Genomic DNA, 72,089 nt, shown 5'->3' with positions numbered 1-72,089 from the left:
ATCATGACAAATATCATCCAGTGAGTTAAATGCCAAATCACTTCTGATGTACACACATATACCACCTCCGTGTCTGTTTCTATCTTTTCTTTTGAGAATATAATTATCAATATGTATTTCTGAGTCAAAAATAGTTTCATCAAGCCATGATTCTGTTACACATATGCAGGCTGCTCGACAGTTTCTGGCTAAAATACGTAATTCTTCGATTTTTGGGAGGAGGCTTCTGATGTTTAGATGAATAAAATGAAGTCCCCGCTTTTCAAAACAACGGAAATTATTTGTAAATTCTCCTGGGTCAATAGCCATGGGATCAAGGCACGGATGTATATCACCACATAACAACAAATAAACAGCAACACTATTGCTACTTTTTGAATTATAAACATATGCATTTTTCTGTTTCTTCTGAACATGTTGATAGCTTGTAACAAAATTATCATAGACTGTAAGTTGACTGTATGTAATCACATTCCTGGTCTCTTCATCACAGTAAGACAAACTTGTCAAGTTACAATGGTTTATACAATTTGCAATTCTGTTAGCAGTTAAGAATAATATCAATAGAAGTCCAAAAACATCCATTTTAGCTTCACAGATTGTTCCAGAGAACACTTGATAAATTAAGTGGTATAATACCTTCCAATGTCTGGTCCTGGTTATTGTTGAAAACACTATAAATAATATATTGAGTTTGCACAAAATGCAGCGTAAACACCATATAAGTTGAAACTATTTATTGACTGGATAAACCTCTTCTTAATGGACGATAATCTGATATTGTCTAAAAGCGTCTCTACTGGTAATGGGTCCCTAGCATGCATTTTACATGATTTTAATGCCAACTTCAGCTTGTGTAACAACGTAAAGTTACACTAGCATGCTGCAATTTAGATTCAACATTAATATAAGGTACAAATAAAGATTGTTGTTTCATTCACTTGGAGTGCCGATGCATTAAGATTGAGCCTTTTTATCCCCATAAATACAAATGTACTGCGTTTTAATATCAATGTTATGTGTTTAGTTCAATTGAAGGTGTCAAATTTAACTTGTTAAGTGCATGTACACTGAAGGACGTTAAAACGCTTCTTCCATATATAGCAATTATTTTATTATTGCAACATGTATCCAACTATTTTATATTCACTCATTATTAAAAATTGATTCTGTTTCTATATTGCGATACTTGAGGCCTGGCCTTTGAAAAACTGGCCAATTTACTTTTTTGCGATGTAACGACTTAAACGGATATTTGAGACGACAACCAAATCTCTATTTACTTTATTTTAATAAAACTTAACCGAATACGAGCTTCATTAGCGGTAATCACGCTTCGTTTAGCGCAGAGAAATTTCCACTTTGATACCTTTATTTAGTTTATACTAATTTGTTTTAGCTCGAGTTACCACTCCCGAGTCCGCTTCCTGGAAAAAACAGTGTTGATATCATATGAGAAGTCATGACCGTGACCCCAGCGAGGCTCGAACCCACGACCCCTGGATTGAGCGGTCGACACCTTATCCACTAGACCACCGTTCTCCTTTTTTACAATTACATGTATATACATTACGAAAATCATCTTCGATCATTTTTCCAAATGCATAGATGGGGCGTTTTTAACGTTATTGAGTGTTAATTGTGAACAACAGAATTGTGACTGATTTTATGTTTCAATCAAACACGTAACAAACAAAATACTAACAAAACAAAAGACATTTTCGCTTTTATAAGACTAAAATACATGCATTACATGAACTTATAAATGCATGTATTAGATAATAAACGTCACTTCGCATTTTCACAAACCAAAGCCAACGTTTAATTACTCCACATTACTAAATCAGGATGTATCAGCCAATCTGTCTCGACAAGAGAATCTTCATATTTTGTGCAATAAAACAGCCATGTTCATTGAACATTATTGAATAAAAATTTCATTTAACAGGTTTTGAATGTTTCTTGTAGAGTAAAAAGAGCAGGCGCAATATGGGCAAAAAAAGTTGTCTTCATCTTTTAAACAAAATGACCAAAACGTTTACCACTAGCTGTTGCCGGACACGACATGTAATCTATTACCGCTTATGGCATTTTGGGCATAATCAGCATTGGCTTCTTTATCGTCAGAATGAACGAGTAGGCAATTGTCACAGGACTCGGTAGAAAAAAACAACAAATCGACATGGTGTAGGAACGAAAATAAAATTTGTAAGAAGATCCTTTTGGGGCGTAGAAAGCAACCAAGCAATATAATAAAACATGTTCGCTTGAACCGAGTCTGTTCATTTGAGGTAATGAAATCTGAAACACTCCTCACACTCCCCCAAACCCCTGGCACTGACTTAAGCGAAACTTTAGCAAACACATACTCATTTATTCGAAGGACAAGAAAATATAACAAAACTGAGCCAAAGTATCTCTCCTTGACCTTTGTCAATTGCCTGTTTCTCAAGAAGTGAAAGAACTCATTTTTATTGTCATCAACTCGTAACGAATACCAGTCAGCTGAAATTTAGACTCTGGCAAAACTGCGTTGGACGCTTGTTCTTTTTGGAGATCTTATTGCAGATTTAAGGCTCTTGGGGGTCATACACATCGAATACAATATGGAGGCATTCTAAATGGGAGAGACTTGAAAGTAATGCATTTATAATCCTCGTGCTTGACTTGTTAATATATACCTCAAGACAGCAAACATTATCCGATTTTGTTCCAAAACATAAGCTACCTAACTGTGGTAAGGTTCTTAGAATGATAGGAATAGGATGTTGGTGGGCAAAGACTTCATCAAGGTTGCCATTGCAAATTTGACAGTAAACATAAAACCTGGTAAAGTGAGAACTGTTTGACTTTTATAATAGTACTTAGCTTTGGGAATTGTCTGCCTAAATGCGGAGGGTTTTTATTTCGCTTTGACCTTTCTGAAAAAAAAATGTGTTATATTGCTCTCTCCCTACTCGTTCAAATTATCACACGTTTATCTACAATACCAAGGATTAAATCAATAAATACGAGTTTCTGATGTATTGGATTTTGTCACTAACGGTTTGTACATCTTTCTGAATTTATTCTGAAAAATGGCTGTGCTGATCATGATGCTGAATATCAGTGTTTTTGCAAGTGATCATTCAGTGTGTGATAATGACATGAATGATGAATGTATGAAATACTGTAAAGACAATAAGCTTAAATTCTATAAAACTTAAACTGTAGTAGAAACATACAAATGCAAATTTGATTAGGCTCATTAAACGGCACTGACGTGTTTTAAAAGAAACATTGTCTGACTGACGGATGCTCACAAATACGAAGCTGCAATCACATTTGATGCTATGTCTATTGTCAGTAAGGGGAAGAACGTTTTTATTTTGTTTTAGTTTGTGGTTTTGGTTGTTCAACAAGTTTGCGAAAAATAGGAGTAGACCTCCCATTGACCTCCCCAATTTAAGCTTGCTCCTACACCAGTCGGACTTCTGGTGTATATTCTATATGCATCAATGCCAGCACTTCAGCTACTGTAATCATATAAAAATATATCAAAATACAGCATAATTACAGTGTTAAATTTAGCTTAGATGGCACAATGATACGACTGAAAAGCACGTTTAGATAGAATACTCTTGTTAGTAATATTGCACAAACAACTTCAGCATGTGCTAGAACTAATGGCTGCTCTAACGTATTATTATCCCAGTAATATTTTGAAGTATGTTACACAACTTGGAAATTAGTTAATACCTTCAAACATGAATTACTGATAAAATGATACAATACAAAGGTATCAATTATCTGTTAGTTAGCATGTACTGAATTATAAAAAAACAACAACATTAAGGTAGTTCTGCACGTTAGGATCAAAAATTTTTCTACAATGTAGAATTTGATTAAACTCTGATTTTTCAAAACTGCGGAATGTACTAAGAAAATTCAGCAAATAAAAAAGGTAGGGTCGTGTGCATGATTTTTTGCTAGAATGATTTGAAAAAATTCGACCTCACGCAATTTTTCATAATGGGAGTCTATGGGAAAAACGCAACTTTCATAACTTTTTCGCGAATAGAATTTTTTCTACAATGTAGATTTTAATGAAACTTCTCACAGTCGTAAATAAACGTATGGCCTATAATATCGTTAAATAAAATGTATAGGTCCATGAGTTAATTTTTGAGATATTTGTCTATCATTAAAGTGAACCGTCTATTTTAAGACATTATTTTGAATTATTTAACGTGTAAGATGTTTTAATATCTTATTTTAACTTTAGAAAGATAGAAACAGTGCCATTTTAATACATTTATTCACTGGTTGTCCTTAATTCATAAACTGATTTTCGTTTCCGTACGCCGAATCCAGGCATTATTCTACGTTTTCGGGATAAATGACGTTACGCCATCACTTCCGGTATATCAAACGTGCAGAACTACCTTAAACCCAGAGTAAGGTGACTGGTTTTAATTGCTTTAGATAAAGCGAATACATAAGATTACTTTGCAAGGTTAATTCAAATAGTTTATAGTACCATGTTTGTTGAACATCTAACGATATCTGTTTTACTGTTCGTTTAGAAATTACAGTAATGGAATAAGATTTAGCTTATTGTACACAAGAAATATGTGTTTTTATAAAGAAAGGCAAAGTTTCTTACTTAACGTGAATATTTGTTTTGTTTTTGGTTTAACGCCGTTTTTCAACATTATTTCAGTCCTGTAACGGCGGACAGTTAACCTAACCAGTGTTCCTGGATTCTGTACCAATACAAACCTGTTCTCCGCAAGTAACTGCCAACTTCCCCACATGAATCAGTGGTGGAGGACAAATTATTTCAGACATAATGTCATTTATCAAGTAGTCACGGAGAACATACGCTCTGCCCGAGGATCGAACTCACGACCCCGCGATCCGTAGACCAGTGCTCTACCTACTGAGCTAAGCGGGCGGGCTATTTAACGTGGATAATCGACGAAAGTTATTTATAGTCGAGCCCACGGCAGGCGTAATGTTTACCTCCCCAGTAGCCGGTCTGGGCCGATACTGCTGGAAATAGTACCAATTTTAATAAATCACCCAGCGACCGGGAATCAAACTGTAGTATTGTTACATTGTTCTGTTTGCATAAATTAACTGTTTGTATACAAATGAATCTCTACGACATAGTTTGTCTTTTTCATTCGATAAGGCGTCTTAAAAGCTCGATTAATATATATAATATAGTAATAATTAGCGAGATGAGATATGCACTCTAATGCTCTTAGAGGTCATTGTCTTTCCGATATGTAGGCCTATGATTAACTAAGTACTCCATTGTTGGTCAAAAGCTATACATGGCTTATATTTATAATGTTATTTTATCTACCGACAATAAATAAATATTGACTTGACTTGACTTCATTGTTGAAATCTATTTCGCATAGCTGGAAAAGCCTTCCTAATTCCAATCAATTACGATTTAAGTCCATCCTAACAAGTCATTGTGTCAAACTATCGAAATACAATTAATATAATTGAACACTGCCTCCAAGGAATAAAACATTGACATTTCCGTAAAATCTATCATTGCTAATATACATCATATCATAATAAATATATGTACATGAAATCATTTGTTTTGTAAGGCTGGGTAAATTTTCCAAAAATGTGCAATGCAGATTAAATTTTAATGCGCCAAAATAGAGGCATATCCAACATCAAAAGTGTTGGATTTTCGGAAGGAACGTCTATAAACTGTTCTCTTATATGCAAGTATGTCCCGAGGTGTCTGTATATCTCTTTATTCTGTATTGATGGGCACCTAATGATGTACTGTTTTAATTATCTAATTGCTTTTTATTTTACTGATTCAATTATTAATACAATTCAAAGGTCTATATCTAATACACTTTAACTCACTTAAATTACTATTGCCTATTGGGAGATGCAGCAATGTTTCAGTGGCGCTAGGGATCGTGACGTGTGAGTCATTGCCTCTTAAAAATCCGCTATTATTTTGCCTCTTTGCTGTCGGTGCTTCCACAGGATCTTCTTAAAGACTTTATCAAGGATCTCAACAATACTCTTCAGATGCCGTGTGTTGGTCATGATACTCTCCACGTACTTGGATTCAGTGTTCTTCTTTTTTTCTGGGCATTTGAATCAAATAGTCCATTCAATGCATGTGTATAATAAAATTGCTAAAGCACATGCAGGTGCGAGCGCGTGAAGGGGAGGCGGGGAGGTGGGGGGGGGGGGGGGGTGACACATTTCTTTACCCCTCAAGACCTGACACGGTCAATCAGTCCGCCGAGTCTCATATTATCATATTATTCTTAGTTTAAGTTAGTGCTTCCAGAGGATCTTCTTATATATTCTATCAACAACGACGGCCGTGAAATTGTATCCCCGTACTTTGGCTCGGTGTTGATATATGCATGAGTATAATAAAACTGCGCTTAATTAAGCCTGTGCTAGACTTTCCATATACAGACTCGGTCAAACCGACTTTATAATTATTTGGCTTTAATGTTCTATGCTTCCAGAGGTACGTCTTATAGATGTTATTCAAATAAATTACAGATTGGTTGCCCAATGCTAATAGGATAAAACACTACATTTATTATCCTCCTTTCACAAGAAATATTCTGTCGTCATGGGAACATTGTTCTTATGAAAAGAACAAAAACTACAACTAAAAATTCGAAATCAAAATTAATCCTGTACAGAGGTACGTTTTAGGTAAGAAAGGTAATTTAATATAATATTTCTGGACATATAAATTACATTTCAGTACTTCAAAGCGGATGATTTTGTACGTCTCTAATGTTTCATGGCACAAAGGTAACACATGTTTTTGTCATACAGAATGCGAGTTTGGTGATTAAGACGAACGATAGACAAAACGGCGACATACGTAAAGTGTAAGTGTGATATGCGAACCTTACAAAAACAAACAGAAGAAACATAAATAGTCTAAGCTGAGACTAGAAAGGGATCGTTTACCGACAGTATACTTGATAATTTAATGAACATGGTAAACTTAAAAACATTCTAAAGTACATTATATGAAAGGTCTACCATCACACAATAACACAAAACACTACGTAGGACGTTTGTTTATTACTATTATGCAATGTTGTATATTTGAGAAAACAAAAGTTCTAATTTAACTGCAATTTTTCGGCAAATCATTGCCTTTGGCAATGCATGCAGAACATATATATATTTATCTACAACGTGAAATTTGACACTTAGTTATTCATAGTAGAGTCCAGAAATACTTTGAACTCGGATCAATCTTGCAATGTGAGTATATATGGAAATGTGGGTGTAGGAAAAGGGAATGGTTAATGCTTCAGACAACTTGAGTAATATTTCTACTGCACTGACTTGTTTTAGCAACAGTTTCATTCCTGAACTCTATCACATCGTGTACAACAAGGATCAGAAAGACTTATTTCTTTTTCTGATCGAAGAGAAAGACAACGCAAAAGAAATTGGTTCAATTTAATCGCAGTTCATTTCAATACATATCATGTTGCAAAACTTTTATACATATTAACACTCTTTATATCCCTTCCTTCAACTATGCCCGTTTGTATGAACAGATATTAATCAAGAAAACGTTTATGATCCTCGGACAATATACGACTGACAAAGGCAAAATAGTATTAATTGATATAATTACATATCACTTGTTCAAATACTGATAAATGCACATATTAATTATATTAATTAAATTACAACATACATACTCAAGACAAAAAATAACTAATTGCCTTCATAACATGCGAATACATAAACACGTATGTATCCGCAGACGAATTTTCCCACGTTTCGTTTCGAAACGGAATAACAATTAAAGCTAAGATTCGATTTAACCTTTTATGCTGGGTTTGTGAGAGAAATGATAAACAAGCATGATGGAGATCAAAATTTGCTTGAGCTGTTTTATACTCGAGATCTATTAAATTAATCCATACCCTGCTAAATTTCTATAACGGAATTGTCCACCTTTCAATTTGGACAGTACCATTTTCTGTTAAAAGGGGTGTTTATCAAAAAGATACTGACTGCAAGGCGAACAGTGCAGATCATGATCAGACTGCACGGATGTACAGGCTGATCATGATCTACACTGGTCGCAAAGGCAGAATCAATCGTGTCCAGCATGATAAGGGTTAAGAGGGCTAACAAATCACTGATAAATAGTACATGTATTTGTACAATATTCTGTCAAAAAAAAAATTTAAAAAAAAGGTTGACTCTCGAAGTTTTTCTTTTCCTTTTATATTTTTATATAACTGCAGAATTGTCATGTAAGCAACTTATCAATAATAGGCCCCAAAAAAAGGCATTTTATCGGAATAGAAGAAAATGTATGCCATTTGAACAAAATTTTATTGAGCACAAGAACTCGACTCCTGAGAATGTAAGTACTGACGAGTTCCTTCATTGAAATCTTTTACAACTTGTCCGTTCCCTTCCAGGATCCATTTTGTTGTGAGCAGTCCCTCAACTCCTACTGGTCCCCTGGCATGTATTCTGCATGTACTTATGCCAACTTCAGCCCCTGTAATTACGTCAAGATGTTTGCATCATCATAGGAGGGATATACATGTACAAATGCCTACATAATATTTGAGACACATGTATGTATAAGTCTGAGGGACATTTCATGCCAACTACTGTTTCTGAATCGCAATTCAGTTTTAAGCTAACAATGAATTATTTGCTGAGACTTGCAGACAATGAAAATAGCCAAAACACATGAAATAAAGCATTATACTAAAGCATCCATGTTTACAAACTGTCGTGAAACAAGTGCTTAAAACTGAGAATTCTGTAGATCTATAACAGAAAACACGTTTATTACCTAGTCCAAACCTGTAACCGTCAGCAAATCGCGTGCTGGCATTGTGGAATACACAAGCACTGTCAACTCCTCCTATGAATCGTTCAGCATTTTTCTCTGTTGAAAATTAAAATAACAATAGTAATGGCTGGTTCAAATCTATTTACGCACTGAACATGTTTAGAGAATGTGTGTGTAAAAAGGTTATGGTTATTGTATTCAAAAACGTTTTGTTGTTATGAAAGGTGGTATTTAATATTTGATAAATACAATTTTATCACAGGTGATGTGTTTGCCGAGTGTCAGCGATCTTAACTACAAATAATGTTATCAAGAATTGCGGTAAATAATGAGAAGTTCTATTTACCGTCCTCTGTAACAATAACGTCAGTATGTGAGCTTCCGTACTGGTTGATATGATTTATAGCTTCATTCACGTCATCTACTACTTCAATTGTAAGCTCAAGGTCACTGTATTCCTTACTCAATGTAGGCGCCGGCGGTGGGCTAAACTTGAGCATCGACTGTAGTCGGGGTCCGGAATACACCCGTACCTGAAAACAATACCATTAGTACAGATCTAACACGTTTAAAATTAATATTTCCATTATAGTCTACCCGAAGATGTTCGATTACATTTGATAACTGTTTTGTTTCCTTTGGATTTTATATCACTCATACATAATCAGGTTACATAGTGATTTTACAGACAAATTTCAGGCCCGGAAAGAACCATCGACCTTGCCTACACCAGCTGGATAGCATCCCCACATGAAATAATTCTACTTTACGAGCGGGGTTGTATGCCACAAGTCATTGAATTATGTTTAATTAAATAGTCATTATTTCTGCGATTTCATAGTGATTACCTACCTGTCTACCTTTCAGTGTATCACATATATCTTCGAATAATCCATTTGTCATATGGCATTTATTAATTAAAAGTGTCTCCATGGCATTGCATGCCGACGGGTAATCACATTTTGAATCTTCAACTGGAATGAAAACAATATTCTGAATTGGTCTTACAGCTGAGCTTTTATGATAACTTTATATGGAAAAATGGGTTGTACCGTTAAGTGACTACCTCTGCAATGTTCTATATAAATCAAGCAGATCTAAATAAAAATCAAGCAGCTTAAAAGATCACAGGAATCAGGTAGGTTTTAAAGGTTTGTCGATGACTCCTGCAAATAAAGCATCCATTTGCATGACCGGTTACAGATTTGTGCGTTCTGTTTTTAGAAATAAGACGGCCTTCGTCAAAAACAATACATTGTTTGTGGAATAAAGGTACACTATTTGCAAAAAGCGAAAATGACTTTAACCGGTTCTCTAAGGCTACGATTTCTCTAAATCTGTAAAATAAACAAATGTATAAAAACATGGAATTATCAATTTACCTATTCTGACTGCCATTTCATGGTTCACATCACTATCGATATAGACATGACAGATTCCCTCACTGTGACCAAGTACCGGGATGCCTTGGCTTTGTCGCTCTATGGTGCGTACCAGTGAGTTCGAGCCTCGTGGTATAACGAGATCAATAAAATCGGTCAAAGTCAACAGGTCCTCGATGTCTTCTCTTTTACTGACCTGATTTAGAAAAATGTTTATTACTTTTATCCATTACAAATGCATTTATGGGTCAGTTTCTTTCGACAAATGTCTAATATCCTACTTTCGAATCAGAACAAGGAAAATGTCGATGCATGCCATCAAAAACGCCTTTTTAATGATATGCTATATGCACATTAATGATTCTTTTCGGGGTAAGTTTTTTTTTTTATAACTGGTTAAAAGATATCGTGTCACTAAAATACTTATTTCAGCTAATAAATACATAAAACAGTGCTACCGAAATTTAGTATTTAAGAAGACAATAATTATAGGTTATTAGCTTTGTATCGGGAAATATGCATGAATTCTTCAGCGAAAATATTGCGCGAATTTAGGAGCATATTTCTCGGTGCAAGGATAATAACCTTTTTATTACATACGTATCTACACTTATAAATATAATGTAAATATCATAAATATGTTCAATAGCCTGAATAGGATTGACAATACTGAACTAAATAGAAAAAACAGTGCAACAACACACACTGAATTACGTCACGCACCCGATATGAAATTCAGGTGTCAGTGTATGGAAAAATATTGACATTTCCGGTACCAGTGTAACTTAACAGGGAATAGAAACGAGTATGTAATAATAATGCTTTAGCACAGCAACCTAATGCACAATAAACAAAAAATAATTGAGGCTGAACAGTATAAAGTCTAATTTGTATTAGTATAACAGAGCAACCAAAGCAATTGCACATTGTATGGAGCAAATGTCCTGCTCGTAATTTCCTAAAACATTAGCTTTTCTAGCATAGAAGTTCGTTTAGGCTATAACATTTACTAATTTAGATAACAGGCCCAATGCAATGTAACGAAACCCTGTAGAATATGGCTTAGACTAGTCGCATCACTTAACATACTAACAGGTAATTAAACTGCATCAAAAGGTGTATAAAAAGTGGTTTCCTTTACACTATTTGTTCCCGCAGCTCCTTATATTTTGGGGAGAACGTATTTTACGTTGACACCAACATGTTTGAATGATATTTTTTTCTCCTTTTTAATCACATTTTTCCATAAAAAACATTATGGCATCATATATATGTTTCTGATATTTCCCAAGGACAGAGCTTTTCCAAAATCTACTTCCTCACACCATATGAGAAATATCTACACGATATGAGAACTATTTACACAAAATGAGACATATTTACACATAAGAAATATTTACACCATGTAAGAATTATTTACCATATTCCAATTGCCGCCGCTGTCCACAGGCGACGTACGTCTAATAAACTATTTTTGTTATTGTTACAGAAACTTATCGTCACTTTCATCATGAAAGTAAGACAGAGATGTTATTTTGATGGGTATTGAAATGGTTAATTTCTAATAAAGAATTTAGTAATGAAAATTGTTATTCCGCGGTTTTTCATTCAATTCACTTTAATAGCATTTTTATAAAATTTTGCAATTAAAATCACATTTAAGTCTACATTGTCCAATGGAACTAACATATGTAAGGAACTCACCAGAGCGACAGCGTTGTTCACATTATGCAGTGCCAGTGCTTCTTGTACGAGGTTATATAAAACAAGATTACTGTGATAAGCCTCCCGACCTCCCTTCAATAACAAACCATTGCCACTACTTATTGCCAGTGCCGCAACCTGAAAAAAAATGGTTTGATATTGTAACGAATGATATAAATAATACTTCTTACTTTCAAAAGTAAAAGAAGTTTATGTCAAAAATACTGTTGATCACGTGAAGTGTTAGCTTAACAGAAATATCTGACCAAAATGTGAAGTTTGCTGACTGCAATCAACTTGTTATTAATCTTCTTGGAAGCATTTGTGCGGAAAGAAAATAAATCAGTGGTAATGTTACTAATACATAGAGGACAATCTGAAACACATACAATTAGTAAAGTCCTTTGAAGAGATTGTGAAAAAAAACTGAGGGTATACAATCAGATTGCGGATGCTGGCGTGACCCAAACGGAATTAGAGCCGAGTTTATCCGCTATGATGACAAAATACACAGATCTATAGATTATATCGATCTCGGTATTATAAATAATTAATATGTATAAAACTTTGATGTTGATGCACGCTTACCTGTGGCAGACAATCGGGACGGGATTCAAATATGACAAGAAGGACGCCGATTGGCACCGTGACCTTTTTCAAGGTCATTTTCTCGCTTATCTCTGTTGACTGCAAAACTCTGCCAATCGTCTGTATGGAGGATGCCGCTATCTGCCGTAAACCAGTGGACAATGTTCGTAACTTGGACGGTGATAATTCCAGCCGAGAAATTAGAGCATCTGAAATGCCTGAAATTACAGATGTACAATTCAATCTCGATAACTCAAATCAACATTCAAATACTCGAAGATAACATAACAAAATTGCTGTTGCTTCATGGTTACTTTGAAGTTCGCAGACAGAAATACTTTACTGATTTTATCATATAAAAAGATTTAAATGTTGAACATCTCGAGAAGTGTGTACACTCGTACTCGGCTTCAAAAACGGGGAAAAAACATTGAACTTTTCGTTATCGAATACTAACTTCATGGTTTTGCATAAGATTCTAATTGTATTCTTAGAAATGTAATAATTATTTTGAAATGCACCTGTATAGTTAACTAATATAGTTTTATATTTCAGCGATTCATATTGCCCAAAACAGTTGAAAAGGTGTAACCTTGTTATATGTTGATTTATTAGTTACTTAATTTATACTACATAATTCATGATTTTTAAGTTCATAAAGAAAACATTTGTAATGACAAACTCGAACAGTAAGTCCTACTTTTCATTTATTAATATTATTGATGTATTTTAAGCCATGCGAATTTCTTCCTTAACATATTTTGGGTCTTCCCCGTGTAACAAGATAGTTACTATTTGTCGGGAAATCATATTTGTAGCCGTAAAGCCAGTTGTCCGGAAAGCAAATGACCTCCTATCTCGAGGTTGTTAATTTCTTTTACATAAAAGCTCGCGAAAACAATCACTTTATAAAGAATGTTATAGAAATTTACAATATAGATATGAGTTTACCTTCACATCTAGCCTGGAGCAAATCTCGCCTGTTTGCCGCGAGAATCTCGTCCTGTCTTTCAATCAGTAGCTCGGACAGGCGCTCAATTATTTCCTGTCTTTGGTTCGGGTTCAGTGATTGTAATTTCAGACTGGCTTCTTTTGCTGTTAAATATGGTAAGAATACGTAAACCGTAAAAAGCTGATTTGAACCGCGCCATGAGAAAACCAACATAGTGGCTTTGCGACCAGCATGGATCCAGACCAGCATGCGCATCCGCGCAGTCTGGTCAGGATCCATGTCGCTTTCAAAGCCTATTGCAATTAGAGAAACTTTTAGCGAACAGCATGGATCCTGACCAGACTGGATCCATGCTGGTCGCAAAGCCACTATGTTGTTTTTCCCATGGCACGGCTCATTTGTCTACGACAAAAATGAAATTTATACATTTTCAAGCATCATAGTAAATTGTATTGTTACTTTACACATGCTTGAAATCAAATAGCAACGTGTTGAACCTTATCTAAGTTAACCTATGTAAATTTTACAACAAAAGTTTGATAGTAAGCTTTTAGCTCCTTTTGGTCACCTATTAAAGTTTCTCCCATATACCTTGTATAGCTTCTAGTTCCACTGGGCTGTTGGAAGATTTGGCGTTAGTAAAGAAAGTGCCCACACTTTTCCCATTAACGATATTGCTGAGGGCTCTGTAGCCACGACCACTACATATGACCACGGACACACCCCTATCTAGTGCCCATGTTGCTGCCATTACCTGTATACAGTATAGACATGAATAAAATGGTGTCATCATTGCATAAATACCCTGTATGGTGAATACGTTTTTATCGTTTACCAGTGTATCAAGTGTGCTCAAGTAACGTTTTGGGATCTAGGCTTTTTTCTGATTGTCAGATGATAATAAGGTTATTATAACATTAGCTCGATCTGGGATGCTGTATTCGGCTCTCGTGGATTTTGCCAGATCGGATCTCACAATGCGCGCATGCGCCGAGTGAGATTCGTTCTTGCAAAATCCACGAGAGCCGAATACAAAATCCCAGATCAAGTTACTGTTGTAATGACCCTTTTATTATATACCTCCATCTTTTTGTTTGTTTATTTGTAATCGAACGAAATCGTAAATGTTTGCTGATGTTAAAATGAAATGAGTGATGTTTTTGTGTGCGCTATTTATATACTGTGTCAGCTTATGCATATTAATGAAAGTAGTCCGGCAATATACAATACGGAAGGTACAATACGGGATTTTGGAAGGTACGGGATTTTTTCAGCCTGTTCGTATTTCCTTGTGAAATGCAAGCTGTATTTTTGACAGAATTTATATAGGTATATAAAAAGATTTTATTATCAGTTTTAATGTACATATTGTTTCTTAGATTCCTTTCCAAGCAGGAATAACATATTCCCTTCAACTGACAGCTTCCCTGGCAGACTCTCGAATGTGCGAGTATCAGCGACAGAAGCAGAAGTACCGTTTTGTCAGACTATGATCGTAGACAACATTTACCTTGCCCAGAGATCAAAGTCGGCACCTCTACTAAAGATAATGTCCTGTCCTTCCAACAGGTTAAGACCCCACGAGGCGTGCGATACCTCGCAGCTGATGTTAAGCAATTTTAAAAGCAATGGTTAAAATTATACCCGCACCTTTGATTCCATCCCGCCAAGTCCAACACTAGATTTGCCTTTAAACATCACGTTTTCGAGATCTACTTTTGGAGAGAATGTTTTTAGCAGTCTGGAGCCTTCTACTTCCGGTGGATTGATGTAGACACCATCAACATTAGACATAATTACCAACAGATCTGTGTTCATTTTGACAGCCAGTCTTGCTGCGAGGTTGTCGTTGTCTTTGACAGTACTTATCTGTAATAAAAAAATGTTGGAAATTACTAGACGTAATTAGAAAATGAACAGTATGTTAATATTCCATGAATGCTTTGAAGAATGATTTCTACCAAAGTTTTTGAACGATTTTCGTCCATTCAATGTTTTTGTTTGTTTTGGGTTTAACGCCGTTTTTGAACAGTATTTCAGTTATGTAACGGCGGGCAGTTAACGTAACCAGTGTTCCTGGATTCTGGACCAGTACAACCTGTTGTCCGCAAGTACCTGCCAACTTTCCCACATGAATCAGAGGTGGAGGACGAACGATTTTAGACACAAGATATCTTTTACCAAACCCGTCCATTCAATGATTAATCATTCATTTTCAGAACCATTTTCACGCCTATGTTTGAGCCTTGTCGTTTCGTTACCCGATTAAGAATGTAAACAGACATGAGCCCTTTTAATTACAGAAAATTATGAAATAGTTTCAATTGGTCCATTACACCAATACTTAGTGGAGTTCGCTAATCACGGCAGTAGATTCAATACTAGGTAAGTTTCAAGTTTTTGTTAAAATGCATAAGTGCAAACTACATATGTCTAGATGGAAATATACATAAACAAACAACAAATCAATATCTGTATTCAGTTGCCTTTCAAAAAATGCATAATGTATTTTTCTTACACCGTCGGCGTTCAGTTCCGGTGGTGAAACAATGGCGTCATTAGCGTTGATGATCGGTATGATGTTGTAGTACAGTAGCTCGTGCAGCGTCTCTTGTAGAACGTTACTCGTGAACTCATTCTGGAAGTCTCGGTGACTGACTAGGACCTGTTTCAAATATAACATAACTTATAAATGCGTGAAAATTATTACAAATCGGAACACTTGTTATTTCACCATTAGCACAAGTCAGTTACGTACAGTCTGTCTTGCATTCTTGCGTAAACCTATATACCGCAAGACTTGGGAAGTTACAAAACTAGGAAATTTCAAAAGCTTTTCTTATTTAAAACATACTTGCAGGTCCAAGAAAATAGAAAAACAATAACATCTCCAGTTAGTATGCGATGCTTACCTGAGCAGTCTTGAACCCGTATTGTGCAAACATTGCTTCGTAAAGTGACATTAGACCACTCTGTCCGGCGGCCGCGCAAGCTCTCGGCTCGAGGAATGGAACGCTCTGCAAGAACATGCACAAAAGGCATTGATGTTACAAACATGTCACACCATTATGTAAAGGTATACCCTCGTGGCGATGGATTCCATCGGGAATAAGGGGTCGAGTGATTAATAGAAGTTGTAGAACTTACTTCACATATACTAAGATAAATTAGTATAAACTAACGTTATTGTATTCATAGTTTCTTATACGTGCGTGATAGTCAATGGTTCTAGTATAGTTATATAGACTAATATAATCTGTCGAAAAGAATGAACAAATATTCCACTGCTGATTTGATGCGTCAGTATGTTACTAGGTAAATGTTCAGTTCTGTCGCATGCAGAAGATTTCCTTTATGTCGGTAGCACGAAAGGCGACATTCAGTATGAACGCTTGGCACATATTGTTACCATTGTTCCAAATCCTAACCTAACAAAGTGTCATTAACATATTTATCAAAACTAAAGTGACATGACAAAGATGACATGGCAAAGATATGACCGTTCGAGGTCAGTCGTCATGCTCACCGATTTCCCGCCTGCTGAAAGAGTTTGCCGGACGCTCTGTGACATGAGGATCTCGCGGCGGAGTTTCTGCTTACCGAACGCCACGGCACCACTAGTAACCATACTCATCTGCTTTCCTTCTTTCTGCAACTCACATATCTGTAACAACATAGGCAGATCAGGACAAAAAATATATGGAATAAATTCTTAGTAACAGACAACGTGGTAATTGCATAATCATAAAAGACATAAATATTTACAATAAACAGGAAATGATGAATAATGATTTTTAGCTAAACAATAAAAAATAAACAAGATATACACTGTAAAAGTATCACCATGAACCTAGGCTGATCTTTCTGGGGTCAGTCGTTCGAAACTTTAACCAGCTGTTAAACTATATAACCGCTGGTTAAATTTTGATTCAAAACACTAGTCTTGGTGGGAAACACTAGTATGATCTTCTGATTTTATTGTAAAGAATCTTCGAATTTCATAACTCTTAACTCATACATTTGTTTTTCCAAGTCTTCTTAAATGTCGAAAACTAGCCCTGAAAGTTAATCAACCGATAGCTTAATCCCCTGTTAAAGTTTCGAACAACTGGACCCTCGTCACCAATAGATGGGGGGAAATGTCGTGGGACAGACAGAACTCCCGCGAAATAGTAGAATGATACTATGTAGTGAAAAACATTGATCACTTCATGTATGCTCTATTTCTTCGTATAAATACGAGTTTATTCCTACACAGGGATTTTGGAAAAAAATGAATTGGAACTTTAAGTTTGCGTATTTGTTATATTTTCCATATCGTATCATGAAAACTTGATCTCTTTCGAAATGTTGCGAAATAATCAATGGTGTATATGTTGAATTTTATTACAATGCTTTATCTCTGATCAGCTGACTTATTTCGCTTTGTAATTCCCTTATACATTCCCGACAAGGGAACTGCGCAAGTGTGTAAGATACGTAGACCTGTTCTCATTTCGATTAATATTCAAGACACGGATAGGCGATATAATTTTTTTTTTTTATTATATATAAGTATTTTCGTAATATTATTCTTCTTGTGTACATTTATTTAACTCCTGGAAAGGATATTCCCATGGGAATTACTGTCTAAATGGGAGTTTAGAATGAATTGTGAATTAGCAACTGTGAAAGACCCTTACCTGTTCCACAATTGACGCAAGTCGACCTAGAGCGAGACCACTTTCATCTTCTCGTGTTATAACTGCACTTCCTAATTTCACCAAGATCCTATTTGCTTGTTTCAAATCACCTCGATATAAAAACTTGCTGTCTTTAGTAACACCAGTACTAGCGTATCTAATATGCTTTCCTGTTGAATTCCAAAGTGATTTATGGTGTTCATTCCAACTTTGTGACTTGGTGTTTATTGTAAAAGAATGAAATTTTGTCACTAAATTGCACGTGTTTCTTGTTCCGAGATTATTAAGCACTTGTATGTTTGAAGAATGTTTTCTCGCGAGGCATTTTGCGCAGATCTCTATCCGAGACGCTTGAGTTTGAAAAATACGCTGCATCCTTGTCAGATAAAGGTTTTCTGAAAACAAAATTATTTTTTAAAAAAAGTATCTAATTAGTAATTATAATTTTAGTCATTGCTGTTTTGGTGGTATATATTATATCCGTAATATTAAAAGAAAAGTTAACTATATATTGTAATCTCGATTCTAATACTATATTTATTTCAAAGGGTTTCTACGGTTTCAGTCGTTAAGTACCGCAGGAAATTAAGATCCAAATTATTCCATTAAAATATAATTCTAACCTTAAGAAGTGAACATACTTCTAAAGGAAAAAGACTCCTTATTTGGTAATGTTTTTTTCATAATCCTTCACAAACTTTACAACTCATCGTATTGTTTGTATGCACGTGTGACATGGTCACCCGGAGACCGAAAATGAACGACTGAGCCTCGAGTGGAATCATTTTAGAAACAGGCAATCCGCTTACTTACATCGATAAGAGTGACACAAAATGAGGTAACCCCTTAATAGGACCAGACAAAACTCCACTGACATAAGGACTAGTGTTAATGGCATTACTGTCGGTGACACAGGTGTCTGTAGTCAGGTTTTAGGTCAGTAATGATAATCATAAACTAATGTGATCACGATATAGGTGAATGCAACAATTATCCGCAGACTGTTTCAAATAGTGACTGCCGTGTGAATTCAAAAGTAAACTAAGCTATTGAGCATCTAGCGAAAGTTTACAATGATGCGACAAAAAGTTTACATAATTAAGAAATATACAAAAAGATGAAAAGAATTTCATTGACAGTACCTGTGATAGTAAAATAACTTACCGGACTACAGTTGAATGAATTCCAACATTTAATTATTTTTCTAAAAATATCTTAATATAATATTAGTCAGCAACAGATGCTTTTTGTGGTTTACATCATTTTAAGATTTTGGGCGCTTTTATGTACCAGGGTAAACTGCTGACGAAGTATTTCATCATCAATTCTGTATACCGTGTACATGTATATAAACATGTGTATAATTACTGTTTCGCTTTAATTTTTGTCAGATGTTGAACTCTCATTATGAGTTTAAGAAGAAAAGATAATAAATACATTGTATGTACACAACTAGCATTTATTCTGCTATAGCATTTCAAAAGTGAACGAAGCACATAAATTTAACTACACAGTTTCAGTTTCAGTTTATTTTTAATACAAGGCCCATAAGGGCATCTGCATGGCATAATACCATAACAATTTCCACAAAACAGTTCCAAGACAGTTCAATCATATTCAAAATGATAATTCTATCTAAGCGTGACTAGACACAGTTACACATTTAAAGATTAATTATGATGGTTGTATTTTCATGAGGTGACGGAATGTGCATGCATGGAGGCAGCGGCTACTGGTTCAAATCTTATAAAGTAGCTGATGATGTATGCCATACATCATCAGTTTGGCAGCGAAGAAATCATTATTTAAAAAACGATTAAATTACATGACTACGAGTATTACTTTGACACGACGTATTAATGACTTTTTCTTTTACATAATATATTATAAGAAACAAAAAAAACATCAAATAATTATTTATTTAACAGCTGATATAACTTGTGTAAATGAGGCCCTTGCTTATGTAAAATATCAGGTGGTGGCAGGAATGCACTTTTAAATATTTTACGCATGCAAAGCCGAAACGTTTTGTATCTTATCAAATTTTAATGTACTGAAAACGGTCTTAAAGCCCAATTATTCACTGATCATGCTATATTCACGAGATGCCGTAATGACTGTCACATTTGTATGAATAATGGACGGAAAAGGTAACAAGGATAGAATAGGTTATAGGCGTACAGCAATGTTATATAAGATAAGACAAGAGATAACCGCATATAACACTACTACCATGGCTTGAAAACCCACGAGTATTATACGTGATTTCTTTTAACATTACATCATCATATATATAGGTAAACATTGCATCAACATAACCGTCTGTAAAAGAAAGCGAGGTGTTTTAGATTATGTTTTTAATGTATTTATCTATAGCCGAAGTTAGTGGTTTAAGACTGATAATAACAGTCTCAGTTTCTCAAAACATTCCTCGTTAGAGATAAATGGTTTTATTTATTAAAAAGACCATGAGAATGTATTCATGTAAGTTGCAATTTTACGTCAATGTCGGATTCAGCATGATAATTAGAACTGATTCTTTCGATGTATTAAGTATTTGAGTGAATACTTTTCTACCAAACTTGTTATTCCGGGTTTTATCACACATTAAGTTTGAAGTTGAACAGACTAACAAAAATAAAATTAATGACAATCGGAAATAAGTCAATGAGCCACGCCAACCATAAAATGAAAAGTATAAAATGAGTGCAACTTGGTATCGACCGCTATATGACCAACAGAGCCGTCTCCATGATTAAACAATTTTGTAGCCAATCTAACAATCCTCAAAAACTTGAGGACGCTCTTAGGTGATAGTAGATCGCAAAATATGCAAATATGCACGAGTTCTCCATGGAGGTCATGTGAGAAATCCCCGAAAGATTTAGTGAATATTTTTGGATGTAAAGCTATTATTCTTTTCGTTGCATATTCAATTTAAAACTAGAAATGTGTCCATGGTACACAGATGCCCCCACTACATGACATTAAAATGACAATTTTTCCCAGGTCAGGGGCCAGAACTCCTACAATACTGAATGAATCCGGATGCGAAAACCCAGGTGCACAACTGCACATGCTGACCAACATTCCTGTAAACTTTGGTGACTCTATGTCAAATACTTTTGACGCTACGCACGACACAACATTAAAATGACCAATTTTTTGCTAAGTCAGGGGCCATAACTCCTACATGACTGGATGAATCCGGACGCAAAACCCCAGGTGCACAACTGCACATGCTGACCAACATTCCTGTAAACTTTGGTGACTGTAGGTCAAATACTTTTGGAGCTATGCGCGACACAACATTAAAATGACCATTTTTTTACTAAGTCAGGGGCCATAACTCCTACATGTCTGGATGAATCCGGACGCGAAACCCCAGGTGCACAACTAAACATGCTGACCAATATGCCTGTAAAGTTTTGTGACTCTAGGTCATATACTTTTGGAGCTAGGCGCGACACAACATTAAAATGACCAATTTTTATAAAGTCAGGGGCCATAACTTCTACATGACTGAATGAATCCGGACGCGAAACCCCAGGTGCACAACTACACATGCTGACCAACATGCCTGTAAAGTTTTGTGACTCTAGGTCATATACTTTCAGAGCTACACGCGACACAACATTAAAATGACCAATTTTTACAAAGTCAGGGGCCATAACTTCTACATGACTGAATGAATCCGGACGTGAAACCCCAGGTGCACAACTACACATGCTGACCAACATTCCTGTAAAGTTTTGTGACTCTACGTCAAATACTTTCAGAGCTACGCGCGACACAACATTTTCGGACGGACGGACGGACGGACAAGAGCAAATCTATATGCCCCCCCCCCCCAAAAGTGGTGGGGGCATAAAAACAATACGATGAACATTGTTTTTCATTTGGCTGAGAAAAGGTAACTATTGTTGCAGACTTTAATGTACTGTTTAACTCTACAGTATCCATTTATTTTATATCAACAGTGACATCACACACCTTAGAAAATACTGAGAAGCTCCATTTCCATTTAACGAAGTTGAAACATAGTTATAACACTGAATATATATTAATTGAATGAAAATACATTAATTTTCGCACATACTTTTATTTTATTTTATTTGGGTTTTACAGCGCACCAACACAGTATAGGTTATACTGTATGGCGCCAAACAGGACTACAAATTTTGGTTTCATATCTCATTTACACTGGTGCATTGTGAATCAGACTTCATTTAAGGACTATCTCATGTAACAAGTACTACTTCTGTATGGTTCAATGAACACACATCCAATCTTTAATATTTTATTAAAATAAATACAATTATAACTTAAAAATTTGAACATGTTTTTTATATTAAAATCTGCCAGTATTTGGCAGATATACAGCTAAAAATGAAGTGTGTAGTTAGAAAAGTTGTGTATTTTAAAGTCCCTTCTACCGCCCAAGATAACATGTAGGCTATCAAAGACAAAACCAAAATAAAAACATTAACTATAATTTCTAAACATGAAATGGTCACAATTCATGGAATATTTTTCCAAGAGTTATGGTCTTGTGTCATATGATGTGGATGGTGATGTGGAATAACTATTTGAGCCGTGCCATGAGAAAACCAACATAGTGGGTATGCGACCAGCATGGATCCAGACCAGCCTGCGCATCCGCGCAGTCTGGTCAGGCTCCATGCTGTTCGCTTTTAAGCGAACAGCATGGATCCTGACCAGACTGCGCGGATGCGCAGGCTGGTCTAGATCCATGCTAGTCGCATACCCATTATGTTGGTTTTCCCATGGCACGGCTCATTTAATTAAAGTCTCAATCAAATCCATTTCCGAAATTCTATGTAAAAAGGGGGCGTGATTCTTATAATATTGGTGCCAGAGTAATGACCCTTGTGTCATATGATGTAGATGGTGATGTGGAAGTTTGAATCAAATCTCTTTAGACATAACAGAAATAAAATGAAAGTGCCTGAAATTCTAGGAAAAAAGTGGGCATAATTCAAGAATTGTTGGTTCCAGAGTTGTGGCCCTTGTTTTACATGATGTGGTGACAATTTGAAACTACTGTATTATTACTGAATCAACTCCTTGCAGTAATAACAGAGGCAGAGTAAAAGTGCATCAAAACAACAACCAAGCTATGGACTTGGACGTTGTGGGCAAGTAGGATATTTCTCCATATACTTTGTACAGTGGAGCTAAAATCAGGGCCAATATGAAAAATCAGGGCCAATATGAAAAATCAGGGTCAGTACCAGAAAACAGGGTCAGTATGGGATTCAAGCATTTTGACTGTTTAAACTGAAGAGGCTAATTTAGAATCTGCATAATAGAATTATCAATAAACAATTAATTCAATACTGGCCTCATCTGTCTGAGAGCAATCCTATTAACCCGAGGCTAAGGCTTTGTGCCAATACCACCACCTTCAGGCATTTAAATAGGCCATTTTGAAATCATTTGATTGACAATAATGTTACAGCATAACTTCTTGCAAAATCTGAAAGAAATCACCAAACAAGAGGGCCAACATGGCCCTATAAAGCTCACCTGATCTAGTTGTTACGCCAGTGAACTTAGAATCTAACAATATGCCCTATATTTCATTAAAACAAACATTTGGACCCTGCTTTATTCAAATCAGGTAGAAAACTAGAGATGCTTTTGAGAAAAGCACATGTCTTCCACAACTACCTTGTTTCTCTGGATAGGGTAGACGAGTGGATCCAATCATGGCCTGATTGGATCCAATCAGTCATTCAAAGGGCATAATTCAAAAGTGCCTAGGCGGATTTGGCTAGTTATTGAACTTGGCCGAGGTCTTATGGTCAAACACATTTTGTTCAAGTTTGGTGAAGATCGGATGAGAAATGTTCGACTTACAGTGCAGACAAGGTTTGTGACAGACACACAGACACACACACAGGAGTAAATCAATATGTCTCCCACACCACTGTGTTGTGGGAGACATAATGAATCAAGTTTTTGAATTACCGTATAGCGGGTTATATTCGCGAAGGTTTAATTTTTGCTATATTCGCGGTCAACATTGACAGCGCAAAATCTAAACACCGCGATTTTTTGTTACCGTGAATATACACATTTCACCAAGGCTGACCACTCAATTACAAACTTTACTCCTCAGCGTTATTTAATTTTGTTTTTTGTTACATTGTGTGCATCAAATTGCAATGTACTGTGTGAGTGCATGCAGGTGGTACATTCACCACCTTCAGTGATAGCTCTAGTTTTATATAAATTTAATACTATTATGAACAAGAGGGTCATGATGACCCTGGATCGCTCACCTGAGTAATATGAGCTCATGAGTAATATGTTTCAAATGTCAAACTGATGATAAAATATTAAGAAAGTCAGTAGGTCACATTCATGGTCATTAAAATTCAGTTTTACGATTTGTGTGCAAAACTGTGTACGTCATCAAAATTTCAAGGCTGTATCTTAAAAAACAAGAAAGTAGGTCAGTAGGTCAAGGTCACAGTCAAGTGACATCATATCACTTGGGGTCATCAGGTAATTATAATTAAACAGTCTTGGAAATAGGATCAGATGATTTTTTAAGTATTTTTCCTATATAACTCACATAATAACTAAGTGACCCCAGGACGGGGCCTCTTTTAACCCCAGGGGCATAATTTGTATAATTTTGGTAGAGGACTATTAGACAATGCATCATACCAAATATCATAAGCCTAGGTCGTATGGTTTCAGACAAGAAGATTTTTAAAGCTTTTTCCTATATAACTCTATATAAAACTTGGGACCCCCAGGGCAGGGCCTCTTTTCACCCAAGGGGTACAATTTGAACAATTTTGGTTGAGGACCATAAGACAATGCTACAAACCAAATATCAAAGGTCTAAGTGTTGTGGTTTCAGACAAGAAGATTTTTAAACTGTTTTTCCTATATAAGTCTATGTAAAACTTGGGACCACCGGGGCGGGGCCATATTTGACACTAGGGGGATAATTTGAACAATCTTGATAGAGGACCACTAGATGATGCTACATACTAAATATCAAAGCCCTAGGCCATGTGGTTTTGTACAAGAAGATTCTCAAAGTTTTCCCTATACAAGTCTATATAAACCATGTGACCCCCGGGGCAGAGCCATATTTGACCTTAGGGGGATAATTTGAACAATTTTGGTAGAGGACCACTAGATGATGATACAAACCAGATATCAAAGCCCTAGGCCCTGTGGTTTTGGACAAGAAGATTTTTAAAGTTTTTCCTTTCGGTTGTCATGGCAACCAGAGTTCTGCATGGAATTCAATTCTTTGAACAATTTTGAAAGGGGACCACCCAATGATCATTCCTGTAAAGTTTGGTGTAATTCTGCCCAGTGGTTTTCAAGAAGATTTTTTTAGAGATTGTTGACGGACGACGCACTACGCACGACAGACATCAAGCGGTAATGATAGCTCACCTTGTCACTTCGTGACAGGTAAGCTAAAAATGGTACCAATAAAAGATCGACCATATTCTTTAACGTGTGATAAAACTGTGAACAAGAAAACTGACAGGAGGCGTCATACTAATTGCCGATAATTACTGGCCATTTCATCTAAGAAGTTTAACAAAGGACAATCACACAGGCACGTAGGAAGCATTTTCAGATTGGGGAGGGGGCACACATTTTGAAAATCAGCCAACCTATAACAGACCCAGATCAACCTTGAAGAACGTTTTTTAGCTCACCTGTCACGAAGTGACAAGGTGAGCTTTTGTGATCGCGCGGTGTCCGTCGTCCGTCGTCCGTCCGTCCGTCCGTCCGTGCGTGCGTGCGTGCGTGCATCAGTCCGTAAACTTTTGCTTGTGACCACTCTAGGGGTCACATTTTTCATGGGATCTTTATGAAAGTTGGTCAGAATGTTCACCTTGATGATATCTAGGTCAAGTTCGAAACTGGGTCACGTGCCGTCAAAAACTAGGTCAGTAGGTCTAAAAATAGAAAAACCTTGTGACCTCTCTAGAGGCCATATATTTCACAAGATCTTCATGAAAATTGGTCAGAACGTTCACCTTGATGATATCTAGGTCAAGTTCGAAACTGGGTCACGTGCCATCAAAAACTAGGTCAGTAGGTCAAATAATAGAAAAACCTTGTGACCTCTCTAAAGGCAATATTTTTCATGGGATCTGTATGAAAGTTGGTCTGAAAGTTCATCTTGATGATATCTAGGTCAAGTTCGAAACTGGGTCACGTGCGGTCAAAAACTAGGTCAGTAGGTCTAAAAATAGAAAAACCTTGTGACCTCTCTAGAGGCCATATATTTCATGAGATCTTCATGAAAATTGGTCAGAATGTTCACCTTGATGATATCTAGGTCAAGTTCGAAAGTGGGTCACGTGCCGTCAAAAACTAGGTCAGTAGGTCAAATAATAGAAAAACCTTGTGACCTCTCTAGAGGCCATATTTTTCATGGGATCTGTATGAAAGTTGGTCTGAATGTTCATTTTGATGATATCTAGGTCAAGTTCGAAAGTGGGTCACGTGCCATCAAAAACTAGGTCAGTAGGTCAAATAATAGAAAAACCTTGTGACCTCTCTAAAGGCCATATTTTTCATGGGATCTGTATGAAAGTTGGTCTGAATGTTCATCTTGATGATATCTAGGTCAAGTTCGAAACTGGGTCACGTGCGGTCAAAAACTAGGTCAGTAGGTCTAAAAATAGAAAAACCTTGTGACCTCTCTAGAGGCCATATATTTCATGAGATCTTCATGAAAATTGGTCAGAATGTTCCCCTTGATGATATCTAGGTGAAGTTTGAAAGTGGGTCATGTGCCATCAAAAACTAGGTCAGTAGGTCAAATAATAGAAAAACCTTGTGACCTCTCTAAAGGCCATATTTTTCATGGGATCTGTATGAAAGTTGGTCTGAATGTTCATCTTGATGATATCTAGGTCAAGTTCGAAAGTGGGTCACGTGCCGTCAAAAACTAGGTCAGTAGGTCAAATAATAGAAAAACCTTGTGACCTCTCTAAAGGCCATATTTTTCATGGGATCTATATGAAAGTTGGTCTGAATGTTCATCTTGATGATATCTAGGTCAAGTTCGAAACAGGGTCATGTGCGGTCAAAAACTAGGTCAGTAGGTCTAAAAATAGAAAAACCTTGTGACCTCTCTAGAGGCCATACTTATGAATGGATCTCCATAAAAAGTTGGTCAGAATGTTCATCTTGATGATATCTAAGTCAAGTTCGAAAGTGGGTCACGTGCCATCAAAAAGTAGGTCAGTAGGTCAAATAATGAAAAAACGTTGTGACTTCTCTAGAGGCCATATTTTTCATGGGATCTGTATGAAAGTTGGTCTGAATGTTTATCTTGATGATATATAGGTCAAGTTTGAAACTGGGTCAACTGCGATCAAAAACTAGGTCAGTAGGTCTTGAAATAGAAAAACCTTGTGACCTCTCTAGAGGCCATACCCTTGAATGGATCTTCATGAAAATTGGTCAGAATTTTCACCTTGATGATATCTAGGTCAAGTTTGAAACTGGGTCACGTGCCGTCAAAAACTAGGTCAGTAGGTCAAATAATAAAAAAACCTTGTGACCTCTCTAGAGGCCATACTTTTCATGGGATCTGTATGAAAGTTGGTCTGAATTTTCATCTTGATGATATCTAGGTCAGGTTTGAAACTGGGTCAACTGCGATCAAAAACTATGTCAGTAGGTCTAAAATTAGAAAAATCTTTTGACCTCTCTAGAGGCCATATTTTTCATGAGATCTTCATGAAAATTGATCTGAATGTTCACCTTGATGATATCTAGGTCAGTTTCGAAACTGGGTCACGTACGGTCAAAAACTAGGCCAGTAGGTATAAAAATAGAAAAACCTTGTGACCTCTCTAGAGGCCATATTTTTCATGAGATCTTCATGAAAATTAGTGAGAATGTTCACCTTGATATCTAGGTAAAGTTCAAAACAGGGTCACGTACCTTTGAAAACTAGGTCAATAGGTCAAATAATAGAAAAACCTTGTGACCTCTCTAGAGACCATATTTTTCAATGGATCTTCATGAAAATTGGTCAGAATTTTTATCTTGATAATATCTAGGTCAGGTTCAAAACTGGGTCACATGAGCTCAAAAACTAGGTCACTATGTCAAATAATAGAAAAAACGATGTCATACTCAAAACTGGGTCATGTGGGAAGAGGTGAGCGATTCAGGACCATCATGGTCCTCTTGTTGTTTTTTTTTAGTTGTGTGTGCTTAGCCCATCTAAAACAATTACAAAATTGCAGGACACAGCTAAAATTGACTTTTTGTCAAAATATTTCTAAGCTAATTACCTTAATCGGTCAAATTATCTGACTTAATGACCTTGTCTCTGACTATAGGTGACTGCGTTTTGAACTTCGCCTAGATTTTACAGGGCAGACATACTAAATCAAATACATGTAGATCAGGTACAAATGTTGCCTCTAGCATATGAACAAGACTTTTCAATGAGTTGACCTAGTGATCTAGGTCTCTACTTCAAATAATCAAGTTTCAAACTTGTAATAAATTTCATTGAAACAAATATTTCAACAAATGTTTAAGAAGCTCAGATAGAAAATGCGGCCTCCTGACTGATAAAAAAGTTTTTTCTATGATCTGACCTAGCTTTAACCTCAGTTAACCCATTTTTGAACTTGATCTATGTTTCATAGATAGGAACAATCTGACAAACCTTTATACAGATTGAGAAGAAAATGTATCCTCCTGAGCATTAATAAGGTGTTTCTAGTGACCTAGCTCTTTATTTTAGATAACCCCCAACTGTAAAACTGACCTAGATTTCCTTGAAACAAGTATTCTAAAATATATTTATGAAAATCTGATAGAAATGTGGCCAAGCTTTTTCGATGATTTGACCTACTGACCCAGTTTTTGACCTCAAGTAACTTGAACTTGACCTAGATTTCATAGAGACAAACATTGCGGCAAAGTTTTATGAGGACCAAGTAGAAAAATATAGCCTCTAGAGTATTAACAATGTTTTCTTATTATTAACAAACCTCATCTTTTATCCCAGATGTCAGACCCTGTTTCAAACTTGCTTGAGGTATTATCAAAGGTAACATTCTGAACAAGTTTCATGAAGAATAGGCCAATATTGCATTAACAGTGAAGTTGCCAACGAAGACACATGATGGACACCGAACAATCGCGATAGTTCACCGTGAGCACTTTGTGCTCAGATGAACTTAAAATTCTGTTTGAGAATCTGTGAATCATTTAAATTGTTACTTCCAAATATTCAGAACTGTTGTATTATGTATTTTTAAAAAATACTAATGTTTTTTTCTTAGCACCAAAAGATTTTATCATATTTATTTGTGTATATCATGAAACACCAAATTATATGGTAGCTCTTAGAACTGTATACAGATTCATCACATTTATATATATATAATAAGTAAAAATCATATTCTGATTGTATTTCTGCATTACATAAATGTCTTGAAATGTGCTGCATTTCCCTACATACATGTAAGTAAAATAAAATTATCTGAAATTTAATCTTGCTTGCATCATTTCAATGATACTGCACACAAAAAATTTTCTCAGTCTGGTTGGTCTTAAGGAGTACTGATAGTCAGTTTACATGGTTAACCTAATTTCACATGTTCTTAAAAGTCTGCCATGAACTGAAAATGTGGGTACTTTGCTAGGTAGTATGACTGACAAGAAAGAATAAGAGAAGCTCCTTTCATTGCTTTTCTTAGCATTTCTAAATTAAAATTTACATTAAATACAACTTCTGCACCAATTTCAAAGAATTAAATATATCAATAATAAATTAAGTAGATGAAGCAAAACAAGAGCTATTTGTAAATCATATATACCCCCCCCCCCCCACTGCGCCTCTCCAACATGATACATTGTCAGAAGCAATTTGATAAGTGAGCCGTGCCATGAGAAAACCAACATAGTGGGTTTGCGACCAGCATGGATGTCAAATGTCATTATGAAGCTCCACAGCAGTAGGCCAAAGTGTTCCTCGGTAATCGATCAAATATTATTTCGAGTGAAAATCACCCTATATACTTCAACAGTAACAGACCAGAGCCATTTCAAAATCCATCTGGAGCAGCCGTGCTCATGACCCTTTATTTACTGCCCTCAAATCAAAAGGGATTGATACAGAGTACTAGTAATTATTTTATGCAGTTTGACTGCCATATCGAAAACTGTTCTCCACTTATTCATTGTGAAGTATCTTTATTCCCAATGTCACTGTGGTCTAACCTTAGACCTTATGAACTCTAAAGCAATAGGTGGTCATCTACAGACCTCTACTGCAAGAGGCTGTCATTTACAGACCTCTAAGCCAGAGCATTTTCTGGTTTTTACAGTGTAACTGTGACCTTGACCTTTGAACTACTGTCAGACCAGCAGATTGTCATGTAATGACCTATGAAGTTTTCGAGCCACAGCTACAAACATTCTCCAGTGATTACTCAAAAACAGACTTCAGTCTTTATGTCAATGTTATTTTTGTTCTTCAGTTACAACAGGGGTCACCAGCTGACCACTAACAATCATCCTATTAAGATCTGCATCCACAGACAATGAATGCCTAGATCAGAATCAACTTGGTCTACCAATGGTACAACATGAGCGAAGCATTATACCGGTCTTCTTTGAAGGTGGTCATAAATAAAAGTATATAAAAGTAGAAAATATAAATTTGCTACCACTCAATAACATAATTACAATAAATCCATTGTTTGATACTGAATTTACAACACTATCAACATCACACCCAAAAGTATTGACTAAGATTTTCAACAAAAATACTAATATATCACAACAGGTATCACTTCAGAGGATCAAATCAGTATCACATACATTTCTATTTTAATAACAGATGTAGTGGTCTGACCATCACTATTTTCTTGCAAAAAAATCCATTACATTATAACAAAATAGTTATAAAAATTTACCCCATATCATTCAGTATTTCCACCAGCATTATGTGAAAAGCATTTATAATTAGTAGATGTACAATTTAAATAGACTGAATAAACATCTTAAGTATCATTACACTGGTAACATGATAAAAATTTAGCACAAGTCTAGCAAATAACAACTTTTGGTGCAATGATCCTGAACCAACCGTGTATCTTGAACTATATGTATCCCTGAGGTCAAGACTTCTTGGAATCTTTTATGCTACTATCTCTATTTTCACTGTCTAAATTTTTATCAGTTCCATTTTCTACATTGCTATCAGCTTCATTCCCTTCATCTGAATCATGTTCATCACTGTCGTCTTCATCATCCTCATCCTCCTCATCATCATCATCTTCATCATCATTGTCATCAGTAACTAATCCCCTTAAATGTCCTCGCACATCCAGACCATTACATTCTTCTGACAGTCCTTCTATTCCTGTCTTACCAACCAGAATGTAATCCAAACCCTGAAATAAAATGGCAATTTGAAAATATGAAAATAATTTGATATTGAATGATAATATAAACATGCCTTCAAATTCTGCCTTACTAAGTAGAATGTAATACAGGGAAAAAACACCATTCAAATATTTCAGTCAGTATGATATCAAAATATAAAAAATATTATGACCTCTACACACAGAAAAAAATATGTAATGAACAAAGTATTTCTATTTTCAAACAGTATCAATATGATATTAAAATACAAAAATTAAAAATTTAAACTTATAAATGGTAGAATCAGTAATTTTCATTTGCACTGAAATTCATTTTTTCAACAAAAATTGCTATTTTGTTGGGACATTGTCATCATTGTAGATAGATGAACTTTAAAAAGTATAACAAGTTGTAGTTTTACTTGTATTAATGTTTTTTCCACTGATTTGGGAATGGGGCTTGAGTCTTCTTAATTGGGAAAAATATACTGTAAAACATTCAAATTGGAAATAACTAGAAAAAGTGCTGTTTTTTTTTATAAAAACTTTTAAGAAAAATCTGACAATAATTAATTTATCGGATTACTTGTTTCAAAATTTCAGGGGTACATTCTTGGCTGAAAGGCAGAAAACAATTTTTTTATTTTTGAAATTTTAATTTTGAAATTGGGAAAAAACATCTATTTGCCACTCGGATTAGGGCCAAACTTCAGCCCCAGATCCTACCAACAAATTTTTTTTTTCACTTGTACTTTAAATTTCATGGACTGACCCAGTAAGTAACAATATTGAATTATGATACAAATAAGCATAAAAGATGTGTAACAAAGCAGACATATCTTTATCATCAGCGACTAGCCAAAAGAAAGTGGTTTTACTTTATCTGTTTTAAAATTTCATTAACTACCAAAACAGCAATCTTTAAAAGCTGTGTGGAGGTCGTCCAAAATTTCCCTTACTTCAGGACTCAGTGAATCGGCTGTGTTTTCTCATCGTATGAAATTATAATTAATGGACTCCTTTAAGGTTAATATAATAAAGTTCCAGATATATGCCAGTACTAGGAGGTCTAAAGGGTTGTTGCAAATTATTATTTTGCTTGGTTACATTCTGTACTTCCATTCTGAAAGGATGTCCCTAAATGTGTTATTTACCTTCCAGTGTTCTGGTTTATCCTGTATTGCATTATCCCGCAGATCAAACTTTGTAAGCTTTGCTAAAGCCAAGAGTGTATCATCACTGACTGACGACACTTCATTCCCGGTCATGTGCAGTGAAACCAGCTCTACCAAGTCTGTCAAGCACTCCGGTATTGAGGAGAACCGGTTTCTACTTAAATCTAAATAAATCAATGACTTAAGTTTTGAAAATTGTTTTGGAAGTGTGTCTAACATATTCTCAGCCAGACAACACCACCTTAACACCCTGAGATCACCAAATGTTGGCGGTAATGATGTTAGCCGATTTCCTCTCAAACTCAGCGTTTGTAGACTAGATAGATTACCAATTTCTTCTGGAATATTTATAAATTCACATTCAACTAGCCACAACTGGGTTAATGATGTCAAGTGACCGATTTCTGGTGTCAAAATGTTCAAACGGTTGTGACAAATACTTAAAAACCTTAGATTCTTTAAGTTAGATATTCCCGAGGGTAACATTGTAAAGTTATTGTTATCTAATGTAAGCTCCTCTAACTGTGATAAGGTAGTCACTTCCGATGGTGGCATGACTAACTTGTTATCGTTCAACAACAACTTCTTCACTTTGCACAACTGGTGTATATTGCTTGGTAAAATTGTCATATTTCTGTTACTTAGATTAAGTAATTCTCTCTCATTGGCTATAGCTTTCTTCAGCAAGTTCTCTATCTCCAATAAATCCATCCTCTGTCATGTTATCATCACTGGAGACTACCTCATCTATTCCCTGAAACAGAAATATTTGAAAATATTTCTTTAAAGATACAATATATTTTAATGTCAATTACTAAAATTCACATTCTTGACATAATGTTTACATTCTCCCTTTTTTCTCCATTGAAAATTATGACGTTTATTGTGTATGAACTACCAAAGGAAAGGTTCCAAAAGTTACTGTACGATAACACTCCGCTGTTTGTCTATGCCCATGTGACATCAGGGAGATCATTCCTTAAGACTGCGTTGCAGTTGTTCTGACTGTTGAACAGAATGACTGGAAAGCAGATTCTAATTCTAAATACATAAAAATATACATAATTCATGGATTTGCCAATCAAATTTTACTTCTTAAAAGTCAGACAGACCTCACAGAGCATAACTACTCTAGAAATAAAACCACAAGAAAGTACAATCTGGATGGGTTTTTTGACTGCCAGAAAGAGCTACTGGTACTTATGTTCTTCAGAGTTAAGTAGTATAAGAATTGGGTCTCATGAAACATGAAAATCTTAATTCATTTCCTTCAAACTTATAAGTCGAAGATGGTGACCATTTAACAAGAGGGCCCTAAGTCACTCATATGACCTAGACTGTTTGACCTTGAATATATGCAGGACACTATATATCATGAATCATAACAAGTGTGTTTAGTATAAACTAGCAGCCGCTAAAAGAGACCAAGTGCCATCATTTGAACATATCCTTTAGAGGACCTTACTATTATCTTACAGACCAAGTTTTATGAATATCCATGAAGCAGTTGATGAAAGAGACTTTTAAATGTTTTTCTATTTACAGCTCTACAGGTCCCTTGTCCCCTTTTGAATAAATTTGGGAGAGGACCATAAAATGATGCTACAGACCATGTTTGATGAAGATCCACCAAGTGGTTCATGCGAAGAAGAGTTTTAAAGATATTTCTACTTTTAGACAAAGTGGCCCTTTATAAGGGGCAGAGTGCCTGCATTTGAACAAAGTTGGGAGAGGGCCTTATAATAATGCTAAAGTCTCAGTTTGATAAAGATCCATCAAGTGGCTCATGAGAAGAAGTCGTTTAAAGGTATTCCTATTTTTATCTCTTGCAGCCCCTTAAAGGTGACTGGTTTCACCCACATCAATAAATTTTGAGGCGGTCCTCATAATAATCCTACAGACCAAGTTTCATGAAAATCCATCCAGCGATTCATGAGAAGAAGTCAATTAAATGTATTTCTAATTCTAGCGACAGCAAATTGCCTCCTTTTGAACAAAATTGGGAGACTAGCATCTACTAACACTAAAAACCAAGTCTGATGAAGATCCATCAAGCGATTCATGAGAAGACGTCTTTTAAACGTTTCTAGTTTTAGATAAAGAGCCCCCTAAAGAGCCCAAGTAGCCCGATTTGACTAAATTGCAAAAAGGATGTTATAGTTATGCTACAGACCATGGTTAATAAAGAACCATCACACTGCTCATGAGAAGCAGTCATTTAAATGTACTTTTAATTCTAGCTCTAGCGGCCCCTTGAAGTTAAAAAACACAGAGGGCCCTGTACTGCTCACCTGAACTAATTCTTACTCCAGTAACCTGGTATCTTATTTGGCCTAGATTTCACAGCGAAAAATATTTTGACCAAGTTTTATGTATAGGTTTTTTACCACAGGAACCCATTATGACCTTGACCTAGATTTTATACAGACAAACATTCAGACAAAGATTTATGATCACCAAGTTGAAAAAATGCACAGCCTCTAAATTTTTAAGTGTTAACAAGTTTTTCTCTGAATTGACCCATTGACCTACTTTTTTCCAAAGCAACCAAGTTACAGATTTTAAACAGACAAACATTCCAACCAAGTCTAAAGAAAATCAGGTAGAAAATGTGACCTTTTGGGTGTTAACAATGTCTTTCTATAGTTTAATATAGCAATCTAGTGTTTGACCTAGACAATCCAATTCTAAACTTGACCCATATGTCATAGAGATAAACATTCTGACATTTTTATGAAGATCAATTGAAAAATGTGGTGGCTATAGTGTGTTTACAAGGTTTTTCTATAATTTAACCAATTGGCCTAATTTTTGAACTCTGGTAAACCAGTTTTGAACTAAAACAGATTTCAAAGCACTAGACAAACATTCTGACAATGTTTTACTAAGATCTACATCTACGGGGATACTCCCAACAATCAATTTCTGATCATAACTGGGAGGTCAAGTCAACAATGTTGTCTCTAGAGTGTTAGCAAGGTTTGACCTAGTTTAAGAAGTCAGATAACCCAGTTTTGAACTTACCCTTAATTTCATAGAGAAAAACATTCGACAAAGTCTTATGAAAAGATCAAGCAGAAAATGTGGTCTCTTAAGAGTGTTAACAAAGTTTTCCTATGACTTGACCTAGTGACCTAGCTTAAGATCTAAGACAACCCAATTTTGAACTTGGCCTATATTTCATGAAGACAAATATTCTGACAATTTTTAATAAGGCCATAAAAAATAGGTCCGTTTCCAGTCTCCTGTCAAAAAAAAAGAGGGTAAGTAGGTTGTTTTTTTTTTAGGCCTTGAAATTCTTTGATGATGTAGAGCTGCCAGGTAAATCATGATACTGGTGAAATATGTCATAAACTATTTTGTGATCTGGAACAATTTTATAATGCAAAAAATCGAAGCCCCAAAACTGATGAAGCCGGCAACACAGGAGCTGCCATCTTTGATATAACTGTCAACCAATCAGAATCGCGTATTTCAGCGAAATGACGTGAAAGGTTTAAAATGAAATGGAAATGTTTTTTAAAAATCAAAAGGCGGAAAATTATCCCCAATAAAAAGTTTAAGGTAGGGGTAAAAAAAGAGGGTAGGTAGGCCTAAGGATTAAATGGAAAATATGGAAAATGTGACCTCTAGAATGCTAACAAAGTTTTTCTAAGATTTGGCCTAGTGAACTAGTTTTTTACCTCAGATAATCAGTTTCAATTAATAGAATTTACAGAGACAATTCTGACAAAGTTTTATGAAGATCAAATGGAAAATGTGGCTTCTACAGTGTTAACAAGGTTTCTCTATGATTTGACCGTAGTGACCTAGTTTAGGAACTCAGGCAACCCAGTTTCAAACTTGAACTAGAGTTCAGAGGCAAACATTCTGACACTTTTATGAAGATGAGGTAGAAAATATGGCCTTAATAGGGTGTTAACAAGGTTTTCCTATTAGTTGACCTAATGACCTAGCTTTTGACCCAGTAACAAACTGGGTCATGGTTTTATTGAGGGTAACATTCTGACCAAGTTTCATTAAGATTTAGTCAAAATTGTGACCTCTAGGGTGTTAACAGTCATATTATTGATGACGGATGACAGTCATCATTATTATTATTATATTAGATTTATAAAGCACCCTTTTCATGATAAAAACGTTCAAAGGCACTTTACAGCAACTGCAGAAAAAGCCCCAAGAACAGACAGAGAGAACTTTTCAGATACAGACGTGTCCGGCTAACTTAGCCTAGCTCTTTTCGAATAGACAGTCTGGTTCTTTAACGTGCCCGGAGTACAGCACCAATACACGCGAAACCATATTTCCTGGGAAGAACCAGTACAGGCCTCTAGTTAGGTGGGAGACACTCAAAATCATCTCAGAAATTTCCAGTGCCTGGACCGGGATTCGAACCCCGGACCTCTGGATTGAAAGTCAAGCGTGTTACCACCAGACCACCTTATGAACGTTGAACGACAATGGCTGCAGGACACAGGGTGATCAAAATAACTCATCTTGAGCACTATGTGCTCAGGTTAGCTAAAAACTGGAAGAGGACTTAAAATAATGCTACAGTTCAAGTTTGATGAAAATCCATCAAGCTGTCCTTGATGAAACAAAAATATCTGGATCTAAACAAATAGTGCAAGTAATTTATCTTCTGATTTACATCCTTCACCCTAGAGAAAACCTGATGTTTTTTATCTGTAATCCTTAAGACTGGACATGCTTTTTCTGGAAATGAAGTGTCAAGCCCTCCTGTAACCTGATGCCTAGCCTGCATTTTAGCCATCCAGTAACTCAGGAACACTGGCAAGGTGTCCAATTACAGGACCTCTTGAACCAACGTTACCATTACTCATTCTCGTATCAGAGGTTTACCATGGTTCCCTAGTTGAACCTCTGGCACATTTGACACAATTTTACAGGAAAAATGATCCAGCCAATCAATGATGTTTTAATTGTGACACATCTTTGCGAACCAATCAAAATCTGCCGTGAGTCATGAAGTGTGGTCTTAGTTCACTGCAACCAAGTATTTTGCTATAAGATAAAGGTTTAAATTTTCAAATTGGTGTACCAAATACTGGCAAACATTGATTGACTGAATCCATTCCCAGTGGTAATTATGAGTCCACATGCTCACAAGATAAATAAAAGAAATAAATCTGAGGTTTGTCTCCAGATTTTGACGGAGAATGTAAGGAGTAGACGGCTGGACTATTGGATACAGGAAATCGTCATTTATCATTGAAGCAAAATCTGACAGACCTATCTGGCTTATTTACCTTGATAACATATTCCAAAGGTATCAAAAATATAGTTTTATTCAACTGTCACCAGTAAATTTTGTGTTAATCACCAATAAAATCTTCTTTGGTCGGCATTTGTCCATCCAAAAGCGTCTGAGGGACACAGATGATTAAAACGAATCTACAGACACGCATTAAGAGTAATGAGACTGAAACGACGTATTTGGTAACAATGTGTAACAAAATAGTTTAAGGCCTTTACCGAAGATTGTAAAAGAACTTCTTTAAAACGAAAACTGATATCAAATATCAACAAAAACGATCATGCTGAATTTGGTTGCTGGGGACGCTTGAATTTTTTGTCATGACTAAATTTTGTAAGGCCGGTATCGTTCCGTACAACGCATTTTTCTTCTGCAGTCTATAAACATAACTTTGTTGTTTGTTTGAAAATGTAACAGTCTATTATGGTTACGGTTCAAGGTCACTTATTCAAGACTTTTTTTTGCATCATATAACAAACGACCAATTCAAACCTTATTTATTTTTATTTATAGAACACCATTTTTTACTGCACCTACTATTCACAAATAGACGAAAAAATTTAACAAATATATAATTATTGTGTTGGAAAAGTTCCTTATAAGATGTCAGTCAGTCAGGTGGTCTGTTACCTTAAAAGAAACATATATAAATTTTGTAATATAAAGAATTGTTTTTAAAGAAAACTTATTATATAGATTCTCTGTGGGAAAGGCCGTGGCTGCATTGTGATCGTTCTGAGTCTTCCAAGCTTTAAATAGTGCTGGTATGTTTTTACATTTTTGCTAATACAATACAATTTTTAAGCTCTGTACTGTAGATATTTATTGTTTCAGTGTTTGACTTACTGCAGAAGTGGCGGAGGATGTGGCAGTAACTGATACATTTGTCTTGTAATGTGTTCATTACAGTCTCCGGGGTTTTATTTGCGAAAGGCAATGATATCATCTTCTGCATAGTTTTATAGGATAGATCTGTGTACAAAGTAGAAGGTGTCATTTCATAGAGCGTTATGGGCTAGTACTAAACCTTGTGGAACACCTACAAAAGCACATGAGCAAGTGTTTATTGCATTGTTTAAGTGTATACTTTGTTTCCTTGTGATAGTTAACTATGCATCGGATTTAAATTATGCACCACGGAGAGACCGTTTGATTTTAGCTTTAAGATAAATATGCCATGTCGATCTTTTTAAAGGCCCATTAGTGTGGCTTTGAGATATTTGTGTTCATCAAGTAAAGTTATCATGTCTTCAGTCAGCTGAAGTAGCGTAGAGTGGCGTCCATAGGAATTTAACTGGTCATCAGATAGATAGATATATTTATATAGATTTATAAGATAAAATGTTAGGGCAAATCTCCCGGAAGCACAGTGTGCAGCAAACACGATCAGAGCCATGCATTGCAAAGTAGGTCAGAAACAAGAAGAAACTGTACATAGTGGAAAGATATAGTAAACAGGTTACTTAAAAAAATCCAGCCACAAATCTTATCAATTAAATCTATTTTCATCAAACGTTTTTCACCTCATAATGAAATTTTTGTAGATACTGACAAGCACTGGTGTTGCTGAAGTTAATAGTATTACAAAATATTTTTGATTTAGTTAAGGTCACGTCTACTAAACAAGGGTCCTTATTTTTCCATCAAACATTTTAGTTGCTCGTAAATATTTTCAAGGTTAAAGTTATCACGTACATTCATTTAATGCATAGCTCCAGATTGATTTTGACGCATTAACTATTTATAAAACAATATTACAAAATCATATATTCAAAAAAGCTTTGCTTACTCTTTTTGGATAAAATGTGTACTGCTTTTGACAATATTATTTGTATTGTAGATCAACATTTTGATTTACTGAAAACAGGCACATGTAAAATACTAAATTTAGTATTTTACATATGCCTGTTTTAAGTAAATCAAAATTACACATAATCTAACGGCTTATTCTGTGCACAAGGCAAGGCAAGGCAAGGCAAATTCGTGAATGTACATGTCATAGTAATCACAAGATATCACAGGTAATTATCACAAAGGTCACATGATACAAATGTTACATTATAGGAAATGGAGCTAATTAATAAGTTAATAAGTTTAGAGACAAATATATAGCCCAGGATAACCCATTAAAATTTTTCAGCTTATTCCAATGTGGGTCCTTTGTACTAAGTATTATCTGCCGAATATTTCACATTTAAAATTTTGAGTGGCAAGGTATAAAAGTGGCGACTCGCTGAGATTTATTCCCGATTTTCTTATTATTGCTGTAAATGATATTAATTTATTCATTATTAGGGACTTCTAACATTATTTTTTTTTTTTTTAAAAATCATCAAGTCCCCAGTTTAATGAAAATCAAAAGGTGAAAGTTTTCGAACAAACAATACATAAACAAAATGATGGCGGTTCACTTTCTAAATATTCCGGAACATTACTCTTTTTAACACCATAAGCTTAGAGTATTTTCAAAACCATTTTTTTTCTTGCAACCCGGTATCAAAGAACGGTAAGTAAAAGGTTTTTAACATAGAAAATTATCAATGCTACTTCCGGTTAAAAAGTGATTTCCGGTTGGGGACAAATTAGACAAAATTTATGATTTTTAAGTATTTTAGAGAATTCGATGGATTCATATGATGTGATTGCAAATCAGCCTGTTGTCATAGACAATGTAAGCTCGGTTGATATTGCTACAATACTGCATATATCGCAAAATCATTGAAAAATATAACGAATGAGTCATGATCGGTTTTCTTTGATTTTTCCAGCAGCAGCAGCTGTCAATTTGTATAAACGAAAATTCGAATTTGATACGCCCTTCAATACATTTTCTGCAATTATGTAGAATGATCTATGTATGATAATGGGATATACATCTATTGTTACAACTATGCTCTTTGCATCATTGTAGTTGAAACAGAGTCCATAATTTTCTTGAAATGTACATAATATCTATAAAAATTTTAATGATGGCTTTAGTTTCAGTGACTATCTATCAATCTTCCATTAATGTCAAACCCCTCACAGGGACGTAGACATGTGGCACGTCAAACCACAAAGACCTTTAAAAGACTGAACTGTAAAAAAAAGATAGTTAAAAGCAAAGAAAAATAGCTTGGTTAAAAGTAAAAGATTAAAAGCAGCTATCAGTATCAGGAAGTTTAAGGTGAGACATGATCAATACAGCAAATGGCTTCATTGAACTGCTCAGGGGTTGGGAGGTGGACAGCAGCAGGAGGGAGATAATTCCAGTGATACAGTGTTCTGGGGAAGAAAGAATACTTTTAAGTAAGGCAGTGGCTACGATTACGGTACCGTAATCCTAGCCTCCGGTTCTAGGATTACGGAAGTTCCGTATTCCTAGACAACCCTATGAGGATAGGCTAGGATTACGGAAGTATTTTAAGGGGCATAAAGTATATGTTAGGACACGCATAAATGATGTTGGAAACTTACTTATTTCACTTAATTTTTCATGCCTGCCTTATTTCGTGTTTTCTATCCGCCGTTTTGGGTTAGTATAATCTTAATGGCGGCGCGCGGAAATATATTAGAAATATGAGTGTCCAAGTTATATTTAAAAAAAAATTCTAAACTTGAATTTTATGATTTATAACCATATTTTATGTTATTAAAGACCATTTGTGGTGACTTGATGAAAAAAAATGCAGGTATATACGAAACATAGCTAATTCTATATTTCCGCCCACTGCCATTAAGATTATACTAACCTAAACGGCCGATCGATAGCACGAAATATTTAGTGAAATTAAGTGAAATGAGTAAGTTTACAATGTCATTTATGTATGTCCTAACATAAATTTGATGCCTCTTAAATACTTCCGTAATCCTAGCCTATTCTCAAAGAGTTGTCTAGGAATACGGAACTCCCGTAATCCTAGAACCGGAGGCTAGGATTACGGTACTGTAATCGTAGCCACTACCTTTAAGTAATCTGTAGTTGCCCTGGATATCTTGTAACTGAGGGAATGGAAGTGACGTGTTGGGAGAGTGAAGGGAACTTAAAACCTTCTTTGGCATGGCAACTAATTCATGGTGGACTTAGTTCATAAGGGAAAGTCTTCTAGTTATCAATACATCTGAGATCAAGGCGTCGAAGTTTATGGGATTGTAACATGTCTGTTACACAGGAGGTTTGAAGGTAGTCAGCCTTGATCCAGCGAGCTGCCCCTCTCTGGACAGCCTCTATCTGGTCTATGAGGGTTTGGGTGTAGGGTGACAATACTTCAGAGCCATATTCCAGCTGGGGTCTAACGAGCATCTGGTAAGCCATGGACTTAATGGGTTCAGATTTGACCTTGATCATCGGCTTGATGTTTCTGCGCAGAAACCCTAACATTTGATTTGCTTTCTTTGTTGACCTATTGATGTGGGCATCCCATGAAAGATTATTTGATATATCCATGCCAAGGTATTTGGCCGAGGTGACTGATTCAAGTAGGACTCCATGGAGGTATTACTGGGTGGGAAATAGGATGTTTCCTTCTTGTGATGTGGATAGTTTGACATTTGGAGGGGTTAAATTCCATATTAAGCTATCTCCAACTCACACTCTTCTAACATTTTGAGGTCATTTTGGAGGCTAACTGATTCATTTGCAGATGACAGTGTGAGATAGACTGCTGTATCATCTGCAAAGAGACGGAGTTAATATTTTGTGAGAGGTCATTTATATAAGCTAAAAAGAGCAGGGGACTAAGGACGGACCCCGGGAACACCGGATGCGACTGGGATGGCATCGAACTAGTGCCGTTCAGGACAACTGATTGGATACGGTTATCAATGAAACCTTTAATACACTTGAGAGTTTGACCTCTGACTCCATAATTGTGCATCTTCAGTAAGACTTTCTCATGGCTGACCTTATCAAAAGCCTTACTGAAATCTAGTAGTATGAGATCAACTTGTTTCTTATCATAGACTGCATTAACCAGGTCATTAACTAACATTACTAGTTGAGTGACACATGACCTTTTTTCACGAAACCCATGTTGTAAGTCGTAGAGGATACTGTGGCTGGTAAAATGTTTTACAATTGAAGAGGAAACAATGTGTTCCGATACTTTGCACAGATCATATGTTAGAGAAATAGGCCTGTAGTTCGCGGTAAACAGGGGCAACATTACCTGACTCCCACTGGGATGGTAGGGATCCCTCATCAAGGAATTTCTGGAATAAAACCTTTAAGATTGGGGCAACTTCTTTAGATAAAGATTTAAGTATGATGGGTTTTAATTGATCTAGGCCACTAGCCTTATGGGGATTTAGGTTATTGAGAAGTTTCTCAATCCCATTTGAGCTAACATTAATATCCGGCATGTCAGAGATGAAATTACCATTTTGATTAACAGACATGTCTTGCAATTTCATTTTACAGAGTGAGGGAAGTCTCTGGAGATTTAGGAATGAAGACTGACTGAAACTGCTTGTTCAGTACTGTGGCTTTAGTGTTTTCCTATGACATTGATATTTTCGTAAAATGAATGACACATACTAAGGCACTGCCTATCTGATGGGAAATAAATCAAATAATCATTATAGTATGAAGCATTTTGTCCTTCCCAAGTGAAACGCCTTTCAGTGTTTTCTGCATAATAACTAAGTAAATTAGAAATCCCTGTATACATCTTCTTTTGCTCTTTTGCTACCTACAGTTCCTTGTCCTGGACTGCATTGAGTGTATTAGATTTTATTTTTTTCCGCATTATCTTCAAGTACAGTTAGTTCCACTGCTAGAATTTTTAACCTTTAGAATTGCTTTAGGTGAACAGCTTTTGAAGAGGCTAAATGCAAAGAGAATGAATATCACTGGAATTTCATAAAAACAACTAAGTCCACAGCTTAGATTTAAGATCTCATCAATTTTTATATCACACAATTGTGTTACATGGAGTAATACCTTAATATATAATTAGCAATCAGCAGACATTTTTAGAAAGCAAATAGCAGAAAAGTTGTTCTGAAACTGTTTATATTTATAACTGATAAATAAAATCTGCGATAGAAATAGCACAGAGGAAATCTGCAGCTGAAATACGTACAAATAATTGGCCTGTGTTGCAGAAATTACATAATTATGGTATTATAAAGAAGACAAGTTTGTGAGTCATCATCTTTTTTTTGGTCTTTGATTATTCGCTAAATCTTGACCAGATTTTTACTTTTTGACTTTCATTTTAGCTACTATATGTAACAGTAACACACATTTTAATTAGTTTTTTTGGAGGATGCATTGCATAACTAAGGCATAGATGGCAATATAGAGGAAATATTGATTTTTGCTGTCTGTCTGTCCAACTATCACAGAAGTTCTTGGAAGCTATTGGTAGGATTTCAGCCTAACTTTGTTGGAAGATTCAGTACCAAGACAAGTTTTGCATATCATCAGCATTTTCCCATTGATTTGATAGAATATGGCCCATAATTAAGATAGTTTGTCCGGACTACATCTCTTTCACTATCTTTTTCAGTAGTGGTCCGATTTTAAAAATTCTTTCAGTGTTATGAAAGGCTTGAGGATGGCTATCATATAAAATTAACATTTTGTCAGGAATTCCTTGCCCGTTATTCAGTTTCCCTTTTCTAGTAACTCTTAGGGGAAAATAGAAAAGGGAAATTGAATAACGGGCAAGGAATTCCTGACAAAATTTTGATTTTATATGATAGCCATCCTCAAGCCTTTCATCCTCAAGCCTTAAAATCGGACCACTACTGAAAAAGATAGTGAAAGTATTAACTCTTACCACAAACATACAGCTTAACATTTATATTTGTCTTTCTTCCACCACGTGTCATTATGCTATCCTCGGACATTGCATCCATTTTTTCTTGCCTTTAAATGAAGCGGTATGTGGAGACATGCATTTTTTGAAAAGCAATCTCTACATCTGTTAATTAATAATCATGGAGTAGTTCACAAGCTTTTTTTTGCTGTTTTAGAACTTAATAAGAACAATTGCTTTTTGTCATACATTCGAAATGTCAATATTTCTGTTGATACAGGAATACTTGTGATAGATATATACACATTATATGTTTAACGTAAAATTGTATATAATTTCAGGGGTCTGGTATAATTAAAGCTGGTTTTGCTGGAGATCAAGTTCCTAAGCACCACTTTCCAAATTTGTAAGTAGTTTCTTTCACAATAAAATACACTGTGTAATCATTTTATTTGGTAGGCACACATTTTTTGGTTTTGGTCAAAACTGGCAGTGCTATTTCCTGGAGATATAGATTTGTTGATTTTGACCTTTGATCATAAAAAATAAATGGGAAATTTACTTTTTCATTTGGATTTAATTTGACAGACTGACTCTTTTAACAAAGTGTAAAACTATCCACAATTGGTCCCCCACATATATTAATGATTCCACAGTATATTCAGTGCACACTATATGTGACAAAGGAGCTTTGATGTACTAAAGTGAAAATAGTCAAAATACCCAGTTTGGCTTGATTACTACAGGGTATTCCCATTTGCACCTACAATCAATGAAAGATTCTGATAGTGCTTTCTTCTTTATGTGAACAAACCTATTTGAGCTTTGATGGATATTAATTATACCGTCCATATATTTAAACATAATAAGGTCATTTGAGTCACATAGGGCAATCTTGACACTTGTAGCTGTTTTAATTATAATGGCTCCTCAAAGACCATACTGTTCCCCATAAATGCATTTTTTACATCAAAGACATGTTGTTTGTTACAGTATTGGAAGGCCCAAACATGTACGTGTCATGGCAGGGGCATTGGAGGGAGATATATTCCTGGGACCAGATGCTGAGGTAAATTGGAATGAGTTGAAAATTAAAAACAAATGAAATAGAATTTGAATAATACAGATTGTTGCCATAGTGCAATACTGCTATATCTATGAACATGACTTAGCGGCCATGTGTATAAAGCAACCACTTGTCCTAAGCAGCCAGTCAGCTTGCTTCCCAAGTTCACTTTTTGTTCCAATTTCAACTTGTCTTAAGCAGTCACCTGTCTGAAGTGACTAGTAATGAGTTTATGTTGCTCCATTCACTGGCTGCTGAATACATGTACACGTTGGACTTTTATAGTAGATATGTACTGAGGAGACAAAATGTTTAAGATGACTGATGTATTGTAAAATTCGCTTATAGTGAACTCAGTTATAAGTAAATCTAATTTATAAGGGAATCTATGTTACATGTATAAGGAATTATTTTGACCAATTTTTAGCTCACCTGTCACAAAGTGACAAGGTGAGCTTTTGTGATCGCGTGGCGTCCGTCGTCCGTCCGTCCGTCCGTGCGTAAACTTTTGCTTGTGACCACTCTAGAGGTCACATTTTTCATGGGATCTTTATGAAAGTTGGTCAGAATGTTCATCTTGATGATATCTAGGTCAAGTTCGAAACTGGGTCACATGCGGTCAAAAACTAGGTCAGTAGGTCTAAAAATAGAAAAACTTTGTGACCTCTCTAGAGGCCATATTTTTCATGAGATCTTCATGAAAATTGGTCAGAATGTTCATCTTGATGATATCTAGGTCAAGTTCGAAACTGGGTCACGTGGGGTCAAAAACTAGGTCAGTAGGTCTAAAAATAGAAAAACCTTGTGACCTCTCTAGAGGCCATATTTCTCAATGGATTTTCATGAAAATTGGTCAGAATGTTCACCTTGATGATATCTAGGTCAAGTTCGAAACTGGGTCACGTGGGGTCAAAAACTAGGTCAGTAGGTCGAAAAATAGAAAAACCTTGTGACCTCTCTAGAGGCCATATTTCTCAAGAGATCTTCATGAAAATTGGTCAGAATGTTCACCTTGATGATATCTAGGTCAAGTTTGAAACTGGGTCACATGCGGTCAAAAACTAGGTCAGTAGGTCTGAAAATAGAAAAACTTTGTGACCTCTCTAGAGGCCATATTTTTCATGGGATCTTTATGAAAATTAGTCAGAATGTTCGCCTTGATGATATCTAGGTCAAGTTCGAAACTGGGTCACGTGCGGTCAATAACTAGGTCAGTAGATCTAAAAGTAGAAAAACCTTGTGACCTCTCTACAGGCCATATTTTTCAAGAGATCTTCATGAAAATTGGTCTGAATGTTCATCTTGATGATATCTAGGTCAAGTTCGAAACTGGGTCACGTGCGTTCAAAAACTAGGTCAGTAGGTCTAAAAATAGAAAAACCTTGTGACGTCTCTAGAGGCCATATTTCTCAATGGATCTATATAAAAATTGGTGAGAATGTTCAGCTTGATGATACCTAGGTCAAGTTCATAACTGGGTCATGTGCGGTCAAAAACTAGGTCAGTAGGTTGAAAAATAGAAAAACCTTGTGACCTCTCTAGAGGTCATATTTTTCATGAGATCTTCATGAAAATTGGTGAGAATGTTCACCTTGATGATATCTAGGTCTTCAAAAGTGGGTCACGTGCCTTCAAAAACTAGGTCATTAGGTCAAATAATAGAAAAACCTTGTGACCTCTCTAGAGGTCATATTTTTCAATGGATCTTCATGAAAATTGGTCAGAATTTTTTATCTTGATGATATCTAGGTCACATGTGCTCAAAAACTAGGTCACTGTGTCAAATAATAGAAATAACGACTTCATACTCAGTTCAACACTGGGTCATGTGGGGATAGGTGAGCGATTCAGGACCAATCATGGTCCTCTTGTTTCTCTTATATGTTTTACATCAAAAACACAGGGATACAGCAAAAACTATGTTACTGGTAACACAATTGTGTGTCCAGCATGACAGTTCACTTTTTTATAAAGAACTTAGTCTGTATTTTTAAGTTTACAGCCATTGGTATGCAAATTTATAGCATGTGTGATTACATTATATTTATTTTATGAGCATTTCATGTATATTTCTTGTAACTGAGTGTATGAGTCTAGGATTATCCAAATTTTTTTTTAATTCCAATATATTTGGCAATTTATATGACAACAATCCCTGTACTGAGACTAATTATGTCTCCCCCAGAAGACATATTGTTTTTGCCCTGTCCGTCCGTCCGTACGTCACACTTCATTTCCGAGCAATAACTGGAGAACCATTTGACCTAGAACCTTCAAACTTCATAGGGTTGTAGGGCTGCTGGAGTAGACGACCCCTATTGTTTTTGGGGTCACTCCATCAAAGGTCAAGGTCACAGGGGCCTGAACATTGAAAACCATTTCCGATCAATAACTAGAGAACCACTTGACCCAGAATGTTGAAACTTCATAGGATGATTGATCATGAAGAGTAGATGACCCCTATTGATTTTGGGGTCACTCCGGCAAAGGTCAAGGTCACAGGGGCCTGAACATTGAAAACCATTTCCGATCAATAACTAGAGAACCACTTGACCCAGAATGTTGATGCTTCATAGGATGATTGGTCATGAAGAGTAGATGACCCCTATTGATTTTGGGGTCACTCTGTCAAAGGTCAAGGTCACAGGGGCCTGAACATTGAAAACCATTTCCAATCAATAACTAGAGAACCACTTGACCCAGAATGTTGAAACTTCATAGGATGATTGGTCATGAAGAGTAGATGACCCCTATTGATTTTGGGGTCACTCCATCAAAGGTCAAGGTCACAGGGGCCTGAACATTGAAAACCATTTCCAATCAATAACTAGAGAACCACTTGACCCAGAATGTTGAAACTTCATAGGATGATTGGTCATGAAGAGTAGATGACCCCTATTGATTTTGGGGTCACTCTGTCAAAGGTCAAGGTCACAGGGGCCTGAACATTGAAAACCATTTCCAATCAATAACTAGAGAACCACTTGACCCAGAATGTTGAAACTTCATAGGATGATTGTTCATGAAGAGTAGATGACCCCTATTGATTTTGGGGTCACTCCATCAAAGGTCAAGGTCACAGGGGCCTGAAAATTGAAAACCATTTCCAATCAATAACTAGAGAACCACCTGACCCAGAATGTTGAAACTTGATAGGATGATTGGTCATAAAGAGTAGATGACCCTTATTGATTATGGGATCACTCCGTCAAAGGTCAAGGTCACAGGGGCCTGAACATTGAAAACCATTTCTGATCAATAACTAAAGAACCACTTGACCCAGAATGTTGAAATTTCATAGAATGATTATACATGCAAAGTAGATGACCCCTATCGATTTTGGGGTCACTCCATTAAAGGTCAAGGTCACAGGGGCCTGAACATTGAAAACCATTTCCAGTCAGTAACTTGAGAACCACTTGACCCAGAATGTTGAAACTTCATAGGATGATTGGTCATAAAGAGTAGATGACCCCTAACTATTTTGGGGTCACTCTGAGAAAGGTCACGGTCACAGGGGCCCGAACATTGAAAACCATTTCCGGTCTGTAACTTGAGAACCACTTGACCCAGAATTATGAAACTTCATAGGATGATTGGTCATGCAGAGTAGATGAACCCTAATGATTTTAGGGTCACTCTGTTAAAGGTCAAGGCCACAGGGGCCTGAACATTGATAACCAGTTCCGATCAATAACTTGAGAACCACTTGACCCAGAATGTTGAAACTTTATAGGATGATTGAACATGCAGAGTAGACGATCCCTATTGATTTTGGGGTCAGTCTATTAAAGGTCAAGGTCACAGTGGCCTGTTCATGTAAAATCATTTTTTGGAAATAACTTGAGAACCACTTGACCTACAATGTTGAAACTTAATAGGATGATTGGACATGCAGAGTAGATAACCCCTATTTATTTTGAGGTCACTTGATCAAAGGTCAAGGTCACAGGAGCCTGAACAGTGACTTGAGAACCACTAGGCCACGAGTGTTGAAATTTAGCGGGATGACTGGACATGCCAAGTAGATGATCCCTATTGCAGCCAACCATCAGTGTCTCTTTGACTTTCGCTCCTGACCCCTATTGACTTCTTGCCTATAGGACTTTGCATTGGGGGAGACATGCGCTTTTTTACAAAAGCATTTTCTAGTTTTCAGTAGATACATGTAGGAACACTTTTATTCAGGTACAAATTTTTGAGAGTGGTTTAATTTGTGTGTAGGAGTTTATGAATGTTAATCATCAGAGTTTTGCTTTTGACAAATAAAAAGTATTTTTAAACTTTAAAAAATGATTTGGCTTTAAGACATATAAAAATGACATGGTTTTAAACAATGTTTTTTGTTCCAGGAGCATAGGGGTTTGTTGACAATCCGTTATCCTATGGAACATGGTATTGTAAAAGACTGGAATGATATGGAAAGAATATGGCAGTATATCTACTCAAAAGATCAGCTACAAACGTTTTCAGAGGAGGTAATTACAACTCTTAACCATTACCATGCTAAATTTCTATAATGAACTTGTCCATCTTTCAATTTGGACAGTACCATTAGCTGTTAAAAGGAGTGTTCACCAAAACGATACTGACAGAATGGCGAACAGTGCAGAACAGTGCAATCATGGTCAGACTGCACATATTTTCATTTCCTTAAATAAAAGAAGAATTACTTTCCTTTAACACAATAAATATTTCATTACATTTTAGTTCACTTGAATGTAAGGCTGCATTTGATTAGAGGCTACATGAGATAAAATATTATTAAGCATGGTTATGCAAAACTGGACAAAACTTCAAAGGCTTTGGGAAAATTAGCCTTATACTTTGTAACAAAACAAAATCAAGATTTGTTTAAAAATTTATTTGGATAATTACATAATTATGATCACTTACAAAATGTACATTCGAAATAAGTTATTACATGTTATAATGAAATTAATGTTTCAAAATTGCTATATTAATAGAACTTCATTGTGTAAATGATTATGTCTTAAAAAGTATTTTAAAACTTAAAATGTATATTTACATATGAAATATGTTATAAATATATACATAGCAGCAAGAATAACTGATAGAAGATGTTTAAAAGAAAGCCTAGATTTAACACATTCAATGTCAACAAAAGGTGATTCAGAGATGGTAGATTGGCAATACAATATGAGCTTGTTTAAAACCTCTTAACTAAATATACACAGAGAGAAATTCAGAAGTCCTGTATTGTTGTATTTATCATAACTCCAATTTTATTTCGTAAAAGAAATTTGATTTGATTGGTCACAAGATATCACAGCTTATAGTTAAATCCAGATAACTGAATTTAGTGGTCATAGGAAATATTATTTGCTAAATGGTGGTTGATACATATTACATACGCTGTAACATGAGGTATTTCACGTTAAAAACATAACAGGCTTTACATGTGATGTCATCCATTACATCTGTTATCAACCAGATAGACATTTTGTTAAAAAAATACAGCACTTTTAAAAAGATGTTTTGTTAAAAAATACAAATGTACAGCACTTACACTTAAGTAAAGAAAATGATAAAATGTTTTCTGCAGACTACTTTTTATGCTAGGAAACTTAATTATGATGCCTTTCATCAAAATTTCATCAAATAAGTTAACCCTTATCCTGCTATATTTTTATAATGAACTTGTCCATCTTTCAATTTGGACAGTACCAGTAACTGTTAAAAGTGGTGCATACCAAAAAGATACTGACTGAATGGCAAACAGTGTAGATCACAATCAGACTGCATAGATGTGTAAGCTGATCATGATCTGCACTGGTCGCAAAGACAGAATCAATCGTGTTCAGCATAATAAGGGTTAACAAATGTTTGCAAAGTTAGTAATTGTTAAGAAATTAGAACTGGAATGCATGAATGCTAGTATACAGTTGAAATGAAAGTCATTGAGTAATGTGTTTTAAAATAAAAAGATCAGTTTTATAAGCTAATACTTAGATTAAACAAAACATTTAATGATGGGGTAATACCTAGTTGACTCTAAAAGCTTGTATGTTGCTTTGGTTAAATTTGTGGGTGGTGCCTCTGATGAAAAAACTTTAAACAATTTGTTGAAATGGGACTAAATTTCACTGTAAGTGGTTCTGTTGGAAACAGAAACATTTGACATACTCAAAGTAACAGTCATTACTTGGCACATAATTTACAAATTCTCTACATGTGTAAAACTGAGAAAAAAAGGAGAATAATTTCTATAATAAATCTACTGTCAAAGTTCTCCTTCAGTCCTTGCACCGGCCATGATGTAGTTTATAATCCTTGATGCTACTGTACACTGAAAATTGTCAATTTATTACTGTTGCTGAGACAGACATACACTTTCCTAGTGGTTTTATTATAGCCTATACCCTGAGGATTGTGCACACCATCTATCCTCCTGCCATGTTTGAAGTCTGCATCAATATGATGAATTGATTGGTTGTAGAATGAGCACACCAGTACAGAGCCATCATCCAGTACCTTCATTCCCAAAGGTCCCCTGATCTGTTTGCTGCTGAATACAGACTCTTCACCTTGTGTTGTTTTACGAACAATTACATTTTTGCAATAAGTGATACAGTAGTAACTCAGATATAGAAACTTGTGATCTGGACTGGTAGTTATGTGATCCACACCTTCAAAATTCAGTGAGATTGTTTGCTTGTAAACACCATACACATCCAGTTCAATTATTCTGTCTGGATTCAAACACACCACATATAAAGAATTCCCATTATATGATATCCCTCTGCATTCAGATATAAGAGGAGTGATATTGTAAATTTCCAGTTTTTCCGATGCTGAGACGAAAGTTACCTTATTGCCTACTGTCACTGCAACTCGCTCCCCAGGTAGGGCAGTAACATCATGAATATGCCTGTCTGTAGAAACCTCATCTGTTACAGTATTTGTTGTTAAGTCCACAAGTTTTATCTTGTCATTGCTGTCATCAGCCAGCACAAGCTTGTCTGGAGATACCACGGCACAAGCTATAATATTACAGACAACATCAGTTCCCGATCTTACATCAAGATGTCCTTCATAGTTTAGATGATTCAGTTTAAAGTCTGTATCAAGATTTGGTGTTTCCACATTTGCTTTGTCAGCAAAAGGTCCCAAGTTGGATTCATAATCTGCTCTTGGACTTGGTGTTTCCACAACTGTTGATAATTCTTTCAAGTCACCAAAACTTTGTACAAGGAAAACCTTTGAAAAATCTTTGCTGTAGCATTCCATACTAAATTGAGTGTTTATGTTATATAATGATTTTTCAACATTTTGTACTTCCTCTGATTGTAAGGTAGATTTTGCTTTCTGTATATTAAGGAACAATTTACAAATTTGTTTTCTTGTATTGTTTCGTCTCAGACTGGTCTGCAGCTTCTCCATCTCTGATATGTACTCTTCACATGATATAGTTACATCTTTCACTTTCTGTTCATTTTTTGCTTTCATTTCGCAGGCATTTGTCTCAGTCTTCTTTTGGATAGCATCTAACTGGTTATCTATCTCTTCTCTAAATATGTTTATTTTCTCTACAACTGAAACGTAGCTCTCTTCTATCTGGTTGTCTGTATATTCAGCCTTTTGCATTACATCCTCAGCATCGCTAAGTTTCTTTTTCAATTTCTTTCTGATATCTGTGTACTCCTGATCTATATTTTTACATTTTTCAGGTAAATAATCCAGGTCACATTTCTTGTGATTATGTGTAAAACATTCAGAACAACCAAGGAAATCATGTTGATTGCAGTAAAATTTGATCTTTGCATCGTTGTGTGTAGCACATTTCTCGAAAATAACTTCTGTGGTTTTAGCTGATTCCAAATGCATGTTCATAATTTTCCCAGTGAGTAACTGGTGATGTTTTGACGCTTTGGTTTTTCTGTGACATTGTAGACAGGTATTGCACAGGTGTTCGTCACATTCCACGCAGAATGCACATGCTTCCAGGTGCTGGCCATCAGATAAGCAGGGGACACAACTATGTTCAAAATCTTCAGCTGAGCCACAGGATATGGAATAGTTCACATATTTTCTGGATGCTGCCATTTGCTGTTAGTGGTTTGGTGGGCTTATGAATTAAATTGTCCCTGAAAAGAAATATCACAAATTATACAAATTTGGTAATGTGTGTTTTTTCAGCTGGTTTTCGAGACAGCAATTTAGCCCCCATTCCACCCATCGGAAAGTATGTTCTCCTCATTTTAAAAAAAAAAAGTTCCTTTCTACAAAAAATTCAAATGCCATATAAAACTCTTAGTACATACATAATTTATACCATTTAATACAAAACATGCTTTTAAGTCATTTTTCAGGAATGTAACATATTTATCAAGAATACTACTTGTTACAGTGTGATTTTCCACATATTTTTGTCACTGTAACACAGAATTCTTTCTGCAGACATGAAATGATGTAGTCACAGGGCAGCCACAAATACTCAAATTTTAGCTTCTTAAAAACACTGCCTTTTATCATATGAAAAATATACTGGTATGTAATCCCCACTATTGGTTTGAATAATTGTATTAATTAAATAATTAATTAAAAACAGAGTAATGTGTCCGATTTGACCTACAAATTAAAGATTTAGTAAAAAAAAAGAAAAATGAAAGAATGGTCGGAATGATTTTGTTTGAAACTATTTTACTTTTATAGACATGACATTGTGTCATAATAATTCAGTATTTGGATCGGAAGAACAGGCTTGTTAAAAAAAAATGCCAAAAGAGCTGTGACAGAAAACAGTGCTTGTAATTATAGAGATTTTATTGACATATTTTAGAGACCGTACCATAGCTCTTCGCATACTTTGATTTTTCAAACTAAAGTGATTTTTACAAGTGCACAAGTTACGATAAAAATGTAAACAACGGACTCTGTCTATGAAACTTTGAAATGAATGAATGACAGTCGATCTTAGTCATAATACTGACTGACAGTGAATGCTAATGACTCCATGTGTTGCAGAAAGGTATTTAGTTTGTAACTGTAATTTCCCATCAATTGAAATCCTCTCAAAACTGGTAAAATAATTACTTATATTTGGACAAAACTCACCGTCTTTGCCGTTCGACAGCTGCAAAAAGGGCAAATATATAAGATTCAGTGTAAGTAATATTTTACTGGTACTACCAGTTAGTAAGTTTATACTCTGAACAACACGTCAGAGAAATTTGGGCAGATTTGACCGATTATGACGTTGGCAGCATTAGATTATATTTTTTCTTTACACAAAAATTGCCGTTAGGTAACAAAGCGAATACCCCGATAATCCGGAGTTCACCGATTATTGTTCCAGTTCACGCAATGTAATCCAGCAATTAAACTGCATAGCTGTTAGCTACTGCTGTTATAGGGGGTCACACATTAAACCGGAATCCACGTAAAAAATTAATTATTTATGATATATATTTTTGAATTCAGTCATAAACCACTTCAAAAATAGCATTTGTTGAAGAAAAACGGGTGTATTTCGGTTATGGTAATTTCCCGCGCGGTCGCCGAATTTCAATCTCTTATAAAATCGTTTTGCGTGAACGTATTGTATTTTCCTTTTGTATGTTAATTATTTATGATATATATGATTGAATTATATCAAAAACCCTTCAAAAATACCTTTAACTTAAAAAATACAGGTGTATTCCGGTTATGGAAAGTGTATTCCGGTGTATTCCGGTTTTTAGGTGGATTCCGGTTTAATGTGTGACCGGTTATAGGGAAGTGGTAGAGTGTCTGCCTTAGGTGTGAGAGGTCCTGGGTTCGAGTCCAAGTTAGGGCTTAACTATTTAGATTCTGCTAAAGTATAGTTTTGCTGTTAATAGACTGTTCCAGATGTTCTAAATTTTTAGCACACAGTATCATGGATCATTATTTAGCAATCCAGATCTGTTGAATGTTAAATCAAATGCATCCAATTAGAAAATATTGACTATATTATGTCCCTTTGATGTTTGATATTGTCAAAAACAGTCTATATTTCTGTTTTTGAGAAATATATGGACATTTGTTTTCATTTCAAAGCTTTTTAACTTCAAACCTATGATTTGAAAAACTTAGGTACTATCTCTACATATTTTTTTTAGCTCAGCTATTCAAAGTCTTTTAGCAAATCTGATATTAGGGTTGTCTTGATGAAAGACAGAGATCCTTTGGTTGAGGGTCAAGTACCCCAAGTTCAAGGTCACAGCGTTTAGATATTGTGGTTAGATTTATGTCGAGCTTCTTAACTTCACTGTTCCTTCTTATCTCCTATTCCTGATATTATTATACCACACATGGGGACAGGTCTTACTGGGAGAAAAAGCCCATTGCGTCACATTGAATCACTTCATTCAGTCTGTTAAAAATAATTTTTGTCACTTTTCCTGTTCAGGGTTTGCTATGTAAATGGACAATTTTTCTCTTCCATTGCATTCACTGTGTTTTGACAATCTATTTTCAAACATGCAGGCTCTCTCTTTGACAGCTTTTGTTTTCACAGAACATAGGCAATGTGGCCGTTTATGTATTAATGGATCGCGATAATTTCATTTTAACGGTACTCGGTAAAATCCAAAAACAGGTAAAGCAGGTGTGTTATGCAATAAGTGGTGTTAATTTGTATATTGTAGTATTCTTAACTCTAAATACGATTCTTTATTCCATAACAGATTTGTAGTCTAGTGGATATTGTGTTGGACATCTATTCTTTTTATGTTTGTATGGTGTAGGTTCGAGCCCTTCTTTTTTTAAAATGATTTTTACTTACTCTTTTTGCAGGTTTTTGTTCATATCGTTTTATGGATTTGTTTAATTATTATTGCAAAGTTTATAGATTCAATGTCTATTATAAAAAGAGATCCTCTGAAAAATGTCAATAAGTACTCAGTATAAATTAGGATCCGGACATTTGCCCCCCAGGACATTTGCCCCCCAATGAAAAAGCAGACTGCTGGACATTTGCCCCCCAGTTGAAATGGTAGATAGGACATTCGCCCCCCAGTGCTTATTTCTGAAATGGACATTTGCCCCCCAATAGTTTTGTCTCCCAGTGATTTTTTTGGGAACTTGATACAAGACATTTGTCATATTTTATCGGACAATGGCTTTGTTTTATACAATTTTGTAGTAGATAATTGCCAAATTAACAAGTTTGAGTGTTAAAAACATTGCACTAATTAAGAAATTATAACACTGTACTGAGCACTTTTATTACTCAATAATAGGCTATTATTTACCTTAACACCTGAAAGTAATTAACATATTTATCAAATTATTATCAATAAAACACTTTTTTTTTTACTGAAAATTGCCTTTTAGAGTAATTTTGATAATAAAACAACCAAAAATACAGTTATATATACTGGCATATAGGACAAAAATATTGGGGGGCAAATGTCCATTCCAAAAATAAGCAATGGGGGGCAAATGTCCTATCTGCCATTTCAACTGGGGGGCAAATGTCCAGCAGTTCATTTTTTCATTGGGGGGCAAATGTCCTGGGGGGCAAATGTCCTACAATCAAGTTCATGAGATATAAATAGTTTTACATGAATTCCTTCTCCAGGTAAAAACATGTTGGAAAAATTAAAGAGTAGCTCGTCCTGTATTCGAACCAGCATCGTAAGCTTACAAATCATACGTGTTAACCACTGGACCACGCCACAACTTGCATTGGTTTTGCGATATAAGATATTTGTCATATAATGTGTCCACCTGATTCCCTATTTCATTGTTATGGGTTAATCCGGTATTAGTAAATAAAGGCCACAGTTATCGCGTTTTGTTAATACCAGTCAAGTTTCATAGGCATGAAAGAAAATGTTACATGGTGATATTCAGGGTTGGCTGGTATTTCCCAGGGGAGGGAATTCCCAGGTATTTACCAGGAATTCCTGTACTGGAAAATACTCCTCAAATTGCAAGAAGTGGGAAATACTGCTAAGTTGACTCCAAATTCTAAAGATACTATTTATTGTGACAAAAAAATATCTGAGTGATAATATTTAAATGAAAACCTGCATGAGAAATTCCTGTACAATACTACAAGTACTTAGCACATATTTAAAACGTAGTTCACTGTTGAGAAATGGACTTTGAATTTTACATAGTTCAACAATCATAAGATATTGCTGATATTTTTGGTTTAAGAATAATTATATTTGATAATTTTTCATGTTGAAAATACCAAGTATATTTCACATTGAAAATTATTTATACCAGATATATTTCACATTGAAAATACCAGATATATTTCACAGTTATATTTCAATAATCAACTAAAAATACATGATAAAAACATATATTTTCTCAGTATAACTACTGTTTCATTTGCAAAAAAGTTCAAGAAAAGAGGAAAACAACAAACCTTTGACTGTTCCAACAGTTCAGATATTTTTGTTGAACATGTAATTTTTCAGATTGTTCAGGGTTATAAAAACTAATCAGTTTACATCTCCCCCTTTTTATTGTACTCTGTAATTGCTTTCTATTGAGTTACTCAAATCTCAAAGTTGAGAGGTGTTGTAGTGTTAATTGAGCCAATTAGGAAGTAGTGATTAAATTTTACCAGGAAGGAAATGTCAAAAAGAGGTGATTAATGTTTATTGCACCTCCAAAATGCAAACACAATCAACTTAGATTAAATTTCAGAATTAAACTTAGTGTTTGGGTAAAAAACTAGATCATTCGGTAAGGTCATAGAAAGACTTAGTTAACACTCTACAAGGATGATTTTCTACCTGATGTATATAAAGAGGCCCTTGTCCGTCCATTGTCCGTCCACACTTTCTTGTGAACACGATAGAGACCACTTTTTGCAATCAATTTTAAAAAACTTGTACACAACTTGTCTTGGCATAATATCTCAGTTCCTTTTGAAAACTGGCCAGATTCCATCATGTGTTCCAGAGTTATGGCCCCTTAAAGGGCCAATATTTGCTACTTTTGGCTTGTGAACAGGATAGAGACCACATTTTGCAATTGATTTTAATAAAACTTGCACATATTATAACTTGTATTGGGATAATATCTTGGTTCCTTTCGAAAACTGGCCAGATCCCATCCTGGGTTCTAGAGTTATTAAGTTGAAGGGCCAAATTTTGCTATTTTGGCTTTTGCAGCCATATACTTCATTTATTGTTTGATTTGATACAAACTTGAAAAATATCTTAAACAACAATAGATCTTGGATTCCATGATGAATCCGGCAGATCCAATCATAGGTTCCAGAGTTATGGCCCCTGATTGATCTCTGAAAGAGCCAAAATTTGTTTTTTAACTATGCTTACAATTTAAGTCACAATACTATCTCGGTTCCTTTCGAAAACCGGCTAGATTCATTCATGGGTTCTAGACTTACTGCCCCTAAAAGGGGAAAAAAATTCTATATTGGCCCTTTCAGCCATATAGAGGTTCATTGATGCTTTGATTGATTTGAAATCAAAGAAAAAGCTTGTTTACACTCTAGGGGGCACATTTTTTTATTCTGTCTTCATAAAACTTGGTCAGAATGTGGATGATTTTAAATCTGGGTCAAGTGGGGTCAAAAACTAGGTCAGATCAAAGGAAAAGCTTGTATACACTCTAGAGGCCACTTTTTGCTCCGATCTTCCCGAAACTTTGTCAGAATGTTTGTTTTCATGAAATCTTGGACAAGTGCGAATCTGTGTCATGTGGGGTTAAAAATTAGGTCACTAGGTCAAATAAAAGAAAGTGCTGGTGTACACTCAAGAGGCCACTTTTTGATCCAATCTTGATGAAAATTCGTCAGAATATTTGTCTCCATGAAATCAATAGGTAAAACATGTTTACACATATGGTGTGTTACTCAGGTGAGCAACCTTGGGCCATCTTGGCCCTCTTGTTTAAGATACAGCCTTGAAATTTGGATGATATATACAGTTTTGCATACCGATCTTAAAACTGGCTTTCAGTGACCATGAATATGACCTACTGACCTACTTTCTTAATATTTTAGCATCAGTTTGACATTCTTAACATGTAGCTCATATTACTTAGGTGAGCGATCGAGGGTCATCACCACCCTCTTGTTTTATGAATATCATAAGCTTTCCTTGTTAATGCACATTTTCATATATCTTCTCATTAATTTCAGCATCCTGTGTTGCTGACAGAAGCACCATTAAATCCCAGACGGAATCGAGAAAAGGCGGCAGAGATCTTTTTTGAAACTTTTAATGTCCCAGCTTTGTTCATGTCAATGCAGGCAGTTCTTAGTCTGTAAGTATTTTAATTTGCAATATTGAATGCCATGAATTCTTCAGCTTGATTGTAACAGTAAAAGTTCATAGTTACTGCATGTCAGTTTGGAATTTAATTTCATATAAAATACAAGACTTAAATTTGATCAAGGAAACAATATTATGTAAATATAAATTGTAGAGTAGGTTGGGTCCAGGTGTACATTATCATGAATAAAATACTATAAACATTAAGGCAGTATTATCAGGGCATACCAGGTCTGGATCCAGGGCCGGGCCGAGGGGGATGCATCAGAGGCCTTCATTTCATGCCCGTATTACAAAAATTTCCAGAGGGAGAGCCCCCTGACCCCACTAATATGAGAGGATTACACCCACTAATAAATGCACCTGCGGACACCATTTAATACCTGTATTTTAAGAAAAAAAAAGACCCCCTGACACACACCCCCCTCTAACATGGGCGAAGCACCCCCTCCAATGCCTCGCTATATGCACCTCGGCGGCCACATCTTCACTCTAGACTGGTACAGTCTCCCCCCCACCACGCATACAGTCAAAAATTCATGGACTGGGCTTGCATACACAATTGTCCAATGGTAACACTTGTTTTGACTATGAAACTACTGTCCTGCGTTTTGAGTACTCATGAGTATGTGATATACACCTGGCATGCTGAAAAACAAATTTGAGCATCTTAGCTTCTTGTGCTATCCTCCAACTAAAATTACTAGTAGTTTTCTGGAGAAGCTGCCCAAGGGTTACCAGTTGCGGCACACTAGTGTTATATAAGTTTATTTTTTGAGTGCAATATAAATTACAGAAACATTTCTTCTAGTTTATATAATATCTTTTTCTGCTTGATAAGATTTAATGCAGTTTAACTTTCTTCATATTTGACATGTGTTTTTATAAATGCCTAGAACTCTCTGAAATACCTTTTTCTTATTCTGTATATACAAACAAATGCATACTCCCACCACATTTTGTAATGTAAAGTATGCAAATATTCAGCCCAAGCAAATAGTTTGAAATGGAAGACAATAAGGGAATATAATATTATAGTAATACTATATTGTTTGTAATGATTTTGTCCAATACAGCTTTGCATATGTGTTTACCACCAACATTGAATAATCCCTATTGGATGAATGCATGTATTGAGTGTACAGTATAATGAATTAATGTTAGGGTTAGTTTTAACATAGGTTTAATAGTGTACATTCAATACATGCTTACACTAAGTGCGTGAGAATTAATGCCAACCATATGTTTACAGGTATGCAACAGGTCGTACAACAGGGGTCGTGTTAGATGTAGGAGATGGTGTAGCGCATGCCGTGCCTATATACGAGGGTTTTGCCATGCCACACAGTGTAATGCGTGTAGATATTGCTGGTAGAGATGTATCTAGGTACCTTAGGCTGCTTCTACGTAAAGAAGGTTATGACTTCCATACATCAGCTGAATTAGAAATTGTTAGAACCATAAAAGAGGTATGCATATATTAGTATCATGTCAGTTTACACTGCTTTCTTTAAGTCACCTATTAGTTTATACTGATGAAAAAACACATGCGTTTCTGAGTTTCTGTTTCAAGTGAAACTGTTCAGACCATATGTTGCAAATTTTTAGTAGTGTTTACATGGACCTGGAAAAGTCATAGAAGACCAGTTTTTGTTTGTAAAAATCATGAAATTTGAAGTGTCGATTTTGTCATGGAAAGTCAGGGAAATTGTCAATAAAAGTCAGTATTTTGAGCTACTAGCATTTTTTCCAAAACAATTGATAATGCAGTCTGAAAGGCAGTATAAAATGTGATATGTATATATTTTGTATCCGGGATGTGGTTTGAAAAATGTTCAGTCAGTGTTATTTTATATATCTGAAGAGCTCTAGCTTTTTATGCCCCCCCTTCAAAGAAGGTGGGGTATATTGTTTTGCAGATGTCGGTTGGTCTGTCCATAGACCAGTCTGTTTCCGGATGATAACTCAAGAAAGCTTGGGCGGAGGATCATGAAAGTTGATAGGGAGGTTGTTCGTGACCAGCAGATGACCCCTATTGATTTTGAAATCAGTAGATCAAAGGTCAAGGTCACAGTGACCCGGAACAGTTAAACGGTTTCCGGATAATAACTCAAGAACGGTTGGGTCTAGGATCATGAAACTGACAGGAAAGTTGATCATGACCAGCAGATGACCCCCTATTGATTTTAAGGTCAGTAGGTCAAAGGTCAATGTCACAGTGACCCAGAACAATTAAACCGTTTCCGACAATAACTTAAGAACACTGGCCTAGGATCTCAAAACTATAGGGATGTTGATCATGGTGAGCAGATGACCCCTGTTGATTTTTAGGTCAAATGTCAAGGTCACAGTGACATTATTATTCCGGATAACTTGAGAACGATTGGGCCTAAGATCACAAAACTTAATAGGGAGATTGATCATGACCTATTGATTTTGAGGTTAGTAGGTCAAAGGTCAAGGTCACATTGACCCAGAACAGTAGAAATTTTTTTTGCCAGATAACTAGCAAATGCTTTGGTCTAAGATCACATTTGATATGGAGTTTACTTATGACTGGTAAATGACCCATAATTATTGATTTGAGGTCAGTATATCAAACGTCCAGTGAACAGTGACCAGATAATTTCTGTTCCTTGTGCAATTACTGAATGCATCAAGAGGGGGCATTTCGTGTTCTACAAGCTCTTGTTCCATTTAAGCTCTCTATGTGAAAATTGTCAAGGAAAACTGAAAAGTCATGGGGAATGATAGTATTTTCTCAACTTAAGTCTATATGAACCCTGTTTCTTCCAGGTTGATTGAAATACTTTTATATTTTTTCAGTAAGATATTAGAAATACTGAAATAGATAGAGACTGGTTTAAAACTGGAATTCATTAGTAAAAAAAAAAAAAAAAAAGAATTATGTACTGGGTAAATATTTCTAAAGCTTTGAATCATCCTTACATTTCTGCTATTTTTCATTTATTACAGAAAGCATGTTATTTATCAATAAATCCACTGAAAGAGGAATCTTCAGAAATAGAGAAGTCACTATATACTTTACCTGATGGAAGTTCTATAGAGGTAGGGGAGTTTGTTAATGTTATGCTTTATATAACGCCAGTTGTAAGTTTTGCTGCTAGAAGTTGTACAATGTGGAGTACCTTTGATCAACCTGTGTAGGTTTTTTGTGTCAATTTTTTCAGAATCACAGTGTAATAGACAAATTTACAGGTTCTTTTTATTCTCCAGTTCATTTTAAGAAACTGACTTTTTTGTATATATGTATTAGAAAAGTTTATGAATAGTTTTATAAATAGGGAATTTTCTAATTATCTGTGTTCAGAATTTTACACCATAATTAACTGTATCTTATGTGACTGAAGAAGTCATTTCAAGATGCACATCCCCTCACTTATGTGGGCTCCAAACCTCATTTATAGTGTAGAAGTCTCCATGTGTGGAAGCCATCCAACTGGCTTACAGAAAGTCTTTTCTCCTAGTCAGGTTCATGCCCAGGCCAGAAACAATGTCCAGAGGCGCATCTGGGTTCTTCCTTCATCATCATTAGTTGGAAATGTCGCCAAATGACCTAGATTGTGTCTGTCTGACTCTAAACCAAACAAAAAAAAATACATTTCAAGACAAGAGCTTCTTTACTAAACAGCAGATGTAAATTTTTCTGTAGATTGGGCCAGCGCGATATCGAGCACCCGAGTTGTTGTTTAGACCAGATCTGATTGGTGAAGAGTGTGAAGGAATACATGAGGTGTTAACTTACTCTATACAGAAATCAGACATGGACCTTAGAAGAACACTGTTTTCAAATATTGTATTGTCTGGTGGATCTACTCTATTTAAAGGTAAATATTATGTTGGATAGAATTGATTTCTATCTTGACCAACTTTAAAAAGTTTAAAACCCACTATTTAACCTATAAGGAAAAGTAATAATCTGATGATATGAAAGAACACTTTTAAGTAAATAAGTTCATGTAATATTATATTGTTCTAATGACAGTGTTGAGTTTGGCTTTATCAGGTATATAGAGACCTATCCTACTTGTGTTGTTATCTGTGTTCACAGCTTGATTAAAGTTTAGATGCTTTTTGACTTTATTTCTGTTATAACTGGATGGATTTGCTTGAAACTCCACATTACATCTACATCATAGTTGACCAGAGCCATAAGTCTGGCACCAGTTTTTTCATGAATTATGCCCCTTTTCACGAGCATTATTATGTACATTCACTTTATCTCTAGGATACTGTAAAAGAGGGTTTAGTTTTCGCTATATTCGCGAGGCCCTACATCTCGCGAAAATTAATCTTCATGTAAATACTTACCATTAGTTTATGTTCACAATATTAACCTTTAGCCCTCTGGCGGCAAGTTATTCTGCCTTTGTGACCAGTACAGACCAAGATTAGCCTGCATAAGCCTATTCAGTCAGTAAATTTTCAGTGAACACCCCTTTGAATAATAAATGGTATTGCCCAAATTGGACCAGTTCACTTCAGAAATTTAGCAGGGTAAAGGTTAAAGTATTTCTCAATATGTTTGATAGTAAGTTAATGCTAGCTGATTTTGTATCCATTGTTATGTCCATAATCACGCCAAAAATTATTACAGGTTTTGGTGATAGATTACTAAGTGAAGTGAAAAAGTTAGCTCCAAAGGATATAAAAATTAGGGTATGTATGGCATTGCTTACTAAACATACAGAGGTTAGGATATACTGTGTGGGATATATTTAGACTGGTAGATAGAATATAGATAATAGGAGTATACACTGTCTTTACCAGTGAAATACCATGTGGTAAATGTCATGGTTTCCTGATAAAAGTTATGGAATTTTCCTTTTCTGCTTTTGCTGTTCTCTCTGGAAATACCGGTAAGTAAAATACTTCCAAATCCATAAGAAGTAAAAGTGGACCACACAACCAAACACCGAATGTAAATAAACTGCAGATTTATTTAATCCGATAACTTTTGGGCAATATTAGCCCCCAGGGGTACATAACATCAGAAAGTTAAACTAGCAGCAAATAGAAGGCAGTATATTTGCCAGTTTTAGTTTTATTAGTGATGCCATCTCAGTTTACCAATGTGTTCTTTTGATGTAATGTACTGGTAAGATTTTGTGTTATAGCTTTTACATAATAATAAACAAGGTCTGATGGATAGTTGTTCAATGTACAGGAGTAACTCTATTAGATTTTCCTATCATATGATTGCAGTTGCAGTACTTAGTGAAATAAAGCCATCTTATAAATTTGGTATTACTCTAGTGTAATAAAGCTTTGACGTTGATATTGTTTAAAGTAGGGAAGATGTTGGTAGAATTTACTTGATCTACATGTATAATAGGTAAAGAAAGTTTGATGTTTCAGCAGTAAAAGCTAGCTTGTGATTTAAAGACTATTTCATTTTTGACTTTCAACATTGAATTAAATATGTTGAATAAAATTGGTAAAATGCTTGGCAGAGCTTGGTATTTTAATAATTTATTCAACTGGTTTATTTAATTGAATATGAAAAGACATGCATGCAATATCCTCTTTATCTGGGCATCAAATTGAATTAAAAAAAGACTGTATTAATTGTATATGTTACTAATATCTTCACTGTTTTAAACCAAACTGCCTTAACATGTCGTCTAACATATTGTATATTTTTATTACAGATATCAGCACCGCAAGAAAGATTGTATTCAACATGGATTGGGTATGTAAAATATGTAGCATTTAGTATTATTTATTTGTCACCACTGTTCCTAAACTGGAACGTTAAATCATGCTGTATTCCATTAAACATTGGGCAACTCCCTTGCCCAGATTATACCTACTAAGTGTGGAATTTCTAGGGACTCTTTCCAAGACATTATTTTCTGTCATTAACAGAGACTCTTTGCAAAATTCAGATGGGAATAAGTTTTTTACCAATAGTCACTTTCACAAAAGTGATTTTATATTTCAGGGGATCAATTTTGGCATCATTGGATACATTTAAGAAGATGTGGGTTTCAAAGCGAGAATACAATGAGGAAGGTGTGAAGGCAATACACAGGAAGACTTTTTAGCATTCAAACTTCTGTCTGGTTGTGTAACCAATGTGACTGCCGCCGATTATACCAAACATAGTCATCTAACTTATTTTTATTTTTCGTTTTATGGGTATTTATGGATAAAGGGCTTATTTTTATCTAATATCCATAGCTTATAGTGCTGGAGTAACGAAAATGGTGATAAGTTGACTGAAGTAAGCACCAAAGGTGGTTTGACTGTCTTCATTTTATGTCTGGTCACCTGTTATTTTGTTAAGCTGTGTTCTAAAGTTGCGTGTTTTTTGTCACAATATATGGAAGACATGCATTAAGACTTACATGAAAGTGACAGAGACATATAGATGCAAGTATTCAAAGCCTCGGAACAAAGCCATGACAGAAAATGTTTACAGCCTGATTGATTGAAGGGTTTCTTGAAGTAAAATTATCTTTGTTATAATTAAACAAAACCTAATGTCTTGAGTTAGCAAAGTAAATATTCACCATTCGTCGATTTGCAAAAAATAATTTATGAACTTTTTTCTTCGATTGTTTAAAGATGGATAAATATATTTTTGAAACTGAATTTTGTCCTTAGAAAAATCTTTGAGAAGTGTAAAACACATGTTGATGAAGGCTGTAGAACCATGTATCTTTGTCCTTTTTGTGGGCATTACGCTGATCAAAAATATCTAAAATGTTCACTTGTATACACTATGTTAAATAATATATTGTAGATTCAACTATTAGATGCATTTTTATTAGTCAGCACATTTTTTTTAATACTTCAAGATTTTTATACTGCCAGTCACTAGCAATTATGAAGCGAAAATGTGGGGAATTACAGATTGATGGTGTTCAAAAATTGTTTGTCTGTGTTAATATTATAAAATAAGAATCATGCATTAGAATTTATATTCGCAGGTTTTTAAAACTTCGTAGTTATTCTAAATGTTTTCATTCATTTTCTTGCCTTAAAGTTATGATTTGCATACTTTACAGTTTTTCCTTGTGGTTACAGGTATTTACATAAATTTTAACATATTTTCTTTTTATTGAATGATGTAGATGATATCTGTTAAAGTTGTATTGCTATTTTTGGTCTTTCTGCAAAATTTCTGCATGGTGCACAGTTTATCTCGAGCCACGTTTACTAAGAGAAGTTTAGAAGTGCAATATTATACCAGGAATCATCAATGTGCTACGTCCATTCTTAAACCTATAACATTCAGTTGTGTGTTTCCGTGTATGGGAGAGCAGTGTGGGAGGGCATTTTGACAATACAAGTTTGTATAGATTTTAATCTGTATGAGAGAGAAGTTCATCTGAGTTGGATTAATCTGTATAGGAGAACCATATTTTGATTTTATTTCTAGTTTGTTTAGGAGAATATGTAAAGTTATGCTGTTAATAGATCGGGACAGATTTTATGAGGAATCTCTGTAATATGTTAGCTCTACTGTCTTTAACATTACCAACTTTTAGTGCAAACGAATTGCTTTGGTCAGTACAGGAATTTTTGCATTTTATTGTACTGACATTAATTTTGTTTTGTATTAATTGAATTAAAGCGGAAATGCAAATTGTTAAGAAATGTTAGGAATTTCAACAAATGTGCGTCCTTGTTTCCTGATATCTCAATCAATAAACACTCATTTTACCCTGCCAATTTTCAGTCAACATACACTTATTATCCTTGAGGTTAATGCTTGACACATTTGAATGATGGTGAGGAGCTGGGAAAGTAAATTTGTGTATTTGTATTAAATGAGTATTGTTTAAAAGTCATGATTACTTTTTGTTATAGCAACTCTGTGATGCTTAGTACTTACTTCTCAGCAATAGAACTGTCCTTTTTCATTTAGTTACTCTAAAATTATAGTGTTTTTTTTATAAACGTTTCTTGTAGATAGATTTCACATTAATAAGCATTATTGGTATTGATTATTGGTCACTTGCAAACTTTCTTTACCACAGTGGCATGGGATGTCTCTAACAAAATTGATTCATTATGGAATTCAGATTTAATTGAATTATGTGGAAATTAGTAATACATGTAATAATATATCTCAGTGAAAAGTTGACAGTTTTATTCAGTAAAAAGTTTTGTGTTTAGTAAACTTTTCAGATATTTATATTTACTTGTTCAATGAAATATAAAATTATTAAATACGAGTTGTAAATTATAAAGCTCTGAATTCAACTGCCACTATTGAACCTCAGTCAGATGGCAGTATGTCAATACATGCTGTTTACACAAAATAGAAGTTATGACTAATTAAATACTGACATGTTTCTCATAATCACTGATGAAACGTTGATCTGTATGATATATTCTATGGAAACTAGGTACTGTTTGGGTTTTTACTGAAGTATTTTTAAACCATTGCAGTTGTTGAATGTATCTTCTGCAATCAATTTATACCTCTTTATAAAATTCTTATGGTGATAAAATACAAATATAAGCTTCATACAGAATTTCACTTAAATACACAAAGCTAAAGTTGAGCGCAATGCTGTTGTAACTCCTATTAAATAAGAGTTATGGCAGTATTGCACACAACCCTCAAGTCATGTTTAAAGACTTACAATGTATGATTTTTGGATTACATATTAAATGCTTATAGATACTGGAAAACGTTTCTGGCACACCCTTGTTATAGTTAAGTTTTTAATTTTGTGCAGTTTCCTATTTTACTTTCAGGTCATACATCTTGTAAATTATTTTGTGTAATGTCGTCACAAAAAAACTAAAAACTTCTTACAATGGTTGCTAGGATACAGTAAAACACTGACTGCTCAAAGTTGTAACGGGATGAGCAATATTATCCAAATATCTGACATTGTAAAAAACGTAAGAAAAACAGGTAGGGACCACATTAATTACTTGAGTCAGTTCTTGTATGGAATGCTTAAGGGAGCAGTGTTTTTAATATACCTGATTATAAACGAAAGATTCAGTCAAAATTCTTGTTGGACAGTTTCTTTTACCATGACGGTAGTTTGAATGTAGGTGATGATAACTGACTAAATTCTGTTGAAGTGAAGACAGTAAAAAATACCGAGACCATTTTTATATAAAAACTTGAGGTTAGTGTTTGATAAATAAAATAAAATGAGCCATGCCATGAGAAAACCAACATAGTGGGTTTGCGACCAGCATGGATCCAGACCAGCCTGCGCATCCGCGCAGTCTGGTCAGGATCCATGCTGTTCGCTTTCAGAGCCTATAGCAATTAGAGAAACTGTTAGTGAACAGCATGGATCCTGACCAGACTGCACAGATGCGCAGGCTGGTCTGGATCCATGATGGTCGCAAACCCACTATGTTGGTTTTCTCATGGCATGGCTCATTAATGTCTAGTGTGCATTCACATGTTCATGTTTATTTGCATAAAGGGAGTCAGTTACATTTGATAGACCGCTGTATGTTAAAAAGGAAAATCATATTGGAAGCATTTATGTAATAATTATTATACAACGTAAGTGTTCATTGTTGTTTTTTTGTTCCTATTAGAGGCATGTTTGTTACGAAATATGAATGAGTGAAAGACTTTACTTAATTAAAATGAACTTACTGTTCCTTTATATTATATCAAATGTTATTTTCTCAACACAATCCCATAACCTAAGTGGTACATACTGTAATGTTCTGATAAGAAACTTCATTTAATTTGCAAAAATTACAGTGATAAGCAGTTTGGATAGTCATATTCTTCAGAATGTCTCATGTACTGAATTTTAGCACACTGAACTTGTGTACAATATTAGGAAATGTGTTTTACTGAACTTATGTATGATATTCAGCAGGTATTTTTCCTGATGTGATAATTATTTCACTAATGCTACTCAACAGGAATTTGGACATTAGCAAGTTTCTCTATTTAGTTTATGATTTATTTAAGGAATAATGTATATAAGTGTATTTATATGTTCATGGTGTCGTGCTCCAGTATTGATTGTAAGCTTAAACCATAAATCATAAAAATATGGAATAATGTGTCTTTTGTTATGTTTTAATCTCATAAAAATTCATTGTCGAGAAGGACATTTACATTTTGTTGCTGAGGAAAATGCATTGAAGAAAATGAAATAGAAACTCCTAAGTTCTCCAGTGGGATGTGAATAAAGTTGGCCCATATTCATCAGTGTCTAAAATTTTAGACTGTATTTTAAACTTCCATTTTGCTCTTCATTTTTAAATTACCACAAATTGAAATGAAACTGCATGGATGTGCATCATACAGCTATTGATAGCTTAGCAAATTTCACTGGTATAATTAATACTAAATGTGTTATAAATGCAGTTGTGGCAAATTGTACATTTTCTGTTGATATATGAAAGTTTTAGTTGATGAATATGGATCTGGGAGAAGTGCTGTAAGTAATGAGATAGCTGTGACATTCTTAAATTTACATACCAAAGAACAGTTGTTTTATATAGTCAAGTAACCTATGCTCGGCCAGTCCAGTGCTTGGCCACATAATATTCTTTATTGTTAATCAAAAATGTAACTTGAAAACCTTGCTTTCAGTGTTTGTTTACTTTTGGGTTATAGACGCTAATTCAAAATGGGGTCGAATGTGACCTACTTTCTACAATGGTGTACTGTTTAACACTCAAATCTGATCAAAACTGAAGAACTTAAGTAAAACAGTATTAGCAATAATGTAATGAAAATGGCTGAGCATAGGTAACTTGACACTATAGGTTTCAGTTTTTTAGCTCATCTGATTTTTTGAAAAAAAATGATGAGTTATTGTCATCACTTGAGCGGTTGTCGGCGTCGGCGTCTGCGTCGGCGTTGCCTGGTTAAGTTTTATGTTTAGGTCAGCTTTTCTCCTAAACTATCAAAGCTATTGCTTTTAAACTTGGAATACTTGTTCACCATCATAAGCTGACCCTGTAAAGCAAGAAACATAACTCCATCTTGCTTTTTGCAAGATTTATGGCCCCTTTTGTACTTAGAAAATATCAGATTTCTTGGTTAAGTTTTATGTTTAGGTCAACTTTTCTCCTAAACTATCAAAGCTTTTGCTTTGAAACTTGGAATACTTCTTCACCATCATAAGCAGACCCTGTACATCAAGAAACATAACTCCATCTTGCTTTTTGCAAGAATTATTGCCTCTTTTGGACTTAGAAAATCAGTTTTCTTGGTTAAGTTTTATGTTTAGGTCAGCTTCTATCCTAAACTATCAAAGCTATTCCTTTAAAACTTGCAACACTTGTTCACCATCATAAGCTGACCCTGTACAGCAAGAAACATAACTCCATCCTGCTTTTTGCAAGATTTATGGCCCCTTTTGGACTTAGAAAATATCAGACTTCTTGGTTAAGTTTTATGTTTAGGTCAACTTTTTCTCTTAAACTATCAAAGCTATTGCTTTAAAACTTGCAACTCCTGTTCACCATCATAAGCTGACCCTGTACAGCAAGCAACATAACTCCATCCTGCTTTTTGCAATAATTATTGCCCCTTTTGGACTTAGAAAAATCATTTTCTTGGTTGAATATTATGTTTAAGTCAACTTTTCTCATAAACTATCAAAGCTATTGCTTTAAAACTTGCAACAGTTTTTCACCATCATAAGTGGACACTGTACATCAAGAAACATAACTCTATCCTGCTTTTTGCAAGAGTGATGGCCCTTTTTAGACTTAGAAAATCATGGGTAGGACAATATTTCTATTATACAAAAAAAATCAGATGAGCGTCAGCACCCGCAAGGCGGTGCTCTTGTTTTTAAACTGCACCCAAGGCTGATATCCAGAAAAAAATAGTAGGATTACTACAGAAACATAGAAAGTCGATTTATACCATTTTCCTTCTGATGGCAGTTCTTACCAATGACAATGTGACAGATGAGCTGGCATTTTGTTGTGAAAGTTTAGTGTCCATTATTGACCTCTATATGTAACCAAATATTCCTCTGTACTGGAATCCGTTTGATACATCTGTTGCCCTGGCAGA

The 72,089-nt window shown here is 35.2% G+C and overlaps 4 protein-coding genes across 7 annotated transcripts; 1 reads left to right on the top strand and 3 right to left on the bottom strand.

The window, feature by feature from the left end:
- Positions 1-7,175: 7,175 nt before the first annotated feature.
- Positions 7,176-19,427, bottom strand: LOC123547783 (delta-1-pyrroline-5-carboxylate synthase-like). 3 transcript variants are annotated; one of them, XM_045335040.2, is made up of 15 exons: positions 19,318-19,427; positions 18,154-18,548; positions 16,998-17,135; positions 16,384-16,488; positions 15,990-16,136; positions 15,122-15,340; positions 14,063-14,225; positions 13,471-13,614; positions 12,520-12,737; positions 11,932-12,069; positions 10,228-10,423; positions 9,698-9,819; positions 9,192-9,378; positions 8,846-8,941; positions 7,176-8,542 (listed from the first exon to the last, which is right to left on the bottom strand). In XM_045335040.2, exons 2-15 carry the CDS (start codon positions 18,526-18,528, stop codon positions 8,370-8,372), a joined length of 2,421 nt encoding a protein of 806 aa, XP_045190975.2. In that variant the 5' UTR covers positions 18,529-18,548; positions 19,318-19,427; the 3' UTR covers positions 7,176-8,369. The 3 variants fall into 3 exon arrangements, with proteins under 3 accessions (XP_045190975.2, XP_045190973.2, XP_045190974.2); XM_045335038.2 differs by lacking the exon at positions 19,318-19,427 and adding an exon at positions 18,795-18,991; XM_045335039.2 differs by lacking the exon at positions 19,318-19,427 and adding an exon at positions 18,777-18,946.
- Positions 19,428-30,039: 10,612 nt separating this feature from the next.
- LOC123547781 (leucine-rich repeat protein soc-2-like) lies at positions 30,040-38,341 on the bottom strand. Of its 2 annotated transcripts, none has more exons than XM_045335036.2 (3): positions 38,243-38,341; positions 32,726-33,500; positions 30,040-31,601 (listed from the first exon to the last, which is right to left on the bottom strand). In XM_045335036.2, the coding sequence occupies exons 2-3, from the start codon at positions 33,455-33,457 to the stop codon at positions 31,326-31,328; spliced, it is 1,008 nt and encodes a 335-aa protein (XP_045190971.2). In that variant the 5' UTR covers positions 33,458-33,500; positions 38,243-38,341; the 3' UTR covers positions 30,040-31,325. The 2 variants fall into 2 exon arrangements, with proteins under 2 accessions (XP_045190971.2, XP_045190972.2); XM_045335037.2 differs by lacking the exon at positions 38,243-38,341 and adding an exon at positions 38,017-38,227.
- Positions 38,342-40,555: 2,214 nt separating this feature from the next.
- On the top strand, positions 40,556-70,114 carry LOC123546608 (alpha-centractin). The gene is made up of 11 exons (XM_045333034.2): positions 40,556-40,695; positions 45,109-45,173; positions 45,761-45,836; positions 50,186-50,311; positions 59,950-60,074; positions 61,335-61,551; positions 63,059-63,151; positions 63,756-63,930; positions 64,701-64,762; positions 65,755-65,795; positions 66,048-70,114. The coding sequence occupies exons 1-11, from the start codon at positions 40,648-40,650 to the stop codon at positions 66,148-66,150; spliced, it is 1,131 nt and encodes a 376-aa protein (XP_045188969.2). The 5' UTR covers positions 40,556-40,647; the 3' UTR covers positions 66,151-70,114.
- On the bottom strand, positions 50,731-58,355 carry LOC128559420 (uncharacterized). Its single transcript, XM_053550928.1, has 2 exons — positions 58,201-58,355; positions 50,731-53,941 (listed from the first exon to the last, which is right to left on the bottom strand). Exon 2 carries the CDS (start codon positions 53,898-53,900, stop codon positions 52,134-52,136), a length of 1,767 nt encoding a protein of 588 aa, XP_053406903.1. The 5' UTR covers positions 53,901-53,941; positions 58,201-58,355; the 3' UTR covers positions 50,731-52,133.
- Positions 70,115-72,089: the final 1,975 nt, after the last annotated feature.

The sequence above is a fragment of the Mercenaria mercenaria genome, chromosome 9 (assembly GCF_021730395.1).
Source record: "Mercenaria mercenaria strain notata chromosome 9, MADL_Memer_1, whole genome shotgun sequence".
NCBI classification, from domain to species: Eukaryota; Metazoa; Mollusca; class Bivalvia; order Venerida; family Veneridae; genus Mercenaria; species Mercenaria mercenaria.
Note: the sequence above shows the minus strand (reverse complement) of the source record. Positions and strands in the feature narration are given on the sequence as shown.

Coding starts and splice junctions, on each gene's coding strand:
- LOC123547781 (XM_045335036.2), bottom strand. CDS start 33,457: ATGGATTTATTGGAGATAGAGAACTTGCTGAAGAAAGCTATAGCCAAT. Junction 31,602..32,725: donor ATAAACCAGAACACTGGAAG/GTAAATAACACA, acceptor ATTTTATTTCAG/GGTTTGGATTACATTCTGGT.
- LOC123546608 (XM_045333034.2), top strand. CDS start 40,648: ATGGATTCATATGATGTGATTGCAAATCAGCCTGTTGTCATAGACAAT. Junction 45,837..50,185: donor TCCTGGGACCAGATGCTGAG/GTAAATTGGAAT, acceptor TTTTTGTTCCAG/GAGCATAGGGGTTTGTTGAC. Junction 50,312..59,949: donor TACAAACGTTTTCAGAGGAG/GTAATTACAACT, acceptor CATTAATTTCAG/CATCCTGTGTTGCTGACAGA.
- LOC128559420 (XM_053550928.1), bottom strand. CDS start 53,900: ATGGCAGCATCCAGAAAATATGTGAACTATTCCATATCCTGTGGCTCA.
- LOC123547783 (XM_045335038.2), bottom strand. CDS start 18,837: ATGAAAAAAACATTACCAAATAAGGAGTCTTTTTCCTTTAGAA. Junction 13,615..14,062: donor GGAACTAGAAGCTATACAAG/GTATATGGGAGA, acceptor CATATTTAACAG/CAAAAGAAGCCAGTCTGAAA. Junction 12,070..12,519: donor GTCCCGATTGTCTGCCACAG/GTAAGCGTGCAT, acceptor ATTTTTTTTCAG/GTTGCGGCACTGGCAATAAG.